The sequence below is a fragment of the Camellia sinensis genome, chromosome 3 (genome assembly GCF_055761805.1).
Source record: "Camellia sinensis isolate YWXY chromosome 3, ASM5576180v1, whole genome shotgun sequence".
NCBI classification, from domain to species: domain Eukaryota; kingdom Viridiplantae; phylum Streptophyta; class Magnoliopsida; order Ericales; family Theaceae; genus Camellia; species Camellia sinensis.
Window position 1 is genome coordinate 91,773,162 of NC_138963.1, and position 60,932 is coordinate 91,834,093.

Sequence of the window (60,932 nt, forward strand, 5' to 3'; positions counted from 1 at the left end):
AAGATAATGGCTTTATATCCCCATTATCTGTGTTGTGTATAACAACTGGTTAACTAAAGCTCGACAAGACTAAGTTAATTAAAGCCTCAGTCAGACTGAGCACGAAGAGCTCAACCAGACTAAGTTAATTAAAAACCAGACTAAGTTAATTAAAACCTCAGCCGGACTAAGCACGAAGAGCTCAGCCATGCTGAGTTAACTAAAGTCTCAGTCAGACCGACTTGGTACGACGGAGCCCTCCAAGTCTTAGTCAGAACTCGAATGAAAAATTCGACCGATCCACTTTCACAAATTACCATCATGACATGGTTGTCGTACTTAGTTAAAATCCAAGTTCATGATTATCCATTTTCACTAATCATACAAGTTAGCCTGTCTGCCCATTTTTCACATTTTTCCATCATGGTTTACTTACGAAATTTCATATCAAACTTTCATGGTTTGTCCATTTTTTACATTTCATATCCATTTTCATATCAAATTTCATAACCATTTTCACTAGTCCAACTTTCGCTGATCATTCATTTTTAACATTTTTCTCCATCATGGTTAGCCCATTTTTAACATTTTCATGTTTAACATGGTTTCACATTTTCACTTCTCACTGATTGCCTATTTTGACGATTTTCCATCACAATTCACACACAAGTCTTACTTTCACACCCATTTTTCATTGAATTCTGCTCAGCCATTTTCAATATTCCAAATTTACAACCCAAAAGAAATAACGACAACAATAATACACAACAAAACTCATTGTTTTATTCACAAACTTACGCTTTCATACAATTCGATGCAGAAATTACATAAAAAAAACAACAACAAACAAACTAACAAAACTAAAATTTTTACACTTAGTCGCATAGATCACTCTTCCTTATTGGAGGCAAGATCTTCCTCTTCAATGCCCTCGTCCAGAGGGGTCTGGGCGACGTCGTCTTCGCCTACCTTCACGAGGCTGAAGTCCAAGTCTGGGAACAGCTCCTGAGCCTTATGCTTAAAGGTCATCCAGCCGCTGTCCCAGAACTCGCTCATTTTGTGCTTGTAGAAGTCAAACCGTTGGAAGCTTTGGATCACTTCCTCTTCACTCTTACCTCCAACGGCCGCTCCCGACGGCCCAGCCCCCCCATCTCCTTCCGTTGCCAAGCTCCTGGCGACAGCGGCATCAATGGCCATCTGGAAGTCGGCGGACCCCTTGAATTTCTCTACGGTAGCCACACACAAGTCGGGGTACGCCGCCTTCTCAGATGCCAATTTCGTCCTCTCCTCTGCCAGGGCCTTCTCCAGCTTCGCGATCTGACCATCTGCATTTTTTTTGTCCTTGAGCGCCTGGTCACGCAGCTCTTCATTGTTGGCCATGGCTTCTTCCCACCTCTCATTGGTGGTGGCGCAGGCCTACCGGACCTGCTCTAGTTCCCTCTTCTCGCCCGCCAACTTGAACTCTAGCGATACCGCCTCGTGGCGCTCCGCGTCCAACTCTGACTTGGTTGCGAGGAGCTCGGCACCAGCTCGGTCTGCGGAGTAGCCCTGCACCAACGCCAATACTTCCATGTTTTCGCCCTCCGCCCATACTCCAGCCCCTTGGCTCATGCACTCCGCGCAGCTTTCTTCCAGCCCACTGTCTTTTCCATTAATTTCTGCAGTTGCCCCTTCACCCCTTCCAGCTAAACCCTCAGTTGCTTTATCTTCATCTTCGCACGCGCTGCTTTATTCAACAGGAAAGTCGCCAAGGTCGTTGCCTCTATCTGGGCCAAGCACAACCCTCTCAGGAGATCGGCCTCCCCCAGCCATGCCATCGACCGAATGACAGCGTCCTCTAGCACTCCAACTAGGCGATCGGCTGCCACCTTGGCTTTCCCCCCTTCGTCTGCCGAACGACCTGCCAGCGCGCGCGCATGGTATAACACGGTCGTCAGCGCGACACTCGTCCCTAAAGCGCTAGTCCCAGTCTTCCCTTCGCTAGGACTGGGGGTTACTTTTACCACCGTCGCCACCTCCTGGGCACTTGGAGCCAAGTGTTCTTTCAGTACTTGGGCGCTTGGACCGTTGTCTTCCTTCGCCACTTGGGCGGTCTCCTCTTCTGGCGCTGCTTCCACCCTTATCTTCTTTATTTTCCCTTCCATAGGGGCGTTCGTGCTCCCCTCATTCATCTTCTTTAGAGCAGGGGCGTCGTTTCTACCCTCTGTCGCCGCCCTCTTCTTCTTTCCCTTCTTCAACACTGCCGCCACCTCTTGTTTATCTCTCTCCGTCAGCGGGTCTTTTAGGGACGGCAGTTGGGCAAAATCGGTCAGCTCTTTGCCTCCTAACAGCTTCGAGTGAGGTCGGAGTCTCTCCCTTATCACCAACTTGGGAGCTGGCCCCAGCTGAGCCTCCTTATACTTTTCTGCCCTCACCAAGGTCCTCCGCTCCTCCACCTCCTCTGCCTTTCGTGTCGCCTCCAACTCCTCCGAGGCGGGGTCCTCTTCCATCGGCTGCGGCCCTAAACCTAAGTCACACAGCGCTGAAGGACGGACCAGGTCGTCCCACCTCACACCCTCCTTCTCCCTCCACTCCTGCACCTTTTTCATCATACCTTCTGCCTCCGCCCCCAACTTCGACTCTACTGACTTCGTAGGGACCTTCCATGTCATGCGCACTTCCCCCCTGCCATTTGCTAACACATAAAACCACCTCGGCCTCCACCCCTTCACCGACGAGGGCAACCCCCTTACTAACCCCCTGCTCGCCACCGCTTGCAAAGTCACCCACGTCTCTTGTTGACTGGACACTTTGTAGCACGAAAAGAATTCTTCCACTATCATCGCCGCTCCATCAATCGCCCGTGGCTATGCGATCGTGCAGGCCATTATAATCTTCCATGCGTTGGGCATCAGCTGCCCGATGCCGCCTCTAGTCGGTTCAGTATATCTACTACTACGTGGCGGATCGACAACCTTAGGCCTCCTTGCAATGCTTCCTCATACAACGAGAATTCTGCCGATCGCGCATCCAATGCCCTCTCCTTAAATGTGGGCACCCTCAACTCTATCTCTGCCGAAATTTGGTACTTCCTTCGTACCTCTTCCAACTCCTCCGCCGTAAATGTGGACTTGTCGGCCTTGGTGTGCTAGTGGTCCGGCTCCACTTGGCTAATTGGCCTAGCGACGGCGATCATCGTCGTCGGACAAGCCCGCACCACTTGCCCTGCTCCCCTCTCCTCCCTCCGTTCCGCTCGATACTGCTCCGCCAACTCCACTGCGTCGTCCTCTCCCAAAGAGTCCAATCTCATGGTTGGCACTTCGTCTCGAGCCATCTCTCCTATGTGTTTGCATATAGCTTCAGACGCTGGCACAAGAAAGTTCGTAAAGTGTTGCAAAGATGTTTCACACGAAACAAATGAGTTTACTTCTAAGACGTGTTGGCTTTTTGCAAAAAGGTAGGTAAAGCGAATATCTCCAAACGCCTACGGCTTGCCTATATTCCAAGGGTCAAAATTAAATTTCGCCAGTTTGAAAATTTTTGAAAATTTCTGCCCCTGCCTCTTCAACGCCCTATATTAGCCAATCCTTTCATTTCCTGCTAACGCGTCACCTCCCCAGTTACGGGATTATGCCACGTATACGACCACGATCCTCTACTCTTTTCACCTTCCCTGTCTATTCCACTTCACATCATCACGTGTCATGCCCCGCCTCGAGCCCCGCGCGCCGCCATTTCACTTCTCGCTCGATCACCCTTCGCGGTCGGCCCTCATCGCAGTCAGCCTTCTCACTCGGTCACCCTTCGCGATTGGCCCTCCTCGTAGTCGGCCTTCTCACTCGGTCACCCTTCGCGGTCAGCCTTCCTCACAGTCGACCTTCTTACTCAGTCACCCTTTGCGGTCGGCCCACATCCCGGTCGGTCTTCTCTCCGTCGACCTCTCACAACCCCTGTTTTCTTCCTTATTCCCTTCGTTGGATTAAAGCTACACTTGGGAATGGGGGACTACTAACATAGATGGGCCACTGTAGGAGCTTTTTGCCCACTACTTAGAGCCCAATACATAATTCAAACACTAAAGCCGAACATTGCTGGAGCTCAACGTGGCATCAAGGACAAATGACATCTAAACACGTGCAAGAGAAGAACCAGCCACATAAGCAGACAAAGATTTTGTAGAGTTATTGTATCACACATCAGCCATTAATGAGGTTGCCTACAGCATTTATTGCGATAACCCTTTCACGTCGGAACAAAATGGCCTCACCATGAACAAGGCAGGCTAGAACGTAAACTTTTGGCCAACGTGACAGGTCGGAATGGACAAGGAAATGATGAAGCAAAGGATATAAGCAGGTTTTTTAAGACAAAGAAGAGGTTAAGTTCTTTATCACTATCCTATCTCTATACTTCGTTGCTCTCTCTTCTCCAACTTGATCGTCAGAGGGTTCTTTGGGGGACTCTCGTTCCCCGTTGGACTCTTGTGCAGGTTTCTCAGTGGGCCGGCGATCGAACAACTGTGTAAGAGGTCTGGATCAGCCCGACCCGTTACCCAAAAGCAAGTAGTATCATCAATATTTATTCTATGTGAAAAATTATTAAATACGATCAAATAAGACTAATTAAGTGAAGACATGTCAATATAAATAGAATTTTACATTGGTGTTTCGGAAGTAGGTTAAAGGCTAAAATAGCCAATAGAGATAAAATATGTTAAAATAGTCAATAAAATAAAATGTTACATTCAAATCATAATTATTTTACTTTTTCTCTCATAACCATCAAATCAATTACAAAAACATAAAAAATAAACTAATCTTCTAAATACAATTTTTTTAGTCAAGTTAAAATAATAAAAAAAATCAAAAGAACGATTAGAATAACTAACTTTCCAAATGAAATTTTTTGTCTTATAAATTGTTTTTTAATTTATTTTTTTTATTAACTATTTTAACTCTAATCTACCTCTCAAACACCCTCGTACATATATAGGTTTGGTTGGTTTAATGTAAGAAAACTAAGAACCAATGCTTGATGATTTAAAAAGCCCAAAATCAAACCAATCTATTGAAAAATGGAACAAAACTTACTCAGAAAAGTTCAATTAATTTGATTTTTCAAATTTTACTGACTATTTTGCATACTCCTAATGTACGGTATCCAACAAAGTCCAAAGTTACAAACAACATCATTTGACCGACGAAAGATCTACATGCGACATTATTAGGGTTAGGCTATGGTGCACCCTAATCTTGACTGGATCAAGTCAAATATATACACTAGTAGTTCCTATTTGCAGACGCGTCATTCATACGTAGTACTATTACCCCCACCACACCGGACAATTATTGGGTACCTTGGACACGTGTTTCTTATTTTACCCTAATAATCATCCATTGTCATACTTTTTTACTTTTTTTCCTATCATCAATCGAAATCATTACATACATTTTTTCCACCAATCAAATTTAATTTGGACACCACGTAATCGTGCTCCCCAAATATCAAATGTGTTTTCACAACACCACTCAAAACATAGATTTACGTGTAAATTTAGGTTTCGTTTAGGTTTCCTTTGGCATCAAGATGTTTTAGTAATTTTTTAATTATTTATAAAAAAAAATTATGTAAAAAAATATAAAAAGTAATATAATAATTTATAATAATTTTTTGACATTTTACTTAAAACTGAAAGTTACCAAACGAGACCTTAGAAAAAGTTAAAGTCACTAAATTAAAGATAAAATAGATTAATTTAGTCAATAAGATAAAGGTCACGTTTGGAAAATTATCTATTTTAGTTTTTTTTTAAACTATTTTAGTCTGATTAAAAAAATTGTATTTATGAAGATAGTTATTTATTTTATTTTTTTGTAGTTGTTTGATGGTTATAAGAGAAAAAGTGAAATAATGATAAGTTAGATATGATATTTGTCTTATTGATTATTTTAATCTATTTTGTTTTTATTGACTATTTTAACCCAAATAGCCCTTTCCAAACATGGTTAAAATGTCACATCCAAGTCATAATCATTTCATTTTTTTTTCCACAACCATCATATCTGGAGGTGAGCGTGGTTCGAATTGGTCCGAATTGGGGTAAAACTAAGACCAATCCATTATTTACAGTTCTTGAAAAATTGGAACCAATCCAATCCGTTTAAATCATGGAACCAATCCGAACCAATCCATTTTAACCACGAATTGTATCGGATTAGGACCACAAATTCCCACCATATAAATTTTTTTACTTACAGATAGATTGATTAACAATGATACAAGTATGACAGATTGATTACTTACAGATAGATTGATAAATTTTTTTACTTACAAATAGATTGATTAACAATGATACAGATTGATTAACAATGATACAGGTATCTCTTACTTAAAAATAGATAAAAACCAAAAGATAAAAACGAATCTACACACACACCCATATAAAAATAGAAAAGTAATCTGAGATAAAAAATGATCAACAAAGATGAACAATAATCTGAGATACACACAATGATCAACAATCAATAGAGATTTTTTTACAGATCTATACACACACCCATATCAACAAAGATTTTTAAAGACAGAACTATACACACACCCATATAAAAACAGAAAAATAATCTGAGATGAACAATGATCAACAGAGATGAACAATAATCTGAGATACACACACAATAATCAACAATCAACAGAGATTTTTTTACAAATCAACAGAGAGAGAGAGAGAGAGCTCAAACAGATTTAGGCCAAGTTTGGCAAGTTGCCAAAAAGTTAAAAAGCCAAAAAGTTACTCAAAAAGTTAAAAAGTTATCACTATTCACCAAAAGTCAAAAATTACGGCTGCACAACTCCCAATCCTAATTTTTTCCTACACACTAAATTATACAATTTTTTAATACACATTTTTCAATAAAAAGTCAAAAAGTTAACCCAAACATCCATATTTTTTTCCTCAGTTTTTTAGTCTAAAAAGACAAAAAGTGCACTTATTTAGGACACCCCAAACAACCTTTTATTCATCAAATGTGACAAATCTGGGGCTGGAAAAATCAGCAAACAGAACATAATTCTCACAAAAACAAAATATAATACATACATATATATATATATACATAGAGAGAGAGAGTTACAACTATCGATCTGAAATGGATAGTGATTGCAGATGAAGGATCTGAGAGTGTCTGAGAAAGAGAAGAGAGAGAGTACCGAGATAGAGAGAGATGAGAGTGTGAGAGGCAATGAGTGGGCGGCGTGTGAGGTTGAAGATTTGACATGGATGATCGGAGATGGAGGATCTAAGAGTGTTTGAGAAAGAGAAGAGAGAAAGAGTACAGAGAGAGAGAGAGAGATGAGAGTGTGAGAGGCAATGAGTGAGTGAGCCGCGTGTGATGTTGAAGATCTGAGATGAATGATCGGAGATGGATGATCAGAGAGTGTCTGAGAAAGAGAAGAGAGAGAAAGAGTACCGAGAGAGAGAGAGAGATGAAAGTGTAAGAGGTAGTAATGACTGAGTAAGCTGAACAACGTGTGAGGAATTAGGGTTAGTGTTTAGCTTTTATATGAAACAAGAAATGATATTATGTGAGAGGGTATATGATATAATTATAGACTAAATCTATACGGTCCGGATCGGTTCCAATCTGGAACCGATCTGTGGCCTACAAATTTTTAAATCTCTAATCCGGAACAGAACCACGGATTCAAAAAATCAATCCAACCCTACCTGATTGGACTGGACCAGATCGGATTACGAATTATATGGATTTCTTGTTCAACCCTAATCATATCTAAACAAAAAAAAAAGTTCTTCCCAAACAGAACTAATTTAGTTAGGTTAAATTAGCTAAAAAGTCAGGCTAAATTAACTCTTCATAAACGAAGGCTTAGAATTGATATTTTTAGATTGTTTGAAAAGTAACTATTTTATTTGATTTTTTGATTTTTTACAAAAATACGTATAAAAAAATAGAGAGATTGATGTGATTGAATATTTTGACTTTTTAATTATTTTAGCCAAAAAATCAACACTCCAAACCAGATTTTAGAAGTAGTTTGGAAGGATCTAAATATGTGCACTTATTTGAAAAGTGCACTTATTTAGTCACATTACTTCTTTACTTTTCTATATATCTTTTCCCAAACCACTTTTTTGTAATTATTTATTTATTTTATTTTTATTTTAGAATATTTTATTTTATTTTTATAATTTTAGATTTTAGTTGATTTAATTTTAAAAAGTTTAAAAAATAGAAAAATTAATTTTTTATTAAAATAAAAAATATAATTTTTGTTAGAAAAAGTCTAGGGACCCAAACTTAATCACCTAGATTTTTTTGGGTAGAAGATTGTGTGGTGGAGATTAAATATGTGTAGTATGAGGTCTATGTATAAAATAAATTTGAACCGCAAAATGATATTTTTAAGTAATTTTTGAACAATTAAGTCTGAATTCGTAATATTATTGTTTTTGTTATATAGTAATTTCTTTTTGAGTTTAGTTAACATAAAGACGTTGATTAATAAAATTTAAATTAATTATATATTATATGATACACGTACTCTCATACATTAACCTTTAATACAAGTATTTTAAAGTGTTATTTTAAAGTGTAATGTTACATTAACTGAATTTTGACTTGCTTGAATCGTCCGAATTTTTGTTTGCCAGTCATCCGGCAACAAGGTTGACAGCCGCGGTCGACGAGGGTGACAACCGCGGTGGACAACGGTTACACCGATCGTCTGGGTGGTTGACCGGAATGCACAAATTTGGGCAATTCGGACAAACTCAAATTCGGTGGATGAATTATTTTTGTATTTTAAATTTCTTATCAATTGCTTTAAGGACTCTCATTAACAATTTTTAAAAAAAATTATTAACAAAATTCTTTCTTCAAAAATGTTATTATATTTTATTTTAATTAGACAGTGTTAAAAGTAAAAAAAAAAAATTGACACAAATTTAAAAAGGGTATTCAGTCCATAAATTCAATTTTAAATTTTGTTCAGCTAGAAGTCCAAGCACTCAAATACTATGTCCATAAGGACAAATTTAAATAAAATGACCAAAATACCCCATGTGTGTATATGCTATATACACAAACCAAACCCTAGCACTTCACAACCCGTCTCTCTCATCTAGTTTCCTCTCTTTTTACTTTATGCTCTCTCTTTTTGTTCTCCGTTCTTTGTCGCCGTTGATCACTGCCATCCACCATTCACCCTCTATCTCACCTACGCCTCCGCCTCACCCATTGCCCTTTCCTCTATAACACTCTGATATTTTAACCCATTTTATAATTACTGATCATTTATTAATCTCAATTTCAAAATGTGAAGAAAGAGTTAAAAAACAATTAATTAAAGTACACCCATTTGTTTATCTTTTCTCATTAGATTTCTCATAAAAGGTACATTTCACTTTACAACATTAGTGTTCAAAATAATAATACATTATAGTTCAAGAAATAAAAAAATATATATAACAAGATACCCAAAGAGAGCTTACACCTTTCAAGGCCAGGGTTTTGATTACACACATAAGTGGAATTCTATCCCAAATACATAAGCCTAGTGGTTGTAATCACATAAAACATCCAAAGTGAGCTTTCATGCTCCATCAAGATCTTTACCAATTCCTAGCTAAGTGGAACCACATCATCACAACCTGAAATGTTTGTTCTGATAGGGATGCACTAATACCCAGTAAGAATATTATTAACAAAGTATGCCATGATAAAATCCATATTTCTCTCATTTAAAAACAATGATATTCACTACCCAATTTCTATTTAAAATCTCATTATCAACAATGGGGCAGTAAATACCCAATGATGTCCCAAGAAAGAGTTGCAACACCATACATACATATATAAATTTGTATACTGAAAATATTTCTACATTCGCCAACTCTAAAATATGGCGGGGAGATGGGCACCCAAAAACTAAGGGGTGACCGCAGATCAGGTTGGGTCGGGTGGCATCCCATTCACCATCCGTCTAAAACAAGGCGGATTGGAAAAAATCAATCTACATCTGTTCACTGGTTTGGCAAATGCAGTTTGAATGGGCTGTACGGATTAACGGATGGAAGCAATTGGTTTGGCAGTTTGAACTTTACAAATTTTGGACATTTTTTCGAATTATAATTCATTACTTTTACAATCTTCAATAACTAGTAATTTGAAAAAATATGTATTATTTGTTTATAATAGGCCATGGCACCACACATGCATATTTTTAAGGTATTATTTTTTATTTTCACAAAAATATATATTTTATTATTTCTACTATATGTTGTTACTTGTTAACAATTCCTTTTTTATTTTTGTTTTGAACTTTATCTACGGGCAGATCAGGTTCATACGGGTGCAAGATGGTTGATCTGCTATCCGAACTATATTAGCGGATTTTGAAATATTTCATCCGCATTTGTCCGTCAAAAGACATGAATCCGTCCAAAATCAATTGAGTTGGATTGGATCGGGTCAGATTAAGTGAATTTGATGGATCCATGATAACCATTACCAAAAACCTTTTCCCTTTCACATATGCCGACTCCTAAAACGGCGGGCTCATGGACACCCAAAAATCATGTTTTTTCCATATTTATCGACTCCTGAAATTGCAGGCTCGTGGACACCCAAAAATCATATTTTTCCACATTTGTACAACAAAAAGTTTAAGACAGGACAATTGGGCACCTCGACTCCCCACACGAGTACCAATACAATACACAACTTTTTTTCGTAAAAGCTGACTCTAGTACTCAGACTCATGCGCCATTTACCCCCTTTCAACATTTTCAAATATCCAAGACATTATACTAAATCAAGAGATGAAATTATGTAATATAATGCAATGCATGAATTTGCAAACATTTCAATTGCCTAAGATACATTCATTGCCAAACATATAAATCTTAACATAGTTCATAGTTAAGAAGTTTCCAATTTCCACATTTCCAACAATACCCAATTTCCTTCATCACAATATAAAATTTCATAACGTCTCAAAATCATTATTCATACACCATTCCACTACTCCATTTGCATTTTAAAAACAAATATTCATCATCAACAACCTTTATCATCAATAGTTATTCAAAATCTTGGACAAAGACCCATTTTTATGTATCAACATCCATTTAATCTAACACATTGATCTCATACATAAATGTAACTAAGAAATTACCACATATACACCTCAACTCATAGATATACTAAGTTAAAAGTACCCCTACCTCAACTATGGAGACAAGAAAATGAAAACCCAAGGAGAACTTCGAAGATAATGCGATTCAATTGGTAAAAACGTTGATCTTCACTTCCTCTTCGTCTTTAAGACAAGATCTTGGATGATCTCTTGAAGAAAATGGGTGAAATCAATTAGGGTTAGGGTTTTTCACACAAGAAGAGAGAGGAAGAAGAGAGAAAGAAAAAGTGAGAAAAGTGAAGCAAAAGATCGAATTTAAGTGGCTGATTCCGAACAGACTGGTTGAGTGCTCACTCTTACATTCGAGCGAAGAATGAAGGCTCCTAGAATCTCAAGCGTGAGGAGCAAACTGCTCAAGCGCTCACTCATGTGCTCGAGTGAACTGAGATTTGTTAGACAGAGACAACCTCACAGACTCAATCCTTAAGGCATTCCCTGCACATCAACCTTATTTCCATATGTAACAATTTAAGTAAATGTTTTACTTAAGTTTATAATATAAATAAGGAAATACCTCCTATTTGGTTAACAAAAAAAATACAAAAAAAATCAAAATCTAATTAAATCAAAAAGTAGTTACCCTAGTTTTGATACAAAATTAATTTTCCAACTAAAATATCTAAGTTTGATGTTGAAGTAAAGGGTTAATACTTCATAGAAAAATCCTATAAATTCAAATTAGACTATTTAATACATAAGGAATAATTACCGCAAAAAACTATTTTCAAAATCGTAAGTTTTGAAAAATCCAATTTCCACACTTAGAAAATTTTTTAGCATAGTCCAACTCTGTCACGACCCGAACCCGCCCATCTGGGTTAAGGCCATAACCGGCCAGTAATCACGAGACTACCTACGGCCTCAAACCAAATAAGACAAAACTCATCAGAGTAAAAAGGGCCAAACGGAAGTAATTTTAAAACTTTGTCCATAGAGCCGTGCTTATATGCACATCATAACATTCCAGACATACATATGTTAATAACTCACAACAGAAAGTATAGTAGCATAAGTACTGTACAGACAGGATCATTTAAATCTAAGTCAGCCAAGCAAAACTACATATAGAGGTATTCAAAACTTCGCCAACCTAACAAAATGTAAATACATAACAAAAGGGCGAAGACGGGTCTTGTGCGTGAGACACAAGGGCTGACTCTCTCAAAACCTTAGTTGTTCCATACAGACTTCACTGAGGTTGGGTCTGGACTTCTCTTGGCTCACCTTCAAACACATGAATGAGCGTGAGCGAAAGCCCAGTGAATAATATCAAATCAAATAAAGAAGTTACATAACCATGTAGAACAACATGTTCCAAACGGCCTTGGGCCCAATTCATATTTCTATTTAACAGATATATATAACTATACGAAATTCAAATCAAGTGACTGTAGTTCCAAACATTCTGGCCTTTGGCCCATTCAGATTTCCATTCATGTCAAAACGGCCTTCGGCCCATTCATTTATGTCAAAACGGCCTTCGGCCCATTCATTTCTGTCAAAATGGCCTTCGGCCTATTCGTTTACGTCAAAACGGCCTTCGGCCCACTCATTTATGTCAAAACGACCTTAGGTCTATTTATTTTTATCAAAATGACCTCTGGTCCATTCGTTTACGTCAAAACGGCCTTCGGCCCATACATTCGTGTCAAAACGGCCTTCGACTCACTCATTTATGTCAAAACGACCTTAGGTCCATTCTTACATGTCCAAACGACCTTCGGTCCACTCATTTCTATCAAAACAACCTTCGGTCCATTCATTTCTATCAAAACGACCTTCGGTCCATTCATTCGTTCATGTCAGACTTTTGTCCACAATCCCAATTAGCAACTCATAAAGCTTATAAGGGAATAAACAGTTGGACATTGCTAAGCTTTCAAATATCGATATTACTCACAGTGATCGGCTTGTGGATTTGCCCGGGAGCTTGACCCTACACATTTCATGAACACAAAAGGGGTCACTAACAGTTCAATCCGTTCATTAATTCACATATTCCTCTTTAGGCTTTATTCTTATCTCGTTAACTCATTTACAATGCTCAATGCATGCCTAAGAGTGCTTACAAGTGAAAGAGAACGGAAAACGAAACACAGAACGAACATACAAAATTTCAGAAAACATGGTCTACGCTCGAGCGTGGACTTACCCGCTCGAGCAGACCCGAGAGGCCTACAAAAGTACTGGTTACCTCAAAATTACGCTCGAGCGTGAGTTAGGGCGCTCGAGCGGAAGGCTTGTCTATAAAAGCTCCCCGCTCGAGCGTTAAATATTCCACTCGAGCGGACATCCAACTCTGCAAAAAGTGCTGGGAGCACGATTCTCCCGCTCGAGCGGCAATCACCCCGCTCGAGCGGACATAAAAAATCTGGATTTTCCAGATTGAGTTTTTGAGCTCCCTTCAACATTCAAACCATCATTTCTTGTCTTTAATGGCTCCAATTTCACATATACTTGTACTAACATGGTATACACACCAAAACACATCTTCATGGAGCCCAATTTCATAAATCAAATACATGCATGGCTCAATTTAATTCAAGCTCAATTCTATCATACACATTCATGCATTCAAAGCTCCTATCTTTAATTATTCAAACATGCATGCTAATCTTGACTTCATTTCCATTCCAAATAATGCAAATGGTGTTCATTCTCATGGAGCTCAACAAAAACATGCTTGCATGTATGATTCAACATTTGCCTTTCCATATTCAACTTAATACATGCTTGATTATGCAAAATCATGGTGACCCTACACATGCATGTGCACATTAGCTTCAAATTCATCAATTGTAGCACAACTCTTGTTCTTGATCACCAATTAGTCTTTAATTCACAAAATTACAAGTTCAATCTCATGAATTTACTCACCTAGGAGTTTAATCTTCCAAACCCTAGTCAATTCTTGGACTTAATCTTCAAGCTTCCCAAGCATTGAGCCAAAACCACACAACTCTCTTCCTTCTCTCTCTAAGGCCGACCCCCCTCTCTCTCTATCTTGAGTTCAAAATCAGCCAAAGTGTTAAAAGGAGGAGGAATTGAAGTGTAATGGCCCTTATGTATAAGCCCACTAATCAAGTTTAATAATAATAAATAATATGACACTAATTCATTAATTAAATCAATGTAATCTAGCCTGAATCAGTTTTTTTTTTCAATTAAATTTCACCGTAGGCTCTAAAAATTATGCCAATCACAATGGCGTAATCAATTTCGGGTTCTGTGGCCGATAAGGCCTCCAATTTAATTTTCGAAGCGGTAAAATCAAACAGATATTCCTACGGTGAACAGATAGAAATTCAAAACCACATACTTTCACATAATGGCATACAAAACCATAACAAACACATAATCGTATACAAATTAAGGACCAATTAGCATAGTACGGAACAGGGGTATCACAGTCTTCCCCCCTTTAGGAAGTTTGGTCCTCCAAACTTAATTTACCTTTAGCTAAAAACAATTCGGAGTACCTTCTTATTCAATGGTTCCAATCCTTTTGATAGTTAGCTGCTTAGTCTCAAAATCGAGCAACACTCTGCTCTCAATCAGTCAAAGACTCAACTTTTCCTCCATACAAGACTTGTATGGTGTCACACCAAAACTAGGGTGTAGGTTGTGGTTGTAAGCAAAGTCTGCCAACAATGGATAAATCCCCCAAACTCCCCGAAAAATCTACTGCACATATTTGGAGCATTTCTCCCAAAAGTTCTTTCTAATTATACATCGATTTTCGGATGGAAAACAACGCCGAATCACAATTCGGTCCCCATTGGCTCTTGAAGGCTTGTTAGAATCCGAACACATTTTAGGGTTCCTATCTAAACAATAGATATTGGGACCCCATGCAACCAAGCAACCTTATCGATGTAACAGCGGCTAATCTACAAGCATTATACAAAAATTTCACAGGGAGGAAACGAGCAATTTAGTAATCCTTCATACAATAACCCAAATGGGACTTACACCTTGAGTACTTAAGGTAGCCCCACAATGAAATTCATAGTCACATATCCCTAATTCCATTCCGAAATAGAGGGAGGTCGAAGTAGCCCCGTCTATACCTGATGTTCAACTTCGACTTATAGATATCGAAATTATTTAGACACAAATTCAACAATTTCCTTCTTCACAATAGGTCGCCAACATTAGATGTTTCAAATGCCAACTAACTTTACCATAGACGGTTCGTCTATTTCCTTGTCACAAAAATTCGATTCATTCTCTAACAATCCCACAATCCACAATCCAATTCGGTATTTAGCTCAGTGGCTTATCACGGTTATCCAAAGTCAATCAAAAGTCTACAGGAATATAAGGTGGATCCAGATACTAATTCTCGAATCAACAAAGGTAGTATCGAAGTAATTACCCATACAACGCACATAGTCCATATATCCCCATAATACTGATTGTAAGATATAATAACATCGAAGCAAGCAATTTCTAACACAATACACGTGTTCTCAATTCATTCAACAGGTTATGGTCTACAATTCAGTTCAATATTCAATTTCCTGCTCCATCGAGTCTTTCCACACTATTTCGTAGTCGCCAAAGAGAAGGCAATTCATATATTAATCCCCATGATGTCAAAGGTAATATCAAAACAGTCAGTCACATGTTAGACCCAATTTACACATCCTCAGAGCCCCAATCACAGAATATAATGGCACTGAGCAGTTATTCACAAGACGTACTGAATTCGCACATTTCCGGACAATCAGGGTTTTTCAAAGCTTTTTGGATGTTAATAACATCTACATAATACCAATGGATGACATTCCGGACAAAACAAAGGAATAATCGTCTCGAAGCCAAAGCACACCCGTTCACAACCGTTGGTGGCCGACCCGAGATCGATTAGACAAACCCATCCGCACGAAACCGTCGGTGGAAAAAAAAATCCTAACTAAAGGTGCTACATAGGCTTAACGTCCCCTAGCACGAAAGGACGCTCCAAGAATGTCATCAAAACAAACATAATACCATTCACTTTAACCTGATTTCCCAAAATCTATTAACACTGAAGCAACCACGCTCCCCTACAAACCATATTCTGATCAGTCAAAGACAAATGTTCAGTACTGCTTATGATCAAATCAATCTGCCGTCATCAGTTCCCATAGCGTCAAACAAACAAAGATGAGACAATACTCCTTGCGACACCCAATCATGGGGTTTGCACAATTCAGTTCATTTATGACACATATGTCCTCAACAGTTGAAGTGTAACAACCCTCATACTGTTTACTGATTAACGACTGAATGATTACCGTTAATCATTGATTACTGCGAAATGGAACTGATAACTGACTGAAATTGAAACTGAATTGACTGAGTATATGTTAGTTAATTGCATTCTATCTGTTTAATTGTCTGATTATCTGTTCATGTTTATATGTTTAAACTGCTAATTGAAGGCCTTACCGACGGCCGAATCCGAAACCGATTAGTGTTCTATGATCCTTAGAATTAAGGTGATTTTATAGTATAATTATCTGAAAATTGATTGGGTATGATTAAATTAGATTAAAATAAGCCAATTAAAGAGTTTGCCATATTTACCATTTTGCCACTATCTCATATACACACACTTGAGCCTTTTACACTCCACGTATGTGATCAAACTAAACATTTCTTCTCCTCTTCTTGCCTCAACCGACCCAAGCTAGAGAGTGAGAGAGAGTTGAGTTGTTCTTGAGAGATTTGCTTGATCTTGCTTGGAATTGAAGTGTATTTGCATATTTGAGCTCCCTTCTTGAACTACAAGACTAAAGGTAGCTCCATTGTCTTCTTGTCCATGTTTTGAGTTGATTGTTGCATGGTCCATGTTAGATTGTAGAGCTAAGTCATGTTTTGGGTCATTAATGGTGAATTGAAGCTTAAGTGTTGCATGCATGTACATATATTGAAGTTTTGAGGTTGTGGTTCATCATACCTCACATGCATGTCCATCTTTTGGTCATACTCCATGAGTTCATCTTGTTTTTGAAGGCTTGAGCTCTCTTGAAACAGCATTAAAGCTTTGAAAATGATTTAAGATCATGCATGTCATGTTTGAAGATTGTTCTTGGAAAATGATTTGAAATTGGTTTGAAATTGGGTTTGAATTAAACACCCTTGGGCTTTGATTTCTCAAATTGGGCTTTAAAACATGTTATTCTATACGTTTATAGATGTTTTCTGGAAATTTAGCCCAAGAGGTCGAGTTTTGATGCTTTTGAACTTGAGTTTGAGCTTGGAGGTGCAATCTGGGTTTTCCAGATTTCGCACTTCCGCTCGAGCGGGGAAATTTACGCTCGAGCGTGGAATCCGAGCAACCAGCATCTCTCTGCACTGTTTTGCAGTCCGCTCGAGCGGAGTATTGGACGCTCGAGCGGAGTCATGTCTCAAGCTTAAGCGGGCGTCGAGCGGAGATTTCACCCATCCAGTACTTTTACATTACGCTCGAGCGGGAAAGTTTGCGCTCGAGCGTGTACCTTTGTTTGCCTGTACGCTCGAGCGGGGAAACCTGAGCTCGAGCGGGAATCTGTTTTTCTGAAAATCCTGAACATGCTTTTAAATGTACATCTGTGCATCCTCATCCCATTCTAGGCATTCTTAGGCCTAGTTTAAGGCATCTTGTTGAGGATATAGATGTAGAACACACCGAGGAATTAGGGATTAAGTTATAATATTTCCCAACTGTATAGCTTAGTGTAGTTCAACCTGTGAACTGTGTAGGGTTGACAACTGGGGAGACACGCTCTAGCATACTGTAGCCCAGAACTCTGTGAGTAACGATTGTGTAAAGATATGTTCAACTGATATCTTTTGAATACTGAAATGAACTGTTTACTGAACTGGTATTACTGAATGAATGTATGTCCTTTATTTCTGAACTGTACTGTGGCATCCTTAGTACCTACGGTTTACTGTTACTGTTACTGTTACAGAGATCTCTGTCGGTTCCCTTGTGGAACCACTACTGTTTACTGACTGATGGCCATCATTACTGTTCGGTCTTTTAAGACCTACTGTTACTGTTATGCTAATGGATGTACCACATATGACTGTTTACTGTACTGAACAACTGAAATACTGATTGAATTGAACTGTTTTCATTACTGTAAGGACATTCATTCTAAACCCCTTTACGCTTTATGTTATTCACTGGGCTTTAGCTCACTGCTCATATATATATGTAGGTGTACAGGCACCAGAACGGAGCTAGGAGCGTCAGGGTAACTCCAGTTTTGTCAAGCCAGCCTTTGTGCCTCACTGCGAGGTTCCGAGTTGCCATGCTATGGCATGGGGGTGTTTTGTTTGTTTTCCCCCGCCTGTCTTCTGTACTGTCTAACTGCTCTGTATAGACTGACTGTTTACCGTACTGTTACCAAGGGATTAGGTCCCTGTACTGTGTGACTGTAAACTTTGTATAGACCGTACTGTTTTGTACAGACGGAATGTTTTCTGTACCGCTATCTAGGGTTGAGTCCCTAGATTGAATGAATGTCAATATTGTACATACTGTTCTGTACTGTTTATGTATAAATGCATGGAAAATCTTTTGCATACAGACTGTCACAGCTCATTGGACATTGTTTAATTACTGTATTGGCTTCCGCCAGGCCCTGTACTCTGTTTTACTGTATTACTGTTAAGCAGGCCTTCGGTAATCTCGGATTACTGGCCGGTTACGGTGCTAAACCCATAGGGCCGGGTTTGGGTCGTGACAGAGTGGTATCAGAGCGATACTTATCACGAGTTATACCGCACACACGTGTCCAAATGAGCTATAGGGTGTCCTAGAAAAGTTATTAGGGCATCTCATGAACTTGAAAAGTGTGTGGTTATGTTATGACTGAAGATCTGCTAATGTGTTAAACTGGTAAACAAATGACTGCTTATGTTTAAAACTGTTATAACTGCTTATAGTGAATTGGACAATGCAAATGAACCTGAGTCCTCATCTACTGAGGCAAGAATGGAAAGAATGGAAAGAATGATCGAACTGATAACTGCTAGACTTGAACAACAACAGAACCAACCGCCCCCACCTCCTCCTCCTCCGGTTCGGCCGGAACCTAATGCGAATGTGGATGATGGGGATATTATTGCTCTCACCCATAAATTCAGCAAGATGAAACCGCCATCCTTTCAGGGAGGCCTCGAACCGTTAAAGGCTGAAGCTTGGGTGCTTGAAACAGAAAAACTATTTGAAGTGTTTCCGTGCTCAGAAGCAAATAAAGTATTGTTAGCTACCTTCACCCTACAAGAAGAGGCTAGAAGGTGGTGGATGTTAATCCGTGAAACAAATACTGTTATGACATGGGCTCAGTTCAAGGAGTCCTTCTTTGAAAAGTATTTCCCTCAGTGTGTTAGGGATAGGAAAGTGACTGAATTTGAACAGTTGAAGCAGGGCACAATGTCCGTTGCAGAATATGAAACCAAATTTACTGAACTTGCCCGTTATGCACCGCATATGGTGGATACTGAGTATAAGAAGGCCAGAAAATTTGAAGGTGGCCTTAATGTGGCAATACTTGACCGGATAAATGTTTTGAAGTTACCGACTTTTGTGGGTGTTCTCGACCGGGCATTGATGGCCGAGTCGAACATTGCAGCGGTGAAACAATCTGAAACACCAACAACTGAATGGCATGGAAAAAGGCAGGGTTTCAAATTCAAGAAAGGCAAGCACAACCCAGCCAACAAGAAACAGAATACGGGGACAACAACTAGCCCCAGTCAAGGGAGTGGATTCATACCACCCTGTCCTGAGTGTGGCAAGAAGCACAAGGGGGTCTGCTATAGAATATCTGGAGCCTGTTACAGGTGTGGCAAGGTGGGCCACATGGTTAAAGACTGCCCCTCTACTCCTCAAGGCAATAGCAAAGCTGCAGCCAGCGGCGCAGCATCAAATGCTCCACCAAAGCCTAACCCTAAAGCTGCCGGGAAAGAGCCTGTGAGGCAAGGCCGAGTGTTCGCACTAGTACCGGGAGATGTGCAGAATACCGAGACCGTTGTGTCAGGTATTCTCTCTATCTGTACTCAAAATGCATATGTACTGATTGATTCGGGGTCTACACATTCTTATGTATCGCATGCTTTCTTACGGAAATTGAATAGACCCTTAGAACCTATGAACTATCTGCTAGCCGTATCATCACCCGTAGGAGGGTCCATGACATGTGCTTATATGTACCCTGCATGTGAAATCATTGTTGGGGATATGCATCTGTTTATTGATTTACTGCCATTGAACATTGATCATTTTGACGTAATATTGGGGATGGATTGGTTACAAAAATATCATGCCACCATTGACTGTGTGACCAAGCAAGTTGTTTTCCGTCCACCTGGTTTGCCTGAATTTGTGTTTAATGGGAATGGAGTAGTACCTCCTCCGTATTTGATTTCATCTGTGAAGGCTGTTAAACTAATTAGAAAGGGATGTAAAGGATATCTGTGTTCTGTACTGACTGTGTCTACTGATAATAGTGATAAAACTGATGTGAATTGTATTCCTATAGTCAGGGAATTCCCAGATGTATTTCCAGATGATCTGCCAGGGGATTTGATTGACAGGGAAATTGAATTTACCGTTGATGTGATTCCGGGAACACAGCCAGCTTCGAAAGCTCCTTACCGAATGGCTCCAACTGAACTGAAGGAGTTGAAAGTGCAACTGCAAGAACTGTTAGATAAAAAGTTCATCAGACCCAGTACCTCACCATGGGGTGCACCAGTTTTGTTTGTAAAGAAGAAAGATGGCTCACTGAGACTGTGCATTGACTACCGTGAACTGAATAAGGTAACTGTAAAGAACAAATACCCATTACCGCGTATTGATGACCTGTTTGATCAGTTACAGGGTGCTAAAGTATTTTCCAAGATTGATCTCAGATCCGGATACCATCAGTTGAAGGTTAAACCGGAAGACATTGATAAAACTGCTTTTAGAACAAGGTATGGACACTACGAATTTTTGGTTATGCCTTTTGGAGTCACGAATGCCCCTGCTGCCTTTATGGACCTTATGAACAGAATTTTTAAACCATACCTTGATGACTTTATCGTTGTATTTATCGATGACATATTGATTTACTCCAAAAGTGTAGAACAACATGAACATCATCTGAGACTTGCCCTGCAAACCTTAAGAGAACAGAAACTGTATGCTAAACTGTCTAAATGTGAATTTTGGCTTGACCATGTTATGTTTTGGGGGCATGTTGTTAGCAAAGATGGAATTTCTGTTGATCCACAGAAAATTGAAGCTGTAGTGAACTGGCCTAGACCAACAAATGTGACTGAAGTCCAAAGCTTTTTGGGATTGGCTGGATATTACAGAAGATTTGTCAAAGATTTCTCCAAAATTGCCCTACCACTGACACAGTTAACACAAAAGGGGACATCATTTGACTGGACTGACCAAAGGAAATCTGCCTTCCAGGAGTTGAAAACTCGATTAGTGACTGCACCAGTTCTTACCTTACCTTCAGGTACGGATGGTTATACTGTATTTAGTGATGCTTCTCATAAGGGTCTGGGGTGTGTTTTAATGCAGAATGGGAAAGTTATTGCTTATGCTTCCCGACAACTGAGACCACATGAAAAGAACTACCCAACCCATGATCTGGAACTTGCTGCAGTAGTATTTGCACTGAAAATCTGGCGTCACTATCTGTATGGGGTGACATGTGAAGTGTACACCGACCACAAGAGCTTAAAGTATTTCTTCACACAGAAAGAACTGAACATGAGACAGCGGAGATGGCTGGAACTGATTAAAGATTATGACCTACAGATACTGTATCATCCGGGAAAAGCCAATACCGTTGCCGATGCATTGAGCCGGAAATCGATCGGAAACTTAGCATGTTTGCTTACCGGACAGAAAGAGTTGCTTTGTGACCTTGAAAAATCTGAAATAGAAATTGTTTTGAGAGAACGAGGTGGAACCTTAGCTGCTATTTCTGCTCAACCAGCACTGATTGAAGAGATTAAAGAGAAACAGCAACTGGATGATTTCTTGAAGAAGATCATCGAGGAAAGAGAATCTAAACCGAGACCGGGATTCAAATTCGAGAACAATGTACTGAAATTTCAAGAAAGACTGTGTGTACCAAATGATACTGAACTGAAAAGAAGAGTTCTGCAAGAAGGCCACAATTCGAAATTGTCTATCCACTCGGGGAATACGAAAATGTACCAAGATCTGAAACAGAATTTCTGGTGGCCGGGAATGAAGAAAGAAATTGCTGATTTTGTATCCAAATGTCTTCATTGCCAACAGGTCAAAGCTGAACATCAACGACCTGCCGGACTATTGCAACCCCTACCCATACCAGAGTGGAAATGGGAGCATATCACGATGGATTTTATCGTTGGATTACCTCGCTCCAGAAAAGGTATGGATTCCATTTGGGTTATTGTTGATAGACTAACCAAATCTGCTCACTTCTTACCTGTCAAGACGATTTATAATGCGGACAAATTGGCTGTCATCTATATTGATGAAATTGTTAGACTGCATGGAGTGCCTGTGTCTATTGTTTCTGACAGGGATTCGAAGTTTACATCGAGGTTTTGGCAAAGCCTACAGACGGCACTGGGTACTGAACTGAGACTGAGTAGTGCCTATCATCCTCAGACAGATGGACAGTCAGAAAGGACCATCCAAACTCTGGAGGATTTACTGAGAATGTGTGTCCTTGATTTTCATGGAGACTGGGAAAGTCATCTGCCATTAGTTGAATTCGCCTACAACAATAGCTACCATTCGAGTATTGGTATGGCGCCTTTCGAGGCATTGTATAGCAGAAAATGTAGATCTCCGATTTGCTGGGCAGAAGTTGGAGATGGGCCGTTGCTTGGGCCCGAGATTGTGTATGAAACAACTGAAAAAGTGAAACTGATACAGCAAAGACTGAAAACTGCACAGAGTAGACAGAAAAGTTATGCAGATGTCAGAAGACGGGACAGAGAGTATGAAGTGGGTGATCACGTTCTTGTGAAAGTGACACCAATGAAAGGCCAGACTCGTTTTGGAGTCAAAGGCAAGTTAGCACCGAGATACGTCGGACCATATGAGATCATCGAGAAAATCAATCCGGTGGCGTATCAAGTTGCGCTCCCTCCTGAAATGGAGCATATGCATAACGTCTTCCACATCTCTATGTTGAGAGACTACCTTCGGGATCCTTTCCATGTAATAGAGCCTACTCGTGTAGTGCTGAGTGATGACTACACTTACGAGGAACGGCCTATACAGATTGTTAACAGACGGATCAAGAAACTGAGGAACAAAGAGATCCCGCTAGTGAAAGTTGACTGGCAGAACCATGGTGGTGTGTATGCCACTTGGGAAAGGGAAGATGACATGGCCAAACGATATCCTGAACTGTTTCCACTGAATCCTGTTTTCTTCCAGAATGAAGGTAACTCGAGTTTAGAGGACTAAACTCTTTATAAGGAGGGGAGACTGTAACAACCCTCATACTGTTTACTGATTAACGACTGAATGATTACCGTTAATCATTGATTACTGCGAAATGGAACTGATAACTGACTGAAATTGAAACTGAATTGACTGAGTATATGTTAGTTAATTGCATTCTATCTGTTTAATTGTCTGATTATCTGTTCATGTTTATATGTTTAAACTGCTAATTGAAGGCCTTACCGACGGCCGAATCCGAAACCGATTAGTGTTCTATGATCCTTAGAATTAAGGTGATTTTATAGTATAATTATCTGAAAATTGATTGGGTATGATTAAATTAGATTAAAATAAGCCAATTAAAGAGTTTGCCATATTTACCATTTTGCCACTATCTCATATACACACACTTGAGCCTTTTACACTCCACGTATGTGATCAAACTAAACATTTCTTCTCCTCTTCTTGCCTCAACCGACCCAAGCTAGAGAGTGAGAGAGAGTTGAGTTGTTCTTGAGAGATTTGCTTGATCTTGCTTGGAATTGAAGTGTATTTGCATATTTGAGCTCCCTTCTTGAACTACAAGACTAAAGGTAGCTCCATTGTCTTCTTGTCCATGTTTTGAGTTGATTGTTGCATGGTCCATGTTAGATTGTAGAGCTAAGTCATGTTTTGGGTCATTAATGGTGAATTGAAGCTTAAGTGTTGCATGCATGTACATATATTGAAGTTTTGAGGTTGTGGTTCATCATACCTCACATGCATGTCCATCTTTTGGTCATACTCCATGAGTTCATCTTGTTTTTGAAGGCTTGAGCTCTCTTGAAACAGCATTAAAGCTTTGAAAATGATTTAAGATCATGCATGTCATGTTTGAAGATTGTTCTTGGAAAATGATTTGAAATTGGTTTGAAATTGGGTTTGAATTAAACACCCTTGGGCTTTGATTTCTCAAATTGGGCTTTAAAACATGTTATTCTATACGTTTATAGATGTTTTCTGGAAATTTAGCCCAAGAGGTCGAGTTTTGATGCTTTTGAACTTGAGTTTGAGCTTGGAGGTGCAATCTGGGTTTTCCAGATTTCGCACTTCCGCTCGAGCGGGGAAATTTACGCTCGAGCGTGGAATCCGAGCAACCAGCATCTCTCTGCACTGTTTTGCAGTCCGCTCGAGCGGAGTATTGGACGCTCGAGCGGAGTCATGTCTCAAGCTCAAGCGGGCGTCGAGCGGAGATTTCACCCATCCAGTACTTTTACATTACGCTCGAGCGGGAAAGTTTGCGCTCGAGCGTGTACCTTTGTTTGCCTGTACGCTCGAGCGGGGAAACCTGAGCTCGAGCGGGAATCTGTTTTTCTGAAAATCCTGAACATGCTTTTAAATGTACATCTGTGCATCCTCATCCCATTCTAGGCATTCTTAGGCCTAGTTTAAGGCATCTTATTGAGGATATAGATGTAGAACACACCGAGGAATTAGGGATTAAGTTATAATATTTCCCAACTGTATAGCTTAGTGTGTGTTCAACCTGTGAACTGTGTAGGGTTGGCAACTGGGGAGACACGCTCTAGCATACTGTAGCCCAGAACTCTGTGAGTAACGATTGTGTAAAGATATGTTCAACTGATATCTTTTGAATACTGAACTGAACTGTTTACTGAACTGGTATTACTGAATGAATGTATGTCCTTTATTTCTGAACTGTACTGTGGCATCCTTAGTACCTACGGTTTACTGTTACTGTTACTGTTACAGAGATCTCTGTCGGTTCCCTCGTGGAACCACTACTGTTTACTGACTGATGGCCATCATTACTGTTCGGTCTTTTAAGACCTACTGTTACTGTTATGCTAATGGATGTACCACATATGACTGTTTACTGTACTGAACAACTGAAATACTGATTGAATTGAACTGTTTTCATTACTGTAAGGACATTCATTCTAAACCCCTTTACGCTTTATGTTATTCACTGGGCTTTAGCTCACTGCTCATATATATATGTAGGTGTACAGGCACCAGAACGGAGCTAGGAGCGTCAGGGTAACTCCAGTTTTGTCAAGCCAGCCTTTGTGCCTCACTGCGAGGTTCCGAGTTGCCATGCTATGGCATGGGGGTGTTTTGTTTGTTTTCCCCCGCCTGTCTTCTGTACTGTCTAACTGCTCTGTATAGACTGACTGTTTACCGTACTGTTACCAAGGGATTAGGTCCCTGTACTGTGTGACTGTAAACTTTGTATAGACCGTACTGTTTTGTACAGACGGAATGTTTTCTGTACCGCTATCTAGGGTTGAGTCCCTAGATTGAATGAATGTCAATATTGTACATACTGTTCTGTACTGTTTATGTATAAATGCATGGAAAATCTTTTGCATACAGACTGTCACAGCTCATTGGACATTGTTTAATTACTGTATTGGCTTCCGCCAGGCCCTGTACTCTGTTTTACTGTATTACTGTTAAGCAGGCCTTCGGTAATCTCGGATTACTGGCCGGTTACGGTGCTAAACCCATAGGGCCGGGTTTGGGTCGTGACATGAAGGTTGGTTCTCAGTGGTGTTCATGGTTAGATCAATCTGTTGATAGTCCACAAGGGTCTTTCAAATAAGTCAAGTATTCCAACGGATTCAAGTTTTGGGTCTATCAGTTTTTCTGCCAAGAATAATCTGGTCATTTATTTATAAACCATCCGTGATCCCTCTTAACAGAATCAACTCAGATAGAGACTCTTATCAAATCAACCCAAGCAAAGGTCTTGTCAAATTTAATCAAACAAAGGTTCCATCACATTATATCAAATGAGGGTTCCATCGAAACAATATCAGGCAAAGGTTCTATCGGATCGAATCAGATAAAAAAAAAAAAAAATTCTCAAATAGGGCACATTCGGTTTTGTAAGGTATACTTCGTTTGCTTAGGTACATGGTTGATAGTTTCTCAACTGCCCTAAGTTCATCAGTTCTCAAAGTCATATCAGAATTATTCATCACAACTGTTCATATCAAAGCATTTCAAGTCATGTACAATATGGCATCGACTACACAAATTCGGGGGTAGTTGCATAAACGTGCAGTTATTCAGATCAGGAGGTATGTACCATAATCAATACAGCAATTCCCAAACAAGTCTTATATACAAGCACATGGTGCACAGTAACACATTAAACAGAGTTCCTCGGTTGTACATAAGATAGGGTCTGTTACGCAAAAGTTCCAAATTAGTCACAAAATGTAGGTTTATGAGTCGAGCCCAGTATAGTCACATAATCCAGTCAATTTTCTACCAATCAAAATGCATGGTCTTGTAACTTGCAGAGTTTATTATTTGGAGTGCTCAACTCAATTATACAATCACAAAGTCACAATTCCAGTGGTTTAGTCATTGAAGATAGTAACATAGCAAATCAACCGGAGCATAGGTTTAGATATACATGTGCATGTACAGAGTCAATCAATATCCCAAAACATATTTCACAAATTTCCCAAACGGGGCATATATCTCCAATGAACACGGTCTCGATCATGTAGGTCTAACTAATCCAGATACACATGCAGCAGATATGGAAAAATATGCCGATCCGAATCAAATAATATCCCAAGCAAAGATATACAAACGTACTAATTCAGAATCAATCAACACATATGCATTTGTTCAGTTCGGGGGCAATTCCTTACCATATGGTCCATTTACCACACCTATAACAAGCCCCCGAAATCCGATAACGACTCCTCGGCGTTTCTTACACTGGTGGTGGCAAAAGTTCTTACCATAACAGCAACTGACGTTGTTGTCTTAAGATCTCTGCCATTTCTTGTACCATTCTTTCCAGTCTATTAGGTTGGGCTGTAAAAGAGTCTGCCAACTCGTATGCCCTTACTTTAACCATCCTCTACACAATTCTCACTAAACCTTGCCAAATACTGGGATGCCTAATACAAAAATAAACACAGATACACATAGTCATATTCGTACATAGGCATGTCTTTATATTCTCGTTTCACATATCGTACGCAATTAATCACATACGTAACAGATAATTGCATACTAATCAGATATTGCATACTGAACATTTACTAAGTAATTATATACTCAAATCATGTTCATATTTCACATAGACACCCGTAGGCAGAATTGAATGCACATAAACAACTTTTCATGATTCATATATTCATGTATGTGCATTATAACAAAACAAACTTGTTGTACACATTAGTGTAACAATTCATATCTCATATTCAAATCATGCGTGGTACTTCCTTTGGCATAGCATATCAAGTTGGTCAATCATATCAAGTTCCATAATGGAACCTCCGATACTGAGTAACAGATCTCATACATAGACCACGGTATTGTTTCCCCCGGCGAGGGCCTCATGACCATAAGCCACAGTATTATGTCCCCTGGGCGAGGGCCTCTGCTAAGGATACCACAATTACGTTCCAGGAAAATTTGGACAATCATTCATACAAAACATAGTATTCCAGGGTACTTGTCATTTCATATCATCAACAAATATTTAAAGTTAAACATAACTTTACGGAGTTCTTACTCACCATCTGATTAAACTTGTATTATACAATATACAAAAGATTCTACAAATATGCATATACTAGAGAGCATATGTAGTCAAACAATTTGCAATGCAAGTACAGCACAACTTATAGCACGTAATTGCCCAAATCAAAACACTTAAGCATATTCTCGATGCTTTCGAATTCATACTTATCACATGAATGCATCCTAGATCTTTTCTAGACGCTCATTGCTCTTTTGGACAAGTGCGTGAGTTATTAACTCGTGCTCTGATACCACTCTGTCACGACCCAAACCCGCTCCTCTGGGTTAAGGCCATAACCGGCCAGTAATCACGAGACTACCTACGGCCTCAAACCAAATAAGACAAAACTCATCAGAGTAAAAAGGGCCAAACGGAAGCAATTTTAAAACTTTGTCCATAGAGCTGTGCTTATATGCACATCATAACATTCCAGACATACATATGTTAATAACTCACAACAGAAAGTATAGTAGCATAAGTACTGTACAGACAGGATCATTTAAATCTAAGTCAGCCAAGCAAAACTACATATAGAGGTATTCAAAACTTCGCCAACCTGACAAAATGTAAATACATAACAAAAGGGCGAAGACGGGTCTCGTGCGTGAGACACAAGGGCTGACTCTCTCAAAACCTTAGTTGTTCCATACAGACTTCACTGAGGTTGGGTCTGGACTTCTCTTGGCTCACCTTCAAACACATGAATGAGCGTGAGCGAAAGCCCAGTGAATAATATTAAATCAAATACAGAAGTTACATAACCATGTAGAACAACATGTTCCAAACGGCCTTGGGCCCAATTCATATTTCTATTTAACAGATATATATATAACTATACGAAATTCAAATCAAGTGACTGTAGTTCCAAACATTCTGGCCTTTGGCCCATTCAGATTTTCATTCATGTCAAAATGGCCTTCGGCCCATTCATTTATGTCAAAACAGCCTTCGGCCCATTCATTTCTATCAAAATGGCCTTCGGCCCATTCATTTCTGTCAAAATGGCCTTCGGCCCACTCATTTATGTCAAAACGACCTTAGGTCCATTTATTTCTATCAAAACGACCTTCGGTCCATTCGTTTACGTCAAAACGGCCTTTGGCCCATACATTCGTGTCAAAACGGCCTTCGCCCCACTCATTCATGTCAAAACGACCTTAGGTCCATTCTTACATGTCCAAATGACCTTCTGTCCATTCATTTCTATCAAAACGACCTTCGGTCCATTCATTCGTTCATGTCAGACTTTTGTCCACAATCCCAATTAGCAACTCATAAAGCTTATAAGGGAATAAACAGTTGGACATTGCTAAGCTTTCAAATATCGATATTACTCACAGTGATCGGCTTGTGGATTTGCCCTGAAGCTTGACCCTACACATTTCATGAATACAAAAGGGGTCACTAACAGTTCAATCCGTTCTTTAATTCACATATTCCTCTTTAGGCTTTATTCTTATCTCGTTAACTCATTTACAATGCTCAATGCATGCCTAAGAGTGCTTACAAGTGAAAGAGAACGGAAAACGAAACACAGAACGACCATACAAAAGTTCAAAAAACATGGTCCACGCTCGAGCGTGGACTTACCCGCTCGAGCGGACCCGAGAGGCCTGCAAAAGTACTGGTTACCTCAAAATTACGCTCGAGAGTGAGTTAGGGCGCTCGAGCGGAAGGCTTGTCTATAAAAGCTCCTCGCTCGAGCGTTAAATATTCCGCTCAAGCGGACATCCAACTCTGCAAAAAGTGATGGGAGCACGATTCTCCCGCTCGAGCGGACATCAAATATCTGGGTTTTCCAGATTGAGTTCTTGAGCTCCCTTCAACATTCAAACCATCATTTCTTGTCTTTAATGGCTCCAATTTCACATATACTTATACTAACATGGTATACACACCAAAACACATCTTCATGGAGCCCAATTTCATAAATCAAATACATGCATGGCTCAATGTAATTCAAGCTCAATTCTATCATACACATTCATTAGGGGTGGGCAACGGTTTATCTGAACCGCTCAAATCGCCCAATCCGCCCAACCCGCATATAAATGGGCGGTTTCGCAAACATAATGCGGGCGGATGCGGTTTGAAATATAACAAATTTGCGGGTTGCGGTCGGGTCGCGGTTTAAACCCGCAACCCGCAAAAACCGCCCGCACTTTAATTATTATTATTATTATTATTTTTTATATACGAACTTTGTAACTTTTACAGGAGCACCATTATATTCTCTATGACACTAGGATCCTTATTTTTAAGTATTTCTCAACTTTCTTAATGCCGTAGAATTATCAAGTCCTAAACTTGGTTTCTTATATGATTTTCATTGGTGATTCATCCACTTTTTCCTAATAAAATTTTCCTTCTAATGGTCGATAGAACTTATAGTTTGATTATTGATTACTGAACTGGCAATTCTAATTGAGTACAACCTTTAATGCATTGATATACATTTTTTTCATAGCAAAAATGCTAGTGTAGGGTCTCTTTGTTTTGGGTACTTTCATTTAATGCATTGATATTCAATTTTTATTTGTAAACTCATCAAAAAATTGTTATCACAAATATATAAAATGAATCTGATGCCTAAATTCGCTAGGAAAAAAAAAACTCAAAAATTAATTTTTAAAGAAAAAAGTGTAAACCGCAAACCGCCCGCACATTTGCAAACCCTATCCGCACAAACCGCAAACCGCATTGCGGGCAGTTGCGGGTTGACTTTTTCCCAAACCGCATAGATGCGGGCGGGTCAAAACCGAACCGCAAACCGCACAAAACCGATCCGCGAACACCCCTAACATTCATGCATTCAAAGCTCCTATCTTTAATTATTCAAACATGCATGCTAATCTTGACTTCATTTCCATTCCAAATAATACAAATGGTGTTCATTCTCATGGAGCTTAGCAAAAACATGCTTGCATGTATGATTCAACATTTACTTTTCCATATTCAACTTAATACATGCTTGATTATGCAAAATCGTGATGATCCTACGCATGCATGTGCACATTAGCTTCAAATTCATCAATTGTAGCACAACTCTTGTTCTTGATCACCAATTAGTCTTTAATTCACAAAATTACAAGTTCAATCTCATGAATTTACTCACCTAGGAGTTTAATCTTCCAAACCCTAGTCAATTCTTGGACTTAATCTTCAAGCTTCCCAAGCCTTGAGCCAAAACCACACAACTCTCTCCCTTCTCTCTCTAAGGCCGACCCCCTCTCTCTCTCTCTCTCTATTCTTGAGTTCAAAATCAGCCAAAGTGTTAAAAAGATGAGGAATTGAAGTGTAATGGCCCTTATGTATAAGCCCACTAATCAAGTTTAACAATAATAAATAATGACACTAATTCATTAATTAAATCAATGTAATCTGGCCTGAATCAGTTTTTTTTTCAATTAAATTTCATCGTAAGCTCTAAAAATTATGCCAATCACAATGGCGTAATCAATTTTGAGTTCTGTGGCCGATAAGGCCTCCAATTTAATTTCTGAAGCGGTAAAATCAAACAGATATTCCTACGGTGAACAGATAGAAATTCAAAATCACATACTTTCACATAATGGCATACAAAACCATAACAAACACATAATCGTATACAAATTAAGGACCAATTAGCATAGTACGGAACAGGGGTATCACAATTATGATAGAAAACCATTTCATTTTTTTTAAATTTTATTTTTTAATTTTTTTATGCAACTATCTCTATATGAAAAAGAAATGAGGATTGGTGCTCAACCCATGCTGTTATATCCTCCACTGTGGTCAGTTGACTCTCTCTCTCTCTCTCTCTCTCTCTCATCTTTTTTTTTTATCTTTTCATCGATGCAGTAGAGTCGTGGTGTCACTACCTCTATTGCCGATCGCCACTGATCCGCCGCTGTCACTATCATTTGAGCGATCTACTTTTTTCTTTCCTCTCTCTCTCTCTCTCTTTACTTTTGAACATCTAGAAGAGAATTAAACAGATCAGGAAGAGGATCGCAACTTTTTTCTCTCTTCAAATCCACTCCTACTGTTGTTAATCCATTGTAATTCCATAGCGGCGCCACCACCACGCAAATCTGATTTCACTAATGATGAAATCAGCTGCAAGGTTCTCGTCGACGACATGGAGATCACTATGCTGGACTTCTATAAAAATCTCCAAAGTCACGGATTTGGATCTAGATTTAGATCCAGATCCAGATTTAGATTTTTTGAGAAGTCGTCCTTCGTCTGTCGTTCATCGCTTCAACAACAATGACAAAATCACCATACGAAGGTTCTTGAGATCGAACAGAAGGTAAAACTTCTATTATAATCTTAATTTTCGAATGGTTTCATTTCAGAAATGTTTATGAATTTATATATGTGTATCTGCGTATATGTAGGTACATGATTGGATAATGTTCATTACATGTATAGAATCCAAATTGATTTTTTATTTTAATTTTTTTTAAAATTATGATCATGTAAAGTAAATGGATAGATAGGTATGAGGTTTAGATTTTTCTTGTGTGAAGTTGCTTATTGTTCATTTAAATAATTCTTATTGATTATTCTAAAGCATAAAGTACAAAATCATGATAAAGCTTTTTTGTTTTTGTTTTTTTGTGTGTGTGTATGTGTGTGTGTGTATATATATATATATATTTTATCAGCAACAAAGTATGATATAGCTTTTGTATTGTGGATCATACAAGTATTATGTGCATTGATCAAATATTTTTTAAGAAAACTCGTTTGTGACACTACTGTTTTTATGAATGATTTAATGTTAATACAAGTGTTGGATGCAACAGATGATGAGGTCTACAAATTGTTCTCAAATTGCTCTTTTTTTTTTCTTGATTTCTGATTCATTGCTCATATTTTTTTCCTGATTTCTAATTCGTTGCTCATATATTTTTTTTCCCTTGATTTCTAATCCAAGAGTTTTGTTGTTCTATATACTTGATGGATTACAAGTTGTGTTCATTATATGCAAATTTATTGTTTAAAGATTGGTCATCAACAATTTGCAGCTGATGTTGACGGCGGTGTATGAGAGGGATGGTCGGAGCTGGAAGGAGAAGTGCGGTGGTGGAATCACCATGTCATTGTTAAATTCTTAGATCTGATTCATAGTTGTATATATGTATGTATAGCTATGTATTCATTTCGTTGGGTTTGGTTTGGTTTGGTTTGGTTTATAGATCTATGTAAATCAGAACCAGAAGCAGATCTGTGTAAATTAACAGATCTATATAGATCTATATATATGAATTTGTTATTGTTTTGGTGAGACAGACTTTGAACAGATAAGAGATTTGGGAAAAAAATTGAACATATAGTCAAAAACATTAAATAGATAAGAAAATTTGGACAAATAGATTTAAATATATAAGTGAAAAAATTGAACAGATAATAAATTTTGGACATATATTTGAATAGATAAGACACAAAATTAGCAATTTCAATAGATAGATAATTTTAACAAATAATTTCAATAGATGGATAAAAAAAAATTCAACACACAGATATCAATTTGAACAGATAGTCAAAATTTTTTAAACAGATAGTCAAAAAAGTCAACAGATAAATTAATGGGCAGAATTGGAAACAAAATATCTTCTAAAACTAACAAAAGGATTTTTCACCAAGTTATTTCACAAGGTGTGCTGCTTTTCTTCTTTGGACCCCATCTCTTTTATTTTTTTTTTAATTTCAATTTTGTCCAAACATAGAGTTTAATTTTTATCCTCATCCCTAACCTTCTAACTCTAATTTCCCAAACCCTAACATCTTAGTGTGAACCATGATAGGTTCTTTTTCCGTCTCACCACCGCAACATCGCAGCTTCGAGAAAGTCTATTAGCAGCGTCGCAATCCAATGCCACCAAGTTTTCAGCAACAATTTGGACATTGGAAATGCCACGTAAGCGAGCTGTTGGTTCGATTGACGACGAAATTGTGAGGAGCAACCGCGTTGGCATGGTAGCAGAGATTTCATGAATCTGATAACAATGGCATGGAGCCTAGAAATGTTGCCAAAATCTCACTAGCCTCGAACTTGCAGAGAGCAAAAGGTTTAAAATAAATTTCTATTGAAATGAAATATGAAATATGTATGTCCAGAATTGAAATTTCTAGGTCAAATTATGTGAAGGAAAGATTTTGGAATTACGATGAAGCTGCAGTTGCCATTGATGTTGGTAATTTCGACCTGTACGTGGGATTTAAAAAAATGGGAGATTCAAAACAAATAAGTAAAGACATTTAGCAGCACTCTTCACAAATAATAAACCTTTCATCAATAAAAAGTGAACTTATTGTCTAATAAGTCCTATGAGAAAAAATTTGTCATAAGAAAATGTCATTAATTGTAAGTTTTAGTGACAATTTATAAAAATCATGAAAAAAAGTCACTAATTATTAATTTTTAGAAACATATATAAAAAATTGTCACAAAAAAATTATTTTTAACAATAATTTTATCAAGATATATTTTGAACATGACTTTATAAAAATTAAGTTCAACTATTAAGATCTATTGATAATTTACCTTAAAAAAATATGTCCTCGACCCAATATTTTATACCCTTTTAGATTGGATTGTTCAATAAGGAAAATGTCCCGTAACTCAAATTTTGTGGCTCAAAAGTGACTCAAATGGCCAAAACGACGTCGTTTTGGCCATTTTTATATTGTTCTGTACTCAAAACGATGTCATTTTGACCATTTGAACCACAAAATTTGAACTACGTAGCATTGTCGGTTCAATAATTTACTCATTTAAAAATGCGAACCCGCTCTATCACCGCATATGTGGGTCGGTCCTTTCATTAACCGGTGATCAAGCCATCACCGTCCATCCAATCAGACGGCTAAAAACTAGAATCGTCAAATTCAATGAAACCGTGACTCTTTTTAATCATCGTAAGCCGCCGCTGTGAATTCCTCTTCCCCCGTCTCTCATTCTCTAGCTGGTTCAGACCAGGTCCTCTCCTCGCTCTTTCTCTCTCTACCTGAATTCACTCCGAGGACAGAAAAGAGAGAGGAGAGAGAAAGAGGAGAGAGAGAGAAAGAGGGAGGTTTGGAAGCTGCGAAGATGATGCAATCGACGACGAACGTTGCGGATCTGAATCAGCAGCAACAACAGCAGCAGCAGCAACAACAGCAGCAGTGGATGCAGCACTATCAGCAACAATGGATGGCGATGCAGTACCCTGCGACTGCAATGGTGATGCAGCAGCAGATGATGTACCAGCAGCAGCAGCAGCAGCAACAACAACAGCAACAACAACATTACATGCCCTACCACCATCAACCTTATCAACAACAACCACCCCAGCAACAGCCACAACAGTCTCAGCCTCAGATTCAGGGTGGTTCTAGTGAAGAGAACAGGACGATCTGGATCGGTGACCTTCAACAATGGATGGACGAATGCTACGTCAACAGCTGCTTCGCTCACACCGGCGAGGTTAGGGTTTTTATCCTATTCCTTTTTTTTTTTTACTTACATGTATGTGTATGTACGTTTTGGATTCTCTTTATTTGTTAGCTGAATCTTAGCATTGAAGTAAATCGTTTGTATTGTGGTGGACGATTTGATTGGTAATTCATTGATCTAAAGCTGTTTGAAGAAAATTTGGCATGGATTTGAATAGACGGTTAATTAGAATATGGAAATTTGCTGATATGTGACATAAATCTTGAACGTGAAGTTACCTTATTTGATTGAGTCGGTGATGTGTGGTAATAGTAAATTAACACTTGGGGTTGGGATTAAATGATAGGGAAAACAACTTCCACACATGCTCGTGAAAGAGTATAGAAAGGCTAAATCTACTTTTGGAACCTTACCCCATTCTTTAGTGTGTGTCAAGTTTTGGAAACTGTGGTCAATTTGGTATAGAGAATTTCTAACCAAGTCATTTAGCCTCTTATGTTTTGTGGCGGTGTTGAGCACAATTAGAGATACAAACTGAAACTCATCCTTAAATTGAGTCAACTGATTTGGCTTACTACCTATTTTAGATTTCAAAAAAAATTGAGAGCTGCCATACCATTGATTTAGAAGTGCCCTTGTGACATACTTTACAACCTTTCACTCCAAATATTACATCTGTGATGTACGTTTAATCTATTAGTTCTTCACCAGACAGAGAACGTGCATTTGAGAGAACAAACCACATTTTTGTTAGCCTTGAACCCATCGCAGAGGTTTTATGGCTGAAATAGACAACCATCTGTTATCATACATCTTGGTAGCAGAGATGGCGATGAATGGCCTTAGTGAGACTATCTTTTAGGGCTCTCCTGTAGCGGGTCCGTACTTTCTTCCGTTCTTCCCTCCTTGCCAGGTACGATGCTGATGTACTGATCTCTCTCCTCTCTCTCTACTCCGCACCACAAAGGCAGTCAATTTTCCCAAGGCACATAAATTGGTTAGCAAGCAGCACTGTTCTATGGATGTTTGAGAGAGGGGACAGAGAGAGACCATATCAGAGAAGAGCTACAGTTAAAAAAAATGCTTAAAAAATTTGAGAGAAGGCAGCTGCCTGCTCCCAGGCATAAGATAAGGTGGCTTCCTCATTGGTTGCGTGCACGTCATTGCAAAGATGTTCAAAGAGGATTTTATGGAGACTGAATGAGTCTATTTTGGCTTATATTTGTTTGGGTTGTTGAGACATTTCTTTGTAGAATAACTTAAATAACTCTTGGGAAAGTGGATGTTATTTTCTTATTGTCCCAATTCGAATGAAATATTTAGCGACACTATGTAGAGGTGTCATGCATTCATGACATAAACAAATGGTAAACCCCAAATGGGGTGGTGGTGGAGAGGTTCATATTGATGCTACACAAACAGTATGACTCAATGACACAATGAAAATAATTGATTTTAATGGTGTATGGATGTACTTGCAGCTATAAGTGTGGTGTGGTCCACTTGGATTTTGTGGATTTACAAACCTTTGAAGTCTATTAAGTTTTCAAAATTTAATTATTTCATAATGTCACTATTTGCAGCCATCCTTACATGACAAGTGAAATGGCTAGAAAGAGACAATGGCAAAAGTTTCAACCTGCTAATCAAATATCTCTAAATAGATATGGCCAACTTATATATCAGATTTGGTGGTTTAAGTGTGTGGATAGAAATAACCATCCATGCTATGATTTAGTGACTCAACTCTATTAAGGACAGAGCTCCTGTTGATACATATCAACACGGACACACATGTCAACATGCATTTTGACATGTATACTTGTGTCAAGAAGAGAGACAATCTGACATTCGAAACTCTAAAGCCAACAGAAGAATAGTAGCATAGTAGCAGTAGAAGGAGATGAGAGAGAGAAAGGATGACAGAACAAGTGTGTGTGTGTGAGAGAGAGAGGTTACTCTTTTTCTTCTTCATGTTGTTGTTGTTGTCATTGTTGATGGTGTCTATGAAGCATGCATACTAATATCAGATACCAAATACGATATGATATATATACATTGATATGACGAAACCTAAAAAAATAGGATACAAGTATGGTCCCGATATGTTTGTGGAATTTTTTTTTTTTTTTTTAGTAGTGTATTACACATAAGGTAAAAGAATGGTATTAGTTTTAGAGCTAATAACTAGTTTACTTTTAATTTTCAGTAGGTTTTGTAAAATTTTCATTTCAATATTGATTTTAACTGTTTGTATTGTACTGGCCATGCGATTGTTCCTTTCATAGTCAAAATGTTATATGTATTAGTGTTGTACACAAGTTTACTTGTTTGTTTAATTGTTGAAATTCAATTTTAGTATCGTTACATTGTTTAATATTTATTATGATTTTCTATAGAGCATAGATGTGTATATGGGGCACATGCTCTATTATTAGAATCTTACGATTTGTGATTTGATTCGCAATTTTTGTAAAATTGATACAATCTATGAGTGAATCTATTTTGGAAGTGAATCTCTAGTGAATCGCACAATTCACGATTCGATTCACTTTTTACGATTCATGCAATTCTTGAAACTATCGAGTTCGATATATATTTTTTACTTTTTATTTTTCTATCTTTTTATTGAAAATGACATAATACAACTTTTAATAACATTTAGTACCAAAATAACCAATATATGTACATGATTTGTTATTATTTTAGTGATTATGGAGTTTTTAATAGGATTCAATCAGATTCAGTTAGACCCAGCATGCTTTTAATGTTTATTCTTGTTTTTTTTTTTTTTTTTTTTCTCTTTAAATAATCATAATATATCTTCTAAAGGTGTTTAAAATTGAAGCAACTTACACCATGAATTATCTATTGCTATTTTATTAAATTAAATATAGTTGCATATTACATGGGCAAGGTCAATTATATATTTGAAAATGTTTTAGATTTTAAAATAAAAGATCCCAAATAATATTTTTTTATTGTTTGGTCATTGTTATTTGGAAAAAGTATGTATGCTTCTTGTCCAATTATTGACATCATTGTCAAATTAATCAGCTTGTTTGGTTTGGATTTTCAAAATTTATTTTTCAAAATATTGAAAATTTTTATTTTCCTTGTTTTTTTTTTGTTTTTATTGAATTTTTTTAATATTCTAAGCAATTTTTAATTTTTTTTTATATACATGTACACCTAACATAAATACACATAAAAAGTATAATATTTATGAAAAAAATCTTTAGAAAATTTACTAAATATAAAAAATACAAGAAAAAAACGACGACGAGAATTCAGTATATTTTTGGGTTCTTGTGCATTTATTGATTTTTTAAAAATATTTTATATTTTAGGTACATCTAAGTAATGTGCATATAAAAAAGTAAAAAAATTGTTTAAAATTTTAAAAATATTTACTAAAAACAAAAAAAAACAGTAATGCTTGGTGACCCTAAAATTCATGACTCGAATGGCTTGAATGTGTCAAAACGACGTCGTTTTGGTAAAACGACGTTTTGATACATTCAAGCCATTCGGGTCACACAAATTCGGGCCACCAAACATTTTTATTTTTTAGATACATCTAAAAAAGGTGCATATGAAAAACTAAAAAAATTGTTTAAAATTTTAAATATATTCACTAAAAACAAAAAAATATGAAAAATAAGAACTCAATTTTCAGAAAATTGAATTTAGAAAATTGAAACCAAACACCCTAGTTGTTATTTTGGAAATTGAGAGTTTGCCTTTATTTATTGTCTTTATTAAGAATGGTTGATAAGAAATATCTAAAAAAGGGAAAAGGTAAGATGGTGATTTTATGTAGGAATCTTTGTTAAGTTCTTACTTATTAAACTACAAGATTATCATTCAAAACAACGTTTTCATTGATTTAATATTCATAAGATATATTTGACATCAAAGTATATAGATATATTTTTATAAAGTAATTTAGAAAAAGTGACTGAATCTTTACGATTTATGATTCGATTTGATTCGCGATTCGGTATAAGGTTATTTCAATTCACGATTCGAATTCTGATTTGACAACTATGAGCACATGTATGATACATTAAGGATAGGTTAATTTGGTAAATTCTGAAAACATAAGGATACTACAATACTACTTTAATCTCACTAATTGATTTTTTTTTCTTTTCCTCTAAGAAGTAAGTAATATTTTGAAAAACTATTATTGTATTTGGCCCTGTTTGGTAGGGTTTATTTCCAGCTTATTTCAGCTTTTAGCTTAATTTAAGCTATTTTGATGTGTTTGGTTCAGCTTAACAATATAGCTTATAGCTTTTTGTAAGTCAAAAATCAACTTATTCTTTGAGTGGGAGAGGAGAAACTTAATTTATAAATAAAAAATTAGCTTATATTCACAGCTATAAGGTATAAGCTGTTAGGCTATAAGTTATACATTTTCCCACAGCTCTACCAAACGGGGCCTTTATCTTGATAATTACTCCAATATTATCTAAGAATTATTACAATATTGATTTCATAATTGTTCATGTATTGCTACCTAGAGCGTCTTAAAATTTTCTAACACTTCTCAAAATTAAGGAAATCAATTTCAAATTATGGATATGTCTAGGAAGTTCTAGAGATGTATCAACGAATATCCAAAGAGTATCGGTATTCAATACGAATACAATTACCTCTATGATTGTTTCCTTTGAGAAGGGAGAACGCAATAAAATAAGGTAGTGTTTGGTTCACTGGAATGTAGGGGTGTGTGTGGTGCAGTTTTGGAGAAAAATAGAAATCATATGGCGGGTGGCGGATTGATAAAAATATCATTAGAATTTGTCATTTTTCTTACCAAAAACCGGCGATTCGGTTGGCAAATAATGAAGGATTTGCCTTGGCGGTTTGGGCAGATTGACGGTTTATAACAAAAATATAATTCAAATTACAAAACTTGAATCAAAGAGTAAAAAGATCTAATTTATAAATTAAATGAAATAGTCAAAATTAAAATATTCATCTAATATAACATTAAATATTAACAAACTAGTAAACTAAAAATCCAACAATCCAAACAAATTATACAATGACAATTTAACAAGGCAATAAATACTAAAAAACATAACATCATCCAACATTGAGGAACCTGTTGGAGAGCCTCCAAAATTTACTTATGCATCTATTAAGGAACCTGTTAGAGAGCCTCCAAAATCCAACATCTAACATAGTTGTAAAAAAAAGTTAAAAAGTTAATTAAGGTTCACAAACAATCAAAAAGTTCAAAAAGTTAATCTAAGTCCAACATTGAACATAGTTCTAAAAAAGTTCAAAAGTTAATCAAAGTCCGCAAACAATCCAAAAGTTCAAAAAGTTAATCTACTCATCAAACTTCACAATAACTTCAATTCTTCAGAATTGTTTCAACTAAACTCCAAAAACTTCATTAATTTATAGACATAAGCAAAGAAAACATAAATAAATAACAAAAAACTATAATCAAAATCATTATTCTGAAAAATAGATGTATTATTGATTGATATATTGATATTAATTGATTTCTGCCTATTACAAATGGTTCCTTATATAGATGTAGGTGTAGTGGATGGTGGTAGTGGTGTAGTGGGTTAGGTTTAGTGGAGTAGGTGAGGTGGTAGTGGTGTAGTGGGTTAGGTTTAGTGGAGTAGGTGAGGTGGTAGTGGTGTAGTAGGTTAGGTTTAGTGGAGTAGGTTTAAGTGGGTGAAGTAGGTGGAGAGTAGATGAATTTTAACAGCCCCCCGCAAACTCAAGGGGGATAGGAACTAACCAACTTGAGTTTGGAGAGAGGAACAAAACAAGAAAATACATAAAACTAAAAGAGGATAGGAGACACTGTATGGTCGTGTCAGACCATTGGTGAAGACACTGGATGGTAGTGTCATAACGTTGTAGAGGACACTGTATGGGGGTGTCATAACGTTGGAGAGGACACTGTATGGGGGTGTCATAACGTTGTAGAGGACACTGTATGGGGGTGTCATAACGTTGTAGAGGACACTGTATGGTGATGTCATAACGGTGTAGAGGACACTGGATGGCGGTGTCAGACCGATGTAGAAGACAGTTTATGGGGTCATGTCGGACCGGTGTAGAAGACAGTGTATGTTGTGACAGTTGTTGTGACAGTTTACGGAGTCTTGCTGGACCCTTGTAGAAACTAACCGGAATCAATGTCGGGACAGTTTACAAAGTCTTGTCGGACCCATGAAGGAGCTAACCGGAATCAATGTCGGGACAGTTTACAGAGTCTTGTCGGACCCTTGTAGAAACTAACCGGAATCTATGTCGGGACAGTTTACAGAGTCTTGTTGGACCCATAAAGGAGCTAACCGGAATCAATGTCGGGATAGTTTACAGAGTCTTGTCGGACCCTTGTAGAAACTAACCGGAATCTATGTCGGGACAGTTTACAGAGTCTTGTCGGACCCCTAAAAAATATACTGTATGATGGTGTATATAGGCTGCCCAAATATATATAGATATGGATATATATAGTGAGCCCTCAAAAGTCGCGCCCTCAAAAGGCGCGCCCACTTTATCAAAAGATGTGCCATGAAAAGGCGTGCCAGTTTGTCGGGTGTCAAGAGGCGCGCGATGCGCGTGTCTGCCTCTTCGTCAGGGTCTTTATAAACTGAGGCTGAGGCTTGGAAGCAGAGACAAAAAACCTGCTAGAAAAACTCTGTTTTCTGAGAGAGATTTCTGAGAGAGATACTCTGTAACACTCTGTTTTCTGAGAGAGATTCCTGAGAGAGACACTCTGTAACACTCTGTTGTCCAGAAAATGGCTTCATCTTCCCGTGGTCTGCTCACTCTCTTTCCAGACCTTAACGAGTCCACAAGAGAAATAACTGGTGCGGTGGCCAGTGAACCTCAACCAAACACCTCTGTGTTTACTCCGTTGAACTTTCCAATGCGGTCGGTGGAGCAAAAAATGGCGGTGCAAACTGATATTGAGGCCAATCAGTATACTCTGAAGTCATGTGTGGAAACCATGACGGCGGTCACAAATTTGTCGCACCGGCTGCAGAGCAGGACAAATGAAGTGCAACAGTTAAACTCCCAGCTGGCTCTGCTCCAACGCATGTATAAGGATGCGCGAGCAGAGATAAGTGTGCTAAAGGCAGAAAACAAGGAGCTGAAGCGGAAGGCCACCGTGATGTTCCGATTTGGAGGTCCGCCATATGCTGCAGTGGAAGAGCAGGGAGGAGGCAACTTGCTTGGTGGTCTAGGAAGCATGGAGGCTGGGCAGTCACGGGACACCCAAGAGAAAAGCAAGAAGAAGAGACCTGCAGCAGAATAGAGAAGAAAAATCCCACTGTGGGTGTGGGTGTGTTGTGGTGGTTTGTTGTTGTTGTTGTTGTTTTTTTTTTTTTTTTGTGTTTTTTATTTTATTTTATTTTTTTTTTATTTTTTTTTTATGATGTAAAATTGTGATCGGGGTGGATCCCTGAGATGAATAAAATATGGGTTGTTGTGAAAACGGGTAAAATTTGTTTTTTTTTTTTTTTTTTTTTTAATAATAATAATAATAATAATATATGTATAGATAGAAAAGAAAAGAAAAGAGAAAAAAGAAAAGAAAGTGAATTCAATGTATATATATGTATATGTTTACATATTAAAATATAGATAGAATATATGATGATGAGATTTTGAGTGAAAAAAATGATAAATTATTTTAAGAGATAGGTTTTTTTTTTTTTTTTTTTTTTTTTTTTTTTTTTTTTAATAAAAGATAAAAAGTGGGGCGGTGGAAGATTATTATATGATGAGTGGTGTAAACGGGGAGTGTTTGGGTAATATCAAACAATAAAAAAAGATATAGATATATATATATATAAAATAAAGAAAGTGGGGGAGAGATGGAAACTCTGTGTCCCGCATGTGAGTGAGAGAGTGAAAGAGAGATGAGAGGAATCTGTGGTCAATTGAAAAAAAGCAGCCCCTGTTTTGTTTTGTGGTTCTTCTCTTTCAACTAAAGAGAGCGGTGTTGGAACGGAAAAGGACAGAGGAACCGGGGGGGGGGGGGGGCGAGAGAGTGAGAGATGATGAGGCCATTTTCTGGCAGATGATGGCATATCGAGCCAGACCATTAGCATTTTCCATGATAGCAAGTGGAGATGGTTCGGTGGGACCAATCTTGAGTACAGCACGCCATTTGGCAAACCTAGCACCAGCTTCATAGTACTTCGCGCAGCGCTGGCCAAGGCCATCAAGACCTTGGGTGGTGGTCTCACCATTGGTTCCAGCAAGCTCGACAACACCCTTGTCCACCTTGATTCCAGGCACGACACCACCTTCCTTGAGCACCTCAACGAAGGGCTTACCTGCAGCTGTCTTCTGATAAAGGGTTTCCTCGAAGAGAATCACTCCACAGAGGTATTGAAGAGCACCGGGAGTTGTGAATAGGAGCTCGCGGAAAGCCTGCCTGTTTGATTCAATATTCTTGACATTAATGCTGGAAAGACGTTTGCCCATAGTGCCAGTGGACTCATCAGCAGCAAGGATACCCTTTCCAGGGGTGCCAATGTAGGATGCAGTGGCAATGAGCTCATCATGGTACTTTCCCTTGTAGCAAGACATGACTGAAGAGAGAGAAGAAGATGATAGATGATCTTCTAGAGAGAGAGAGAGAGAAGTTTGAATTGGTTGAGACCCGACGGGCGGTCAAGGCAAGGTTGCCGCCCGCCGGAAGGCGAAGAACACCAAAATTTTTAACCTATTGCTCTGATACCATCTGAAAAATAGATGTATTATTGATTGATATATTGATATTAATTGATTTTTGTCTATTACAAATGGTTCCTTATATAGATGTAGGTGTAGTGGATGGTGGTAGTGGTGTAGTGGGTTAGGTTTAGTGGAGTAGGTGAGGTGGTAGTGGTGTAGTAGGTTAGGTTTAGTGGAGTAGGTTTAAGTGGGTGAAGTAGGTGGAGAGTAGATGAATTTTAACAATTATAAAAAAAAATAAATAAAAAAATAACCAATACAACAAAATAATATTCAAGAGTAAGAATTAAGTCTAACCTTAAGAACTTTAGAACCAAACTAACTTGGAGACAAATTAGTCCTCAACAATAGTTGTTTCTTGTGTAGTAGATGATGCAAAAAATTTTGAAAAATAAAAAATATTTTTAATGTTATTCAAAATTACATAAAAGCTAAAATCAATATTGAATAATTAATTTAAAATAAACACAAATCTAAAAAGTTACCTGACTCAATTTCTTCATATTGTTCAACATCATCCATACATTCTCTAAGACTAATTGGAATTGATGAAGACCTTAACCAATTTTGTGCACAAATTAGAGCCTCCACCATTTTTGGCATCAAAGAACTCCTAAATGGATCAAGCACACGGCTACTAGTACTAAAAGCTGACTCAGAGGTCACTGTAGAAACTGGGACAGCCAACACATCTCTTCCTATTAGAGAAAACCTTATACTTATTGCCATTAACCTTCCACCAATTCAAAATATCAAAGTTTGGAACTCTTGGGTCTACACAATCATCAACCAAATATTTTTCCAAACTCTGATTTGTTCTCCACACTTTTTCCCGACTCCAAATGGTTAATATATTGAGAGGCAAAGAGTGTCATGAGATCTTCCTCTTCCTCGTTATCAACTTCCATCACTTGAAGAGCTTTACTTGCAAATGAAGGTGCAACATTACCAGCATTGTTTTTTTCAACATAATGATCAAACAAGCGTTCCAATGTTGCCTTCACCCTTGCAACCAAAATTTCTACCTTGTCGTTTTCATACACTTTATTGAATGAAAACTTAAGATATGTGAACTTGTAGCGAGGGTCTAACCCAACGGCAACATATAACAAGAAATTGATATTATCAAGATTCTCCCAATATTTGTCGTATTCCAATTTCATCTTATCGGCCATGTTACTCAACACTGCATCTCCACTTTTTTACTCAATTGAACTAATTTAGATTGCACCGATACAAGTTGATTAAAAAAAACATTAGATGTCACATGCAAAGATCCTAAAAGTTGCAAAATCACAAGATAAAAAAGTCTTAAAAATTTCACAAAGACTCTAGCTACCTCCCAATCTTCTTCTTTAGAATATGAAATGAATCTTTTTCCTTTCCCTTTGCCTCTTCCACCATCATTCTCATTTTCATCATCATTCTCCATGTAAAACAACTTGAATTGTGGGTCTTTCTCTTCTAAACACTCAAAAGCTTTTTGGAATTTCTCAGCTACCTCCAACATCAAATAGGTGGAATTCCACCTTGTTGGAACATCAAGGCATAGCAAACTTTTATAAGTAATCTTTTTATGCTCCCCACAATTTTTAAAAGTTTGTAGCCTAGCTGGAGATGACTTTACATATTTTACAGCTTTTCTAATCTTGGCAATTGAGTGATTTTATACTTTTAAACCATCACAAACAATTAAATTCACTATGTGTGCGCAACATCTCATATTCAAAAACTCATTTGCCAAGATAGTGGAAGGCCAATCTTTGGTTCTTCTCTTCAAAAATGCAATAGCACCATCATTAGAGCTTGCATTATCAATTGTTATAGTGAAAATCTTATCAATCCTCCAGTTTTGCAAGCATTTGTCTAATTGTTTGCCAATTGTCTCACCCTTATGATTAGGAACTATACAAAAACTAAGAATTCTTTTATGCAAATTCCAATCATTATCAATCCAATGGCCGGTGACACACATATAATTTAGATTTTGAATTGATGTTCAAGTGTCAGTGGTTAGGCATACTAGTTGCTTCCTTAGAACTTTCTTCAATTTTTGCTTTTCATCAAGAAATAAGTTCAGACAATCACAAGCAACAGTAGTGCGAGAAGGGACAGGAAACTTAGGTTCCATAACTAAACAAAAATTTCTAAACCCTTCGTTCTCCACATGCCTAAAAGGTAATTCATCAATTATAATCATCTTTGTTAGTGCTTCCTTACAAAGTTTTTCATCATATCCTACTGCTTTGAGAGATCCAATCCTACGACCATCATGATCCTCCTCTCTTTTTTTTAACAAAAGAGAGCGTTTTTTGTTTTTTGTCCACTTCCCTAATAGGAGGCTTCATACATTGATGCTGAAGGTGGTTCCACATATTACTAGTCCCATCTTGTTTTTCACGAGCACCATAATCCTTACTACAATAATTACAAGCTATGTAGCACGAACGCGGACACGGGACACGACACGGACACGTGGACACGCAATTTTTCAAAAAATGGGGAACACGACACGCTGAGGACACGTTTAATATATATAATTTTATTTATTTATTATATGTCTAAAATAACAAGAAAATCATTAATTCTTATACAATTACAATAATAATAAAATTAATAAACATATTTTTTTAATGTTTTTTAATAAAATGAGTTTTTTTAAATAAAAATAATTTATTTTATAAATTTTAGGTTTAAAAAAAAATAAGGATAGAAAAAGAAAGAAGAAAAAAAAAAAAAAAGAGGGAGAGAGAAACAAGATAAGAAAAAGAGAAAATATATATAAAAAAGAAACAATTGAGGAGAGAGTGAAATCAAAAAGGCTGAGATAGAGAGACAGAGTCAGAAAAGCAGAGACGAAAGGGAGGAGAAGAGGAAGAAAATGAAGAGAAGAAGAATAGGGAAGACGAAGAGAAGGAGAAGAAGAAGAGAGAAGATGAAGAATACCACCTCCTCAGCTTCTTCGATTGACAGGTTAGGCTTCTTCCTCTCCCTCAATCTCTTTCTCTCTTTCTCTGTCTCATCTCCTCCCTCGATCTCTTTCTCTTTCTCTGTCTCCTCTGCAACAGTTTTCTCTCTTTCTCTGTCTCCATCGATCTCTCTCTCTTTCTCTGTCTCCATCGATCTCTCTCTCTCTTTCTCTGTCTTTGTCTCCTCAACAACAGTTAGGGTTCTTCGATCCATTCATGCGTGTCCGGAAAGTGTCCCGGCGTGTCCATGGCGTGTCCGACTGAAAATTTTCAAAAAAAAAAGGGATACGTTAGAGAGAGTGTCGGACACGTGTCTACTGCGTGTCTGACGCGTGTCCGTGTCCGATACGTGTCCGACACTCGTACGTAAGGCCTAGGGACGTGTTGGTGCTTCATAGATTACAAGTAGTCCTAGGTTTATCAGGCTCACAATCATCAAGTAAAGTGAAGTGTTCCCAAACCTCAAATTTCTTTTTATCTAAATTAATACTAGGGCATGGATGAGTTTTATCAGAATTTTTGGTAGGCATTGTGGTAGTGGTAGAACTAGCAATAGTAGTTGATTCTGCAGTTGGTATAGGAAGGTTTCCACCATCATTTGTATTTTCCTCATCCATTCTCTATTTCAAAAATAAAAAATTTATATGAATGATAAGTAAATAAATAAAAATTATCAATGATAATAAGTATGTATCAATAAAAGAGAGTGCATAGACAGAGAGAGAACAACCGGGCCATTTTTTTTGTTTTTTTGAATAGGGGTCAGCTGGGCCATGTACCTAATACCAACTATCAATGGTGTTATATATATATATATATGTGTGTGTGTGTGTATAAAGCAGAGAGAGCACAAGAACACAGAGAGAGCAACGAGAGAAAAGAGTAGCGCGCGTGCGAGAGAGAGAGAGAGAGAGAGAGAGAAAGCAGCGAGAGAAAGCAGTGAGAGAAACGTACCGACGAGTCGACGATGACGACGAGTAGGTGGCCGCCGATTGGCAAGGGAAGGAGAAACCAGCGGCGGCAGTGAGGAGAGGCTAACAGCGGTGAGCCGATCGGCAAGGTAATGAAAAGGAATTGGTGAAATGTTGTGCATAGCAGTGATGAATCAATGTGAACGAGATGAAATTGAAATGTGTGGGTGTCAATTAGGTTTAATTGAGGAATTATTGTGTGTGTGAGTATGTGTATCAATAAGTATGTATCAATAAAAGAGAGTGCATAGACAGAAAGAGAGAACAGCCGGGCCAATTTTTTTTTTTTTTTGAACAGGGGTCAACCGGGCCATTTACCTAATACCAATTATCAATGATGTTATATATATATATATATATATGCATATAGAGCAGAGAGAGCACAAGAACACAGAGAGAGCAACGAGAGAAAATAGTAGCACGAGCGCGCGAGAGAGAGAGAGAGAGAGAGAGAGAGAGAGAAAGCAGCGAGAGAAAGCAGTGAGAGAAACGTACCGACGAGTCGACGACGACGACGACGACGACAAGTAGGTGGCCGCCGATTGGCAAGGGAAGGAGAAACTAGCGGCGGTAGTGAGGAGAGGCTAACAGCGGTGAGCCGATCGGCAAGGTAATGAAAAGGAATTGGTGAAATGTTGTGCATAGCAGTGATGAATCAATGTGAATGAGATGAAATTGAAATGTGTGGGTGTCAATTAGGTTTAATTGAGGAATTATTGTGTGTGTGAGTATATGTATGATAGATATAATTTGTGGCTGGATTTGTGTGTATAACAGGCAATTTTTTTTTGTTTTTTTTGAAACAGATGCGGGTTGGGTCGGTTAGACCTGTGGGTTGGAAAATTTCACCCGCCACCTGTGCTGACCGGCTAGAGCTGGGCCTCCCACCCGCCCAACCCGCCTGCCAGAGTTGAAAATTTGTGTGGTTTGGAGCGATTCAGTGCGGTTTTGGCGGTATTAAGCACAACCCTACTGGAATGAAGTGGAATTGAATGATCATTTCATCAAAAATTTCATTCTCATGTTTGGTTTGTTAAAAAAGATGATGAAAAATGTATTAGAAATGGAATCATCATTTGCTGTACAAGGGAAATGATCATTCCATAGGAGAGCCAAAGGAATGGTCATTCCATTCCATTCTATCTCATTCCAGTGAATCAAATAGAGCATAACGGTAATATTGTGTGGATCCATAGAACAAGCATTCTTGAGTTCAGTTAGTTTATGGAGGAAATTTGCCTTTTCATTGCACCAATTTTGTATAAGAGTGGGTATATTAACTTTTATGCCCATTACTCAAAGCTCTTATATGACGGCTTCTTTATCATCATCATCTTCTTTTTACCATGTTATCTATAAACAAATGGAAAATATAAGTAATCACATTTTGCTACCTTAGGTTTGGAGCTGAAAAACTACACGCCTTAGATTATCAAGAATAAAAAACTTGAATAAAAACAGTGTTTTGAAACTTCTCTTAGAGGGGAAAATATCCTAAACCTATGAAGTATAAGTATGGATACAGGTTGTAGGTATGTCAAATAAATATGTTGAACGAGCTAATTCTAAATCAGAATCGTTTGAATCGATTTGAATAGCCAATACGGATGAGTCGAAGCGATTCAAATTTTTTCTTTTTCCTCCCAGATGTGTAAAACGACATTGTTTGATGTCTTTAACCCCAAATAAGTCCATATCATCGATATACAGTAGAGAAGTCAAAAGGTCAAGCTAAGGCTTGACGAGTGAGGAATCGAAGAGAGAAGGGGAGAATCTGTCCAGGAAGAAGCGACGAACCTGTCAAGGAAGAAATCTAAAGTAGCTAGGGCTTGACGAGTGAGGAATCAAAGAAAGAAGTGGAGAATTTGTCAAGGCAGGAGCAACGAACCTGTCGTCTTCTCTCAGTCGGTAAAATATGTGTGGTTGAATTTTTCTTACCAATCTTTATAGGTCTCCTTAAGTTGTGGGTCTCCGCTCCACTGATCTTCTTTGATGATATTATATATATATATTAAATAATATATATATATATATATATTTATGTAGATTATATATTATATAGATTTGTCCCTATTTGATTAATTTCTTATTCTTTATTTACTGTTAGCATTATAGTGATGCATGAAATTCATTTTTTTAGGAAATCGATTCACGATTTGATTTGTGATTTGACAACCATGTGTACATAAACATTAAGGTATTTTCATCACAACATGTTGAATTGTTGTCTATCTAAAAGTTTAAGCTGTTAGGGACATATGTAACTTTATTATTTATATCCTTTTACATGTCCCCTCACGTGTGGTCATGTTCTTCTCTGTAAGCCAGCCAAACGTGCAACAATTATATTTATCTGGTAGGCAGTGAGATTTAAGCCCATGATTAGTTGTTGACTCTGATACTAAGGAGTATGCAATGTATTGGAAATTATTCTTGCATTTATTTTAACAATGATAATCTAAAGCTATATAAGAAATGCCACATCTTGATTTTAGGATGGTTCATATACCTAAAGTATCCAGAAAGTATATGATACTCTTATCATAATAAAAAAAAAAAAAATTATGGATATGTTTAGAAAGTATCAAATGTATTCAACAAGTATTGAGGAGTATCATTATTGATACCTACTCCCTATGATAAGAGTAACCCGTGACCGACCATCTTTCTGTAGTGCTACAACCCTTTCTATTTGACTAAAATGGCATCCACCTGAAGTACCTTTTATTTGCAAAAAACACGACAAACAGCCATCACCAAGCTTTTTATATCTAATGTTTTTCAAAAACTTGTAAATAAGTGATGTGATAGGATTTTCCATGAGCTAAGAAGCACAAAATTGGGTAGACATGGGACACTACAATTTTTACAAATTACCTCCCCTGTAGCTGGAGGTAGTTTCCGACAAGAAGTGGTGGCTGAAGATGGTTGCAGCAAGTGGGAGGTGTTTGGCTGCAGCCGGAGGTGGTTGCGGACTGCAGGAGGTTGTGGTCAGAGGAAATTGTTGAGGTTGCTGGCGACGATGGTTGGATGTGGTGGTGATAAGCGGTGGGTGGGGGCAGGTGGTAGCGATTAGTGGTGGGAGGTGGCCGAAGGGGATGGAAAAAGGTGGAAGGAATGGAAATTTATTTTCTAAACAAGTTAAACCCATATTTTTTTTTAAACAAGAATTTAGTAAATTTTGTAAACTGTTAAATTTATGTTTACAACTTACAAATTTTTTGTAAATATAAATAGAAAATTATAAATTTAAATGTTACCAAACAACTAAGCAATTTAGTCTTTAATTTGAATTGGAGAATATGAAATTTCAGTCTGACAGCTTTGCATTAGGCATAGAGATGATTACCTAGCTGTTTTATGTTGCTTTTCATTTTGTTTAGTATTCCTTTGGTTGCTTACGGTGTTGTGAAATATACAGGTTTTCTCTGTAAAGGTTATTCGCAATAAGCAGACTGGTCAGTCAGAGAGGTATGGGTTTATTGAGTTTGTTTCTCGTGCAGCAGCTGAAAAAGTTCTGCAGAGTTTCAATGGTACCGTAATGCCAAATACAGAGCAAACCTTCCGCCTAAATTGGGCAGGCTTCAGCACAGGTGATAGGCGTGTGGATACTGGTTCAGATCTTTCTGTATTTGTAGGAGATTTGGCTGCAGATGTTACTGATGCAGTATTGCATGAAACTTTTGCTAGTAGATATCCATCTGTTAAAGGAGCCAAAGTTGTTGTTGATTCAAATACTGGCCGTTCAAAAGGTTATGGTTTTGTTAGGTTTGGCGATGAAAATGAGAGGTCAAGGGCCATCACTGAAATGAATGGCATGTACTGTTCATCTAGGGCGATGCGCGTAGGTGTTGCGACCCCTAAGAAGCAATCAGGGTATCAACAATATTCATCACAAGGTATAGTTTAGTGTTCCCTTTTCTGCATATGTATGATATGTTCTCACTTCCTTCCAAGCTCTGATCTGGGAGATGATTTATGTTGGTGTTTGGCTTTTGTCTTTCCCTGTGAAAACATAGCAATTATTGTTCAAATTTTGTTTACTATGTTCTGAATTTGTCATGGTTACGCTGTGGTTTTGTTGTTCTGCATCATTGTCGTTTTTGGTCATGAAAATGCCAGTTGAATTTTTTCAAGCGTCATTCCACACGGAAATTTTGAGTAATTGATTCTTGTGCTGGTCTGTTGGGTAACGTTTACGTTTTCAGTTTATATTTACAAAAATTTTATAAACTGGTTTTTGTTTATTTTTTGTTTATTTTTAGAAAAACATAAACTACAAACATGTTTGGTAATTGACAAAATGTTTAAAAAAATTTAAAAATATAAAAAAGAGTGAGAAATGGCAAGTGGCGGCGGAAGACGGTGGTGGGTGGTGGGTAGCGGGTGGTGGCGGGCGGGTGGGTGGGTGACGGTGGCAGGTGGTGGGTGGTGGTGGTGGTGGTGGTGGTGGCAGATGGCGGGTGGCGGGTGGGTGGGTGGGTGGGTGACGGTGGCGGGTGGTATCAAGTGGGCGGCGGTTGGTGGGTGGTGGTGGCAAGTGGGTGGCGGATGGCGGGTGGTGGTGGGTGGTGGTGGCAAGTGGGTGGCGGATGGCGGGTGGTGGTGGGTGGTAGCGAGTGGGTGGTGGTGGCGGCGGGTAGGTGACGGGTGGTGGGTGGTAGCGAGTGGGTGGTGGTGGGTGGTAGTGAGTGAGTGGTGGTGGTGGCGGCGGGTGGTGGGTGGTGGTGGCAGGTGGGTGGCGGGTAGGTGGCGGGTGGTGGGTGGGTGGGTGGATGACGGTGGTGAGTGGTGGGTGGCGGTGGTGGGTGGTGGGGGCAGGTGGGTGGTGGTGGTGGTGGGTATGTGGCTGGTGGTGGGTGGCGGGTGGTGGCATGTGGGTGGTGAGTGGTGGTGGCGGGTGGCTGGCGGATGGCAGGTGGGCGGTGGCGGTGGCGGTGGCGAGGGGTGGGTGGTGGTGTGGTGGCGGCGAGTGGGTGGCAGGTGGGTGGTGAGTGGTGGTGGCATGGGGTGGTGGTGGTGGGGGTGGTGGCGGAAGACGGTGGTGGAAAATGGTGGCGGGTGGTAGTTAGTGTTGGGTGGTAAAAAAAAAAAAACTAAAAACTCTAAAGGGAAACACATTTTTTGAGTTTACATTTTTTAGCAAAATTTATAAACTGAGACTACTGATTTATAAATAAAAAATTTACCAAACAAGTTTTTATTCGAGTTTTTAAAATTTTTGTAAATATAAACAGAAAACTGAAAACGTAAGTGTTACCAAACGGCATCGCATTTCCTTATTTTATCATATCTTGTATATTTTTGCATGCATCCTTTGATTCATATTCAAGACCTTGTAATTTTTATTTATTTATTTATTTTTGTTATGAATTATTAAAGCATCTAGATTTTGCATAGAACACTATCTTTATGGTTTAACTGCTGAGAGTTAATAATCTCTAGCTGATTAACGTTATTATCATTTCAAGGCTGTCTATTTTATATCTATCCTTTCATTCTAAGTATAGACAACAACCCACACCCCCCCCCCCCCCCCCCCCAAAAAAAAAAAAAAAAAAAAGAAAAGAAAAGAAAAGAAAACTAATTTTACTTTCTTTGATAGCTCTGGTATTGACTGGTTCATATCCTTCAAATGGTGCTATGCCCCAGAATGCCCAGTCTGATGGTGATTCATCGAATACAACAGTAAGTCCAGCTTCACTTGATCAGTTAGTTATTACAACTCTAGTTACATAAGTAACCCATTTTTCATTGTAGATATTTGTGGGAGGGCTTGACTCTGATGTCACTGATGAAGATCTCAGGCAGTCCTTTTCTCAGTATGGCGAGGTTGTCTCTGTAAAAATACCTGCTGGAAAGGGATGTGGCTTTGTACAATTGGCTAACAGGTGCACTTCGACTAATGGAATTTAATGTTATAATAGCCTAGCATTGATGACAGTTTTAGTTTCATTGAGGAATAACAAGCCAGTCTCAAATCAAAATGGTATATCAATATTTTTAAGACAGCAAGTTATTGAAAAAAAAAGTAACAATGTTTTATATTTCAAATTTAAAAATAAGACAGAAAGTTACAAAAATATGTAGTATTCAATGTTGTAACTGCTGTTGATATTGAAAATATTGATGGCAACGTGCTTTTGAACATGTCATTTATAACCATGTTGTGGTCCCCCTTTTATTGTTTCGGTTTACAGAAGCAACGCTGAGGATGCAATGCAGGGGCTGAATGGGGCAGTTATTGGCAAGCAGACGGTTCGCCTTTCTTGGGGTCGAAGTCCAGGGAATAGGCAGGTAAATTTTCTCAACTTGAAGGAGTGCATGTTTGACTGCATAAATGCAATAGTCTTACCTTTTGGTGTTGACTTGTGCAGTATATTGAATCCTATATTTACTGTATTCTGATTCACATATCCTGTATAGCAAGATATGTTCCAAATCTGAGAGTTTATTGAAAAACACATCAAAATCTGGAAAAATATTCAACAAATGGCAAATATTGTTCCCTAGAAATCACTTGGTTAATGTGATGTATTCAGTGTTAAAATTTGTTTCTTGAAATGTAATGGTTTTGAGTCTTTTCACAAACTATGGAACATTATAAACTTCGAATGGTTTCAACTATCTCTTTTAAAGGGGAAACAAGTAGTTGCAAATGAATGTTCTGCAATTTTCTTGTTTCTAACTACTATTCAGTGTAAAAATACCACATTTAAGTGTGTTAGCATTTTGTATAGATATCAAGTTCTTAAATATTGCAATTCAGGGGTAGATTATGATGGCAGGGGCCATTTACCCCAAGGCAGCAAAAATCTTGGATGTATATAGGAAGGGAAGAGGTGCTGGGTATAGTAAGGGATGGATTTTTCTTAATAGTAGAGCAGGGCTCAAAACAAAATATCTTTGCTGCTTTCATTTGTAGATAACCAGAGACACAGGAACACAAAACTAAGTGAGAAATTGGGGTCTCTTTAACCATCTACTAGTAGGACTGATGTGGCAGTGAGTTAAGAAAATACTGGAGCACAATTTTTGAGACTTCCATTTTCTTTCTGAGTTCCTTAAAAATTATGTAGAATTTATTGTTAATATTCAACCACATGCTATAGTGCCTCTAGAATAGACATTTTATTATTTTTAATGTAATATGGCAAGTAACTTGAGGAAATAATTCTGAAAATTCCAACTGTTCTGCAAAATAGTTGGAGTTCAAAATACTAGTACTTCAATATTAGCATTAAAAAAATGGTGAATTATAAAGTAGTTTAATTGCTATGCAACACGGACACGGACACGGAGACACGCAAATTTTAAAAAAATGGGAGACACGACACGCTGGGAACACGTTCAATATATATAATTAAATTTATTTATTATATGTCATAAAATTAAAAAAAAAAATCATTAAAGGATAATAAAAAATACAAAATAACACTATTAAAATTATAACAAATAAATATTTAAAAATACAAATAACATAAAATTGCATTCCATCAATATAAAAAAAATTATAAAAGTTCAAAATAGAAGAAAGAGAGAGAGAGAGCTAGAGGTGATGATTTACACTGACTGATCATATAAAAGAAAAAAAATAAAATAAAAGCTCAAATAAGAGAGAGAGAGAGAGAGAGAGAGAGAGAGAGAGAGAAGATCGAAGAAGAATGAAGAAGAAGAAGAAGAATGAAGAAAAGCAGCGAAGTCTACCTTAGATAACTGCAACAATAGCGAGCAATGACCACTGACGAACAACAAAAGACCACCTACGACCAGGTTTCTCTCTGTTCTCTCTTCTGTTCTCTCTTTCTCGATTTAGGGTTAGATATTGTTTTGTTTTTGTTTTTTACAAATTGACCCCCACAAAAGTTTCATAAATGATGAAATTGACCCTTGAACGTGTCCCGATCATGTCCGCTACGTGTCCCAGTGTTATTAAAGGCGATAGGCGCACGAAGGCGCCAAGGTCTCCTGGGGCCTAGGCTCAAGGCGCAAGTTTCACCGAAGTGAGGCACACCTTGTACAGAAAAAAATATAACTTAATATAAGTAAATAATTTAGGGTTCAATATAAACAAAATGAAATGTTAAACATTTAGTTTTTTTTGGAGATTAGGAATTATGGCTAATTTTTCTTCTATCATTGATTTTGAGTTGAATGACCAATGTATTGGCATCTGTAATAAGAGTAGGGATCTTTTGTAGCTACACCATATTAAATCAATTGTCAGATTTTAAACAAAACTAATTAAAGTAACAATATAAAAAGCCCTCAAGATGCAAGCCTTGGGCCAGTTAGGTGCCTTATCACAGTTGCGTGGCCTAAAACACTACAAGGCGCAAACCTTGGGCCTGAACGGGACTTGGGCCTAGGCGCATGCCTAGGCGCGCCTTATTGAAGTTGCCTGGCCTGGAATACTATAAGGTGCAAACCTTGCGCCTAGGTGGGACTTGGGCCTAGGCGCGCCTTTAATAACGCTGACGTGTCCGATTACCAAAAAATTAAAAAAAAAATCGGACACTCTCTGCTGCGTGTTGGACACGTGTCCACCGCATGTCCGTGCCCAATACGTGTCCGACATTGATACGCAGCCCTCGGAGAGGTGTCCGTGCTTCATAGTTTAATTGCACGTAGACATATTCCCAGAAAATGTTCGCATGTGAAAAGAGTTGGTCATTCTTGGTCTTCAATAATTTCCCCAACTTTCTAGCTTAAGGCCTACCTATTTTGGTGAAATTGTATGAGCCTTCAAAAATTTCTAATACACCTGCTTATGGATAAGATTATTTTGCACCCTTCATTAGGGAGGTATCACAACTCATAAGTGGCGAGGGAGAGTAGATTTTATTTTGAAGAGCAAATGAAAAGAAGGCTTTATATTTTAGTTGGAGTACTCCCTCCGTCTCAAATTATTTGTCTGGCAAGAAAAGGAATTTTTGTTTGAGAATATATTTTTTGTAAGTTATTGTTTTCTGTGTCGGACAAAACAATTTGTGAAGGGGGAGTATAAAGGTTCTTTTGAAACAAGATTCCAATGTGTATTTCGTGAAAGTGTCTATTATCTGTCTTTTAAATATCGCAAAGAGATAGAAGTGTGCATGCTTCCTGTGTTGCCCTTATTGTATCATATGCATATTGTAGATAGATTAAATTCAAGATGGGTTGCTTATGAGTGATATATGTACTGTTTTACCTGTACAACATATTGTATTCCGTGTTGTACTATGTATCACAAGTTACTTACAACTATGTCTTTGGTTATCCAATTCATGTCAGTTATTGACAAGCTCCACATCATCAGAAAAAAGGGTAAGAGACAAATTTTGCCTGCTATTTCAATGGCAAGTGCTCTTGTATGATTCAATAATTGGCATATATAATATTGAACTTGTTGGTAGGGCTTAATAATTCTCAGAAAAAAATTGAGGCCAGAATGACGCTTTTTTCATCTGTTTTCCTTCATTGTGTATTGCATTAATGCAACTGAATCCATCTTACTTTGCTGCAAGTTTGGTGGTAAATTTTGGTAGAAGTTTGTATCACCTTCAATTTGCTTATACTTTCTCAAGAGTTCTGTTAGTTCTACATTTCAATAGCAATAATAGTAATGTCAAGTGCGTTTTTACTTTTTATCACTAGCTTGTTTTCCTTATTTTGAATTTCTTCTTTCTTAAATTTCCATGTGGATAGTTGAGAACGGACTCCAAAAATCAGGTGAACGGAGCTTATTACGGAAGGCAAGGTTATGGAGGTTATGGATATGCCGTGCCTCAGAATCAGGATCCAAGCATGTATGCTGCATCTGGGACTTACGAGGCTGCTTCAAATGGAAATGGCAATCACCAATAGCCAGTCAGCTGAAGTTACTTGTTTGTTTAATTTAAATCACTGAAAGACATGATGAAAACTAGATGGATTTGGTTGTTTCTTTGTTGGATATTTTAGCCGGATTTAATTCGTCCCCAAGATTTTTATTAAATAGAATTTATTTGAACTAAATTTTGGAATTAGATAAGAGTTGCATACATTATTGTGGAGCAAACAATTGAAAAGCGTCCTTGTTTGGGTGAGATGCTTTCAGTTCCGAAATGCCATGAGGTGATCTTAGATCGGACAGTGAGCCCATGTTGCGCTGTAACATATGCATATTTGTTTGAAATTCGACTTATTTGATCATTGTTATGGGTAGAGCATTTGATGAGTTTGAGAGAAGCATATTTTTTGAGGACTGAGACAAGCATAATTGATATGTCTCGCTTTGAAATTGACCAGTTGTAAATCTCGAATCCCGTGGTAATATGAGAGTTATTGTGGATAGATGCTAAGGTTTGAACCATATTAATTATTGGAAATCCCTTTATTTTTAGTGCATTAGTTGATTAAACTATTGAAATCTTTAAGCTGAAAGTGGTGATGAAATTGGTCATGGCCTTGTATGTGTTGCTTTGAAGTGTGACAGGGTTGGCCATTCTAATTTGATGTTTGAGATTTGTCCATATCCGTTCGAATGGGGTGGATTTTACCTAACACTTATGTGGAGCCAGGGTGGATTATATTTTGGTTATTTGTAACGGAGGCAGGTACTGCCTCTTTCGATTCAAACCCGACCTGATATAATTAATAATATATACAAATAAATAATATATATGTATATATATAACATATAAGATAATTAGATATAAGAAAGGAATAATAAAAGTCTGGTTTTGTTTAAATATAAATAAATAATAATTTTAAAAGTGTCACTGTTTATATATGGAAACAATAAAAATTTTCAATGTGTGAAAGATTTAAATGATTTTTAATTTTTTTAACTATTTGAAATATGGTCGGGTATTTGCAAAGATAGATGGAATTGAAAATTTTCACCCATAGCGGGATAGGGAATGACAAACCAAGCCGTGGCCATCTCTTTGTGGAACAAAACAATGCTGGTTTTAGGAGTGTAAAAATGGCCCGCAATCCATGGACTACCTGAAATCGACCTAAAGTCTGAGATGGGCTCGACCCGTTAGGACCTGAGCCCGAGTCCAACTTGAGAACCTAGGCCTGGGCATGTGCCATCATTTTGAAGCTCGGCTTGGTCTGGTTCGTGGCCCGGTCCATCAGCTTACTTAAGGCTCACTCAAGGCTTGACCTGCCCGGCCCGCTCAAGGCCTAGCATTTTTTTTAATGAAAAATAATAAAATTTTGATAGAAAAAATTAAAAAGAACAAAAAAAAAAAAATATAAAGGCACCCAAGCCCGAGCTTAGGCCCACCGGCCTGCCCAAGGCTCGGAGTAATGGTGAAAATATTAACAGAAGTGATGACGATAATAAACCACAAACTATCGAAGAATGACGTCGTAAAAATAATTGGCCAATGTGGAAAGAAGCAATACAAGAAGAGTGAAACTCGCTCACAAAAACATGAAATATTTGGACTTGTAGTCTAACCCGCTGAAGGGACATAGCTTGTCGAATATAAGTGGGCATTTGTGTTATAGTGTAATAAGAAAAATGAAATTGTTAGATATAATACGTAACTTATTATGCAAGGTTTCTTATTCACCTGTAACTTATAATGCTTAACTTAGTATTGACTATGAAAAAACTTATTCACCTGTAGTGAATACAATTGCATTTAGATTTCTCATTAGTTTGGTAATCACAGAAAATTTAGTTATGCATTTAATGGATGTGGTTATAGCATATTTATAGATCACTAGATAGTGATATATATATATATATATATATATATATATATATATATATATATAAATCCCTGATGGATTTAAGATGCTTGAAACATTGAACTCAAAATCCAGAAGTGTTTATTTTATCAAGCTACAAAGAGTTTTATACGGGTTAAAACAATCTGGAAGCGTGTGATATAATTGCCTCAGTATATATCTATTGAAAGAGAGATATGAGAATGATCCAATTTACCCATGCATTTTTATTAAACAAGATTTACAATTGTTGCAATATGTATTGATGATTTCAATCTTGTGGGAACTCCAGAAGAACTTACATAAACTATTGAATATTTAAAATGAATTTGAAATGAAAGACCTTAACAAAACGAAATCTTGTATCGACCTAAAGATCAAACAGTGGCCAAATGGAATTCTTGTTTATCAATTAAAAGCTCCTGAAGCACCTTTATATGAAAAATGCTCTTCCATTAAATACTCTAATGGTTTTCTTGCCCTCTAGAAGATGGTGAGAAAATTCTTGGTCTTGAAATGCTATATCTCAATGCAATTAGTGCTATTATGTATATTATAAATTGTACCAGGCTCAATATTGCATTTGCAGTCAATTTATTAGCAAGATATAATTTTACATCAACTCGAAGACATTGGAATGGAGTGAAGCAAATATTACGTTATCTTTGTGAAATAACTGATATGGGTTTATTTTATTTAAATGAATCAAAGCCACAGTTAATCGGATATGCAAATGCTTGATATTTCTCTGATCTACATAAACCAAATCACAAACATGATATGTTTTTACCTATGGAAATACTATTGTATCTTGGCAATTAGTAAAACAAACTTTGACTGCTACTTCTTCAAATCACTCATAAATACTTGCAATTCATGAAGCAAGTCGAGAATGTATGTGGCTTAGATGCATGATCCATCATATTGAAGAAAGATGCAGATTATCTTCTACAAA

At 37.7% G+C, this 60,932-nt stretch overlaps 1 protein-coding gene, 1 long non-coding RNA gene and 1 pseudogene across 4 annotated transcripts; 2 read left to right on the forward strand and 1 right to left on the reverse strand.

The window, feature by feature from the left end:
* Window positions 1-31,948: 31,948 nt before the first annotated feature.
* LOC114262743 (uncharacterized) lies at window positions 31,949-33,440 on the forward strand. Its single transcript, XR_003629450.2, has 2 exons — window positions 31,949-32,460; window positions 33,182-33,440. It is a non-coding gene; the product is annotated as an uncharacterized LOC114262743 (long non-coding RNA).
* Window positions 33,441-34,913: 1,473 nt separating this feature from the next.
* On the forward strand, window positions 34,914-58,264 carry LOC114262742 (polyadenylate-binding protein RBP47). 2 transcript variants are annotated; one of them, XM_028203128.2, is made up of 6 exons: window positions 34,914-35,622; window positions 51,690-52,167; window positions 53,874-53,956; window positions 54,029-54,159; window positions 54,469-54,565; window positions 57,956-58,264. In XM_028203128.2, the coding sequence occupies exons 1-6, from the start codon at window positions 35,248-35,250 to the stop codon at window positions 58,112-58,114; spliced, it is 1,323 nt and encodes a 440-aa protein (XP_028058929.2). In that variant the 5' UTR covers window positions 34,914-35,247; the 3' UTR covers window positions 58,115-58,264. The 2 variants fall into 2 exon arrangements, with proteins under 2 accessions (XP_028058929.2, XP_082776487.1); XM_082920361.1 differs by lacking the exon at window positions 57,956-58,264 and adding an exon at window positions 57,542-57,685 and having other exon boundaries at window positions 34,930-35,622.
* Window positions 41,700-44,569, reverse strand: LOC114258379 (fructose-bisphosphate aldolase, cytoplasmic isozyme pseudogene; annotated as a pseudogene). The gene has a single exon (XR_014364312.1). The product of XR_014364312.1 is annotated as a fructose-bisphosphate aldolase, cytoplasmic isozyme pseudogene (transcript).
* Window positions 58,265-60,932: the final 2,668 nt, after the last annotated feature.

Bases quoted from the DNA above. Each gene is read 5' to 3' on its own strand.
- LOC114262742 (XM_028203128.2), top strand. From the start codon at position 35,248: ATGATGCAATCGACGACGAACGTTGCGGATCTGAATCAGCAGCAACAA. The intron at 35,623-51,689 runs GTTAGGGTTTTT...TGAAATATACAG, and splicing joins GCTTCGCTCACACCGGCGAG to GTTTTCTCTGTAAAGGTTAT. The intron at 54,566-57,955 runs GTAAATTTTCTC...CCATGTGGATAG, and splicing joins GAAGTCCAGGGAATAGGCAG to TTGAGAACGGACTCCAAAAA.